This window comes from Lepidochelys olivacea (genome assembly GCF_965140295.1).
Source record: "Lepidochelys olivacea isolate rLepOli2 genome assembly, chromosome: 20".
Classification (NCBI taxonomy): domain Eukaryota; kingdom Metazoa; phylum Chordata; order Testudines; family Cheloniidae; genus Lepidochelys; species Lepidochelys olivacea.
Genome location: NC_140430.1, coordinates 17,178,954 through 17,239,901, shown reverse-complemented (window position 1 = coordinate 17,239,901; position 60,948 = coordinate 17,178,954). Strand labels below are relative to the sequence as shown.

The 60,948-nt window shown below is 60.8% G+C and overlaps 1 protein-coding gene across 5 annotated transcripts; it reads right to left on the bottom strand.

Moving 5' to 3' along the window:
• Window positions 1-278: 278 nt before the first annotated feature.
• On the bottom strand, window positions 279-47,743 carry ADGRE5 (adhesion G protein-coupled receptor E5). 5 transcript variants are annotated; one of them, XM_084610830.1, is made up of 23 exons: window positions 47,647-47,743; window positions 29,898-29,954; window positions 28,994-29,131; window positions 28,134-28,289; window positions 24,300-24,455; window positions 23,179-23,334; window positions 20,370-20,504; window positions 16,689-16,820; window positions 14,618-14,749; window positions 12,433-12,564; window positions 8,996-9,045; window positions 8,466-8,576; window positions 7,913-8,087; window positions 7,284-7,400; window positions 6,833-7,065; window positions 6,439-6,603; window positions 4,719-4,910; window positions 3,358-3,578; window positions 2,929-2,995; window positions 2,549-2,640; window positions 2,033-2,201; window positions 1,375-1,464; window positions 279-874 (listed from the first exon to the last, which is right to left on the bottom strand). In XM_084610830.1, exons 1-23 carry the CDS (start codon window positions 47,675-47,677, stop codon window positions 839-841), a joined length of 2,943 nt encoding a protein of 980 aa, XP_084466956.1. In that variant the 5' UTR covers window positions 47,678-47,743; the 3' UTR covers window positions 279-838. The 5 variants fall into 5 exon arrangements, with proteins under 5 accessions (XP_084466956.1, XP_084466955.1, XP_084466953.1 ...); XM_084610829.1 differs by having other exon boundaries at window positions 47,614-47,692; XM_084610827.1 differs by lacking the exon at window positions 47,647-47,743 and adding an exon at window positions 38,999-39,124.
• Window positions 47,744-60,948: the final 13,205 nt, after the last annotated feature.

Genomic DNA, 60,948 nt, shown 5'->3' with positions numbered 1-60,948 from the left:
GGGAGGGTAAATTAACCACTGGGACAGCTTCCCCTGGGCTGTCACTGGCCTTTTCCCAGTGGAGCTGGGATGTTCTGCTCTCAATGGAGTAGGAATTAATCCAGGGAGGGCACGGGCCTGTTCTGCAGCTGGTTGGACTCAGAGGATCACAGGGGGCCCAGCTGCCCTTAGAACATGTAATAGAGGATTAGAGTAGCAGGGGCTGGGAGTCAGGACTCCTGGGTTCTCCCCAGCTGCCACACACGTGGCTCCTCGAAGCAGCTGTTTTTGTCACAAACTTACTTTAATAACTTTTAAAAGATCATTTTAAAAAAAAGTGTCACCCCTGAGACACAGACAGCTGAGCCCTGGGGGCCGCTGCTTGCCTCCTTCAGCTCAGGCCGTGTGGTACCGTCATTGAAGCCAAGGGCAGTGGCTGATGCTGCAGACCCTGGGTGGAGGGTTCATCACAGCCGGCTGGATTCATCTCCACTGCATGCACTCGGCCCAGCCCATCGTGGTGCCGCAGGCGGGGACAGGGAACCGTTCGTACCAAAGGAAAAGGTGCCCCCGGGTGGCCAGAGTACATCGCGTGGGAGCCAAGCGGCTGCCCCCCTGGCCGCTGCACGCAGGCCTGGGGCTGGTGCGAGTGACCAGCAGGTGGGGGCAGCTGGGCAGTGTAATGGTGCCCCCTGCTGCCTGGCAGGTTCCACTGGGCAACCGTTGAAGCATCTGCGTGCGGCAAGTCCAGGTGCGTGGTGGGGCTCCTGCTCACGGGCCCTGCCAGGCCGGCGGCAGGGGGCCGGGTTTTCTCACGTGCAAAGCTGCGTTGTCCAGAAATGGGCTGAGCGCAAGAGTGCTACAACCCTGACTCCTGCGAAGGCTGGAGCCCCTGCTGGAAAGGGGTCGGGGGGGGGGAGTTAGAGCAGGACTTAACCCCCAACTCTCCCCTCCCCTCCCCCCAAGCTGGTCACTGGTGGCCCTAAGGCCTCATGGTGAGTCAAAATGACAAATGGGGTCCTGGCTCTCAGCCCCACCCAGAGCTGGGCACAGACCCCAGGGGTCCTGGCTCCTAGATTTCCCCCTCCCTCCCCTCCCAGAGCTGGGCACAGACCCCAGGGGTCCTGGCTCCTAGAGCTCCCCCTCCCTCCCCTCCCAGAGCTGGGCACAGACCCCAGGGCTCCCAGCCCCTCTGTCTGGCTTTGACTTCCTTCTCAGCCCAGCTCTGCCTCCTTTCTCTTCTAAACCCCCCCCCCCCCAACACAAGGAGGAGGCAGTGAGCACTTGCGGGGTGGGGTTTGGCTGTGGGGGCCAGAGCAGGAGGGGAGGGTGGGGAAGGGCTGCAGGGCAGAAGGCTCCTGCGCTGTTGTGGGGCGCGGCCCAGCCCCCCCTTACCCGTGTGGTGGTCGAGCTGCTGAACTCCGAGTACTTGGCCAGTCCCTTGAGGCTGCCGCACCTCAGCCACCTGCGGTACTCGTCCCTCACCTGGCAGGAGAGAGGAGAGGGCTGGTCACCCCACAGCGCAGGGGAGCTCACAGGGGTGGGGCCTCAGCTGTAGGGAGACAAGGGCCCAGAACTGGCTGGGGGGGGGAGCTCTCAGCTACTGCAGCCCCTCGCAGCAGAGGGCACTAGGGGGAGCTCCCAGCGGGGGGGGGGGGGGGGCTGTGGGGTAGGGGTTGAGCACCAGCTGTGGAAGGAGCCCAGGGGTGGGGTGCTGGCTGTGGGGGTGCTGGGGGGGTGGCTGTGGGGCAGGGGTTGAGCACCAACTGTGGAAGGAGGCCAGGCGTGGGGTGACACTGTGGGGCAGGGAGTGAGGGCTGGCTGTGGGGTGGCCGTTAAGCACCGGCTGGGGGCAGTGGAGTGCTGGCTGTGGAAGGAGGCCAGGGGTGGGGTGACACTGTGGGGCAGGGGGTGAGCGCTGGCGGTGGGGTGGCCATTAAGCACCGGCTGTGGGGCGCTGCTGGGGGCAGTTGAGCGCTGGCTGTGGCAGTGCCCGGGGCGGGAGGGGGGCACTGTGGGGCTGAGGCTGAGCGCCGGCTAGGGGGAGACTGGCCTGTTGCTTGAGCAGACAGTGCAGCAGGAAGATGAAGAGCCCCTGCAGGCTGTTGAGGATGGTGAAGATGTAGGAGACGACCAGGCTGCGCTGGTTGAACTGGAACATGCCGAAGATCCAGGTGGTGCCCAGGATGCAGAGCTGGGCAATGGCCGTGATAGTGAGCACCCTGCGGGGGAGGGAGGGGGGGGACACCAGTCACATGGCCCCGCCCCTCAGTCACAGCTCACCTCCCCTCCCCCCCTCGGGGCCCCACCTCCTAGGGCCCCACCTGTGTGGCATGTGACTGACATCTCCCACACACAGCCCCCATGTCCCCAGCTCCGCCCCCCCAGCCAGTAGGGGGTGGGGGAAAATGTTACTCATCTGTGGCCCCCTCCCCCAGGATACCCCCTACCCCCCCACACATGGGGGGGGATAACATCCTGCTAATTATATCCCCCTCCCGCAAGTGGGGTCAGCAGGGCACTGCCAGGGTCTCTGCTGCCCTGGGGGCCGCGCCTGCCTGTCCGCTACCTGAGCTTCTTCAGCTGGCTCATGTCAGGGTTGATGTCCACGAATTTCAGGGACAGCTTCCAGACGGTGACCACGAAGATCACGGCGTTGACCTGTCGGGGGCAGGGGGGAGGCTGGTTGGGAGAGCGGCAAGTGTGTCCCAAGGGTTGGGACTATGGGATTTACCAGCTGTGCGGCCCATGGGGCAGCCCCTTGCCTGGGCCCGGGGCGCCCCAAGCCCTGTAGTGACCCAGCTCTGCCTCTGGGGTGGGCTGGGGGACAACCAGCGAGGGGCCCAGCTGCCCCAGGAAAGAAGCGAGGGACAGCTGACAGCCAGGCCCTCCGGGGCCAGCTTGGGGACCAGCGCTGGCATGGGGCTGGGCTGGGGAAGGGGGGTTTACCATGATGATGATGCAGATGGGTGCCAGGAAGCTCCAAATGAAGTAGTTGTCCAGCGAGAGCCAGCAGCTGTGTTGGGGAGGGACAGATATGGGGGTTAGTCACTCACCTGCCAGCAGGGGGCACTGTGGGGTGGGGGTCTCCCCCAGCACTGGCAGAGTGGGGTATGGAGACATGCCAGCCCACCCCCCCTTGGTGCCTGGGCGCTTCCTTGCGTTGTACAAGTGTCCCGGGCTGGGGCCCTGGCCCAAGTGGCAGGCGGGTGCCCCCTCCCTCACCCTGGCCTCACCCACCCCAGGGGGGCCCACCCCTCCTCTCCCCTGGTGGGCCCAGATGGCCACGGCCCACCCGGCTGCGCCGCTCCTCTCCCCGTGGGCTGCCCTGTCCCCCGCGAGCAGGGGGCCTGCCCCCCCCCCAGCCCGGTGACTCACTGGCGTGCCGTGCCGTAGCCCTTGTGGTAGGTGGCGGCCGAGAGGCCCACGACGAGGGCCGGCACGCCGTAGCCCAGCAGGAACGTGTAATGGCGCCAGAGGCCGCGGGGGGTGAAGACCTGAACCACCAGCAAGTAGAGCTCGGCGCCCTCCAGGCACATCCAGCAGAAGGCGGCCAGGAGGAAGTAATGCAGGAGCCCGGCCACCACGCCGCACACCACCTGTAGCCAAGGGGGTGTGGGCAGGTCAGGGCTGGGCTCCCGGCTACTCCAGCCCCAGCCCAGCGGGGGGCGCTGTGGGGAGCGGGGCAGGAGCACTGGCTGTGGGGGGAGCTCCCGGCTACTTCAGCCCCAGATGCTGGCGGGGCACTGTGGGAAGCAAGGCAGGACTGCTGGCTGTGGGGGTAGCTCCTGGCTTCTCCCGCCCCAACCTGTGCCAGCAGGGGGCGCTGTGGGGGAGTGGGGTCCAAGGCTGGCTGGGGGACAGCAAGGGGCACTGTGGGGAGCGGAGCCCCAGGCTGGCTCGGGGGCAGCAGGGGGCAGAGCTGCCAGCAAGGGGGCGCTGTGGGGAGTGGGGCCCGAGGTTGGCTGTGGGAGGAGCTGCCAGCAGGGGGCGCTGTGGGGAGCAGGGCCCCAGGCTGGCTGGGGAAGGAGCTGCCAGCAAGGGGGCGCTGTGGGGAGTGGGGCCCGAGGTTGGCTCAGGGGCCGCAGGGGGCGCTGTGGGGAGCGGGGCCCCACGCTTGCTGTGGGAGGAGCTGCCAGCAGGGGGCGCTGTGGCAAGCGGGGCCCCAGGCTGGCTCGGGGGCCGCAGGGGGCGCAGTGGGGAGCGGGGCCCCAGGCTGGCTGTGGGAGGAGCTGCCAGCAGGGGGCGCTGTGGGGAGCAGGGCCTGAGGCTGGCTCGGGGGGCGCAGTGGGGAGCGGGGCCTGAGGCTGGCTCGGGGGCCGCAGTGGGGAGCGGGGCCCCAGGCTGGCTGGGGGAGGAACTGCTAGCAGGGGGCGCAGTGGGGAGCGGGGCCTGAGGCTGGCTCGGGGGGCGCAGTGGGGAGCGGGGCCTGAGGCTGGCTCGGGGGGCGCTGTGGGGAGCGGGGCCTGAGGCTGGCTCGGGGGCCGCAGTGGGGAGCGGGGCCTGAGGCTGGCTCGGGGGCGCAGTGGGGAGCGGGGCCTGAGGCTGGCTCGGGGGCTGCAGGGGGCGCTGTGGGGAGCGGGGCCTGAGGCTGGCTCGGGGGCCGCAGTGGGGAGCGGGGCCCCAGGCTGGCTGGGGGAGGAGCTGCCAGCAGGGGGCGCTGTGGGGAGCGGGGCCTGAGGCTGGCTCAGGGGGCGCAGTGGGGAGCGGGGCCCCAGGCTGGCGGGGGGGCCGGGTACCCGGTTGCCGGTGCTGGAGGAGCCGGTGAGGAAGACGGCGTAGGCGATGAAGAGCGCCAGGCAGAGGTGCAGGTGGATGGTGGTGCGGGGGCCCTTGAGGGCGCGGCAGAAGAGGAAGGTGATGATGGAGAGCAGCAGGCATAGCAGCGAGATCACCAGCCCCACCTTGGTGATGATGTCCAGGGTCCAGTCCTGTGCCGGGGGGGGGGGGGGGGTTAGTCCGGGTTCCCGTGTCCCCCCCCCCCCCCCAAGGCCGGGCTTCAGGGTACACCTGGGCTAGCCGGTCGGCCTCGCTCTGGGCCAGGGCTGGGAGAGCCCCCTAGTGGCGACACCGGGCAGCCCGCGGGAACCACACTGGCTGGCTGGGTCCAGCAGCCCAGATGGAGTCGATACTGCCCAGCCTGCCCCTCCCCAGGCTGACCCACAGCCCCAGAGCCATGGGGGCTCTAAGGTCACCACCAACCAAGGGGGAATCCCTGGCACCGATCCCTGCACGACGGGGGTGCCAGAAAGTGCGAGGGGCTGGGGCTGTTCCCCTGTAGCAGAGAGCAGAGCGCCCCCACCTGGGGGGTGGAAGCCCCTGCCCAGGGGGGAGCTGCTTTTAGACCAGACGGATGCGCTTGTGGCAAGGGTGCTGCAGCTCAGGACTCCTGGGTTCTATTCCAGCACTGGGAGGCGAGCAGGGTCTAGGGGTTAGAGCAGGGGGGCTGGGGGGTGCTGCGAATTACACCTGATAGGACACGCACACCAGTGCTGCGAATTACACCTGATAGGACACGCACACCAATGCTACGAATTACACCTGATAGGACACGCACACCAGTGCTGCGAATTACACCTGATAGGACACGCACAGTTCGAATCTAGGCTGAGGCACAGAAACAAAGCCCACAACTGCAGAGTTCCCAAAAGACACTAAGTTTATTACGCTCGAGCGTGGTGCCCCCCTGCTAGCCAGGAGGGGACCCTGAATACAGATTATACAAAGGTTTATATACTTTTTAGCAAAGCATGTTGCCCTCGTGCATCGGAAACCTTAGCCAATAAACAAACCCTTGTCTTATCTATCACCTATCCCTGCTTGGTGCATTCCTCGGGCTATACCAGTATGTTAATTACACAGCATGGTCCTAAAGCCATGCATCAGTAACTTTTATTATTAGGATGGGAGGCCTCACATCAAGGCCAAGAGACAGGGAGTTAGAGACTAACAAAAACCAGATACTGGGAGTCAAGGCAGGCTGGAGACAAGGAGGAGGATTTTCACAGGGATTCAGTATCTAAGGATCACTCCTCCTGGTGTATGATGTGCTGGCATTTAAACAATGGTGGGCCCCAAACCAAAATGGAGTCACATGTGCTAACTTTTCCTTAACGGGGGGGGGGTCCGTTCCCAGCTCTGATGTCACCTCCCTGTGCCTTCTTGAGTGAGGCATTTAACCCCTCCCTGCCTCTGTGCGATGGGGATGGGGACCGCTCTGTCCTGCAATGCAATGGGGTGAGCCGGCCAGGCTGGGGGGCACGTCGGTCGCCGCTATCTGGGCAGTCTCCCTGAGCCCGTGGCTGCTTGTGCCCCTGATCGGATCCAGGGCCTGGCCTGCCGGTGCGGAACGGGTTTACTCAGGCGGGGAATCTGGAGTGACTCCTGCTCCGCCGGGGAGGATTGAGGGGAAGAGCAGAACCAGCCCAGCCCTGAGGCCCCAGCGAGGGCCACGCTTACCTCCAGCTCGTAGAAGGCCATGAGCACGGCGAAGCTGGTCAGGTGGCTGCATTCGCAGCAGGTGGTGGTGGCATTCAAATTCTGCAGCTTGCAGCCGTGGGTGTCCCAGCGCCTGGTGCTGGTCTCCCAGTAGGCACAGAAGAGGCGCAGGTCGGCCTTCTTCTCCTGGGGACAGAGAGACACTTGGTGCAAGGGGGGGGGGGGGAGAACTCCCCAGGCCCCAAGAGGGCAGGTCGAGGGGGCACGAAGGGCTGGGGGCACAGAGCCTCAGTTTGTCCCTGGGTGGGAGGTGGATTCGCTTGCTGCCCAGGGTGGGGGTGTTACTAGATGGGCCCAGCTCTGCCCCCCCCGGCGCCCCAGGCTCCCTCCCCCCATGCGCAGCCCGGGGGCTCACCGGCACCGGGTGGCTGAAGCGGAGGCTGACGGAGAGGTTGCGTGCCTGGGTGTCCATGTTACCGACGAAGACCGACACCACTGGAGACAGCACCCGGTAGCTGGGCCGCCCCCGTTCCTGCGCCCACTTCCCCGTCTGGCCGATCTTGTCCCACTCGGGCACCTCCACCCGCGTAGCACCGTCCAGGATGGGGCTCATCCCCTGGTAGGTCAGCAGCCCGGCCGGGGTGAAGCCTGCGAGAGCCAGAGATGGATGAAAAGGGCAGGAGGGGCCTGGGGGCAGCCTGGCACCAGGGGGCGCTGTGCTGCCGGGGGTGCTACCCCCATGCCCTGGCTGTGCCCCGTCCCCTTACACACCCCAGCCTGGCACCAGGGGGCGCTGTGCTGCTGCTCCCAATGCCCTGGCCGTGCCCATCGCTGTACACACCCCAGCACAGGGGATGACCACATACCTTCATTTTCCTGCCCTGGGGCTCCGGCCCACTTTAATTCCATCTGCGTCTTGCTCTGCTGCAGCGTCACGGTCTCCTGGCTCTGGGCCCCAGCCTTCCTGACCGCCAGCCCCAGCTCTGCAACCACAGCGCCAGCCAGGGCTCACAACAGAGAACATGGACAGGAAGCCTGTAGCTAGGCAAGGTGCTTTCCTGGCTGTGGGGGGAGCTCCCGGCTACTCCAGTCCCAGCCTCTCCCAGCAGGGAGTGCTGTGGGGAGCACTGGCTGGGGGCGGGGGAGCTCCCATCTCCCAGTAGGGGGCACTGTGGGGAGTGGGGCGGGAGCACTGGCTGTGTGGGGGAGCTCCCGACTCCCAGCAGGGGGCACTGTGGGGAGTGGGGCGGGAGCACTGGCTGTGTGGGGGAGCTCCCGACTCCCAGCAGGGGGCACTGTGGGGAGTGGGGCGGGAGCACTGGCTGTGTGGGGGAGCTCCCGACTCCCAGCAGGGGGTACTGTGGGGAGTGGGGCGGGAGCACTGGCTATGGGGGGGAGCTCCCGACTCCCAGCAGGGGGCATGGTGGGGCGTGGGGTGGGAGCACTGGCTGCGGGTGATGAAAGCCCAACGGGGGCCACGTGGCCAGGTGCTGACCTGTGCCATTGGTGGACGTGATGCTGATCATGCTCTCAGGCAGGGTCAGGGCCAGCAATCTCAGCAGCTTCTCCACTATGGCCATCAGCTCCGTTGCAGCCTGGTGTCTCCACTCCATGCTCTCGCTCTGCTGCCCAACCACATTTATCCCCTTCTCCAGAATGTCCAAGAAGCCCTGGCCAAGCAAACGTAGGGGGCGTTGGTGTCACAGTGCCTGAGCCCCCCACCCCCAGATTGCTAGTCCTCCACTGCCTTCCCACAATCCCCCTGAAAGGAAAGACAAGTTCTCCTGCAATTGACATTGCTGCCTGGGAGGTCAGACTAGATGATCACAATGGTCCCGTCTAGCCTAGGAACCGAGGAGAGCCAGTTTCTTGGGCACAGAGCCCCCTGGAGAGGCAGGCATGGGAATTTCTGGGCAGTGCTGCTGTTTATCTCCTGTTCCAGATGCTGCATTCCTATCTATCGCCCTTAGATTAGATCCGAGTAGGAGCAGCGATTCCTCCCCCTAATGGGAACAAACCCAGCAAGGCCCCGAAGTTTGGCTTGGCACCTTCAGCTGCCTCTTCACAGGCTCAGCGCTCTGAACCTTCATCTGCTTCAGCTCCTCCAGTGCCGCCCTGCAGAGGCTTCCTGCCTGGGCCTGGAAGCTCCCCAGGAGGTTCTGCAAAACAAGCCCCAGGCCTGGCTCAGGAAACGAGATCACAGAATCGCAGCCCACCCCGTCCTGAGAGGATCCCTCGGCTCAGAAGCCAGGCGCCAGAGGGAGCGTGGGCAATGCCCCATCTGGCCCCAAAGGGGTGCCCAGTGTTTGCAAAGGATGGCAGGGGAAGGCGGTTGCAAGCTAAAGCGTGTTGCAGCAGCCTGATGTTGCTGATCCTGGAGGGTGAGAATCACCCTGGGGGCAAGGCCTAGGCCTTGGCTGGACTGCAGGGGCTCCCAAGGACTGGCCACTGGCTCTTTGTCCAGGGGTGAGTTTGGCCCCAGACTCCTCGTTGGGCGAGATCAGTGAAAAGTAACGTGGCACGTAAAGGGGAATTGGGGTCTATTCCCCACCCCCCCTGGGGTCTGTGCCCCACTCACCTTGGCTTCTGCAGAGTTGTTATCATCCAGCAGCGTTGGGCAGGTGAGCTCTGGAAAGGGAGGAGGAGTGAGGGATGGGCCGGGGGAAATGTGAGGTCTGGCTGGGTAGGTGCATGCATCAGAGCCAGGCACAGAGAGCAGCACTCATTCCCTCCAGCAGGGGGTGGCAGGGACACAGCCCATGTCAGTGATATGGGTGTAATAGATCCCCTCCCAGCAGGGGGAGCAGTGACCCTCCCCCCCACACACACTCAGCCCCACACATGTGCGCAGCCCCTTCTCCCCATCCTCTGCCCCCAAGCCGACCTCTGTGAAAGGGACCCTCCCCCCCCGCCCCGCCCTAGGGGGACTGAACCGCAGTGGGGTGGGGTGAGGGCTATGGAATCAGCCCAGCCTTATCTCCCCGCAACCATCTCCCCGCAGCCGTGCGTGGTTTTGGTGTGTGTTGGGGGTGGCGGGGGAGAATCCAGCAGGGAGCCCTGGGCTGGCCCCACAGTGGCCTCTATCTATTCTATCTGCTACCCAAGATCCATAAACCTGGAAATCTTGGACGCCCCATCATCTCAGGCATTGGCACCCTGACAGCAGGATTGTCTGGCTATGTAGACTCCCTCCTCAGGCTACCAGCACTCCCAGCTATCTTCGAGACACCACTGACTTCCTGAGGAAACTACAATCCATTGGTGATCTTCCAGAAAACACCATCCTAGCCACTATGGACACAGAAGCCCTCTTCACCAACTTTCCACACAAAGATGGACTGCAAGCCGTCAGGAACAGTATCCCCGATAATGTCACGGCAAACCTGGTGGCTGAACTTTGTGACTTTGTCCTCACCCAAAACTATTTCACATTTGGGGACAACGTATACCTTCAAGTCACTGCTATGGGTACCCGCATGGCCCCACAGTATGCCAACATTTGTATGGCTGACTTAGAACAACAGTTCCTCAGCGCTTGTCCCCTAACGCCCCTACTCTACTTGCACTACATTGATGACATCTTCATCATCTGGACCCACGGAAAAGAAGCCCTTGAGGAATTCCACCATGATTTCAACAATTTCCATCTCACCATCAACCTCAGCCTGAACCAGTCCACACAAGAAATCCACTTCCTGGACACTATGGTGCTAATAAGAGATGGCCACATAAACACCACCCTATACTGGAAACCTACTGACAGCTATGCTTATCTACATGCCTCCAGACCACATCACACGATCCATTGTCTACAGCCAAGCTCTAAGATAGCATTTGCTCCAATCCCTCAGACAGAGACAAACACCTACAAGATCTCTATCAAGCATTCTTAAAACTACAATACCCACCTGCTGAAGTGAAGAAACAGAATGACAGAGCCAGAAGATTACCCAGAAGTCACCTACTCCAGGAGAGGCTCAACAAAGAAAGTAAGTCACCTACCGCCCCCCACTAAAACCTCTCCAACGCATCATCAGGGATCTACAACCTATCCTGAAGGACGATCCATCACTCTCACAGATCTTGGGAGACAGCCCTGTCCTTGCTTACAGACAGCCCCCCAACCTGAAGCAAATACTCACCAGCAACCACACACCACACAACAAAAACACTAACCCAGGAACCTATCCTGGCAACAAAGCCCGTTGCCAACTTTGTCCACATATCTATTCAAGGGACACCATCATAGGACCTAATCACATCAGCCACATCATAAGAGGGGTCATTCACCTGCACATCTATCAATGTGATATATGCCATCATGTGCCAGCAATGCCCCTCTGCCATGTACATTGGCCAAACCGGACAATCTCTATGCAAAAGAATAAATGGACACAAATCAGACATCAAGAATTATAACATTAAAAACCAGTCAGAGAACACTTCAACCTCCCTGGTCACTCAATTTCAGACCTAAAAGTCGCAATTCTCCAACAAAAAAACTTCAAAAACAGACTCCAATGAGAGACTGCAGAACTGGAATTAATTTGCAAACTATTTACCATTAACTTAGGCTTGAATAAAGATTGGGAGTGGATGCGTCATTACACAAAGTAAAAACTATTTCCCCATGAAGAAAAGGAGGACTTGTGGCACCTTAGAGACTAACCAATTTATTTGAGCATGAGCTTTCGTGAGCTACAGCTCACTTCATCGGATGCATACCGTGGAAACTGCAGCAGACTTTATATACACACAGAGAATATGAAACAATACCTCCTCCCACCCCACTGTCCTGCTGGTAATAGCTTATCTAAAGTGATCATCAGGTTGGGCCATTTCCAGCACAAATCCAGGTTTTCTCACCCTCCACCCCCCCACACAAATTCACTCTCCTGCTGGTGATAGCCCATCCAAAGTGACAACTCTTTACACAATGTGCATGATAATCAAGTTGGGCTATTTCCTGCACAAATCCAGGTTTTCTCACATCACCCCCATACACACACAAACTCACTCTCCTGCTGGTAATAGCTCATCCAAACTGACCACTCTCCAAGTTTAAATCCAAGCTGCAGTTTCCACGGTATGCATCCGATGAAGTGAGCTGTAGCTCACGAAAGCTCATGCTCAAATAAATTGGTTAGTCTCTAAGGTGCCACAAAGTACTCCTTTTCTTTTTGCGAATACAGACTAACACGGCTGTTACTCTGAAACCTATTTCCCCATGCTAATTCTTTCCCGCAACTGTTACTCACACCTTCTTGTCAACTGTTTGAAATGGGCCATCTGATTATCACTACAAAAGTTTTTTTCCTCCTGCTGATAATAGCTCATCTTAATTGATTGGTCTCGTTACAGTGTGTATGGTAACACCCATTGTTTCATGTTCTCTCTGTATATATATCTTCCTACTGTATTTTCTATGGCATGCATCTGATGAAGTGGGTTTTAGCCCACGAAAGCTTATGCCCAAATAAATTTGTTAGTCTCTAAGGTGTCACAAGTCCTCTTTGTTTTTTTTGCTGATACAGACTAACATGGCTGCCACTCTGAAACCAGTGGCCTCTAGTGGCCACTAGGCACAGACTATGCCCCCTACTGCCATCTTCCCAGGGCAGAGAATCCAGCCAGGCAGCAGGAATGCAGGCACCGCTGGGGAGGAGAGACGCCCGGCCCCTGGCAGCCCTGCTCACCCCCTCCCCGGCCTGGCCCCTGCTCTGCTCCCAGAGCCAGACATGGGCACGCTGGTGGCTGTGGCTCTAAGGCAACCAGAAAGACCCCAGTGGACAAACAGGCTGGGCTGGGGGGAGGTGAGGGCCTGGAGGCTGAGCCCTCCCCTGCTAGGGCTGAGACCCAGAGGGACCCCGTCCGTGGGGGGCAGCGGGGCTGGTGCACCATCCCAGACCAGTTCCCAGCTCGCTGCCCCCTTGGACAAGACCTCTGCCTGTGTAACCCCAGGCCCTGCCCAGCTCCCCCAGTTGCCCCCTCCATGTCCCCAGCGGCAGGACCCACCTTGGCACAGGGTCGTGTTCCTGTTGGAGGGGACGTAGCCGGCCCGGCACTCACACCGGTAGCTCCCTATAGCGTTGATACACGTGGCGTTGGGGCCGCAGATATCTGGGATCGTGCGGCACTCGTCGATGTCTGAGAGGGGAAAGCGGGGGGGGTGTCACACACAGCACGGCTGGGGGCGAATGACCACGGAGGCACCCCCCCACCAATTGCAGGGGGCGTGGTCTGTCGGTCAGTCTGTCTGCTCCATCTAACCCCCCCCCTTCTATTCTCCTTTCTTCCCTGCTATTTGCAGGGCCCCAATCCCTGCGGCGCAACCCCTCCCTCACCTCCAGACCGGGGGGTCCAACCTTTGCCAGACCAGGACCCTGCAATCTCCTCCCTGCACCAGCCCTGAGAGAGCGGGGTTAAGGCGGGGGGGCCGATCAGCCAGTTAAGCTGCAAAGGGGAAGCGACTTAGGCTGCGTGCAGGGCGCTAGCTAGAAAGAAGCTCGCCTGGGAGGGGGGCTTCTATAGAGCCCGAGGGCTGGGCCCAGTGGTGGGGGCCTGAGGCAAGGGGGGCTAGGAAGCCCCGAGGAGGGCTAGGAGCCCCGGTGAAAGGGTTTCGCTGGCAGGCATAGGAGAGAGGGGTCTGATTTTGAAAGGCTCCCCCAGCACGGGGATCACAGCGTGACCTGGCCGGACGGCCGAGACACGGGGCAGCCGCGACTCCAAGAGAAGAAAGGGGGAGCTGAACTGCAGCTAGTTGCCAGAAGCGGGAGCCACGCTCAGCGTTACAGACCCCAGCCCAATGGCTCCCCTCCCGGTTTGGGATATACCCAGCACCGCCCCTCCCATGGAGCACTAGGAGAAGGGTGGGTGGGCTGCGCTCAGGGGCGTGCAGGGGAATTGGGTGGTGTCCCTTTTATCTAGTTTCTTTGCTCTCTGGTGGTGCTCACAGGGGTCTATGGCAGAAGCCCACAGACCCCCGACATTTGGCCAGGCCCTGCACGGCTGGTAAAGTGGTTGTTTAGAAGCCAGCTGGATCCAGGGGATCCCCCTATTCCTAACTTTGTGCAGTGAGAAGCAACCTGACAATGTCCATTCCCGGACCCTGCTGTGACCCCCAGGCCCAGGGCCCCGCGGGCCAAATCCACCGAGCCCTCGGACGGATGATGCCAGCTTGACACTCGCTGCCGATCCGGCCTGTGGAAACTGAAGCCGGAGGAGACCTGCCCAGCCTGACCCCCAGCATAGCCGCAGCCGGAGTCGCCACCCAGCGGTTCACCGATCCGGCCCCAAAGGGAGAGGACTTTACTGCCCTCGCTGATCCTGGGGCCTTTCACCACTGTGGAGAGTCTGATCCGACAGACGGGCCCCGCCTTGCCCGGGCGCAGAGAGCCCTGCTGTGATCTAGCCAAACGCTGGAGGGCCGAGCGCCCGCCAGGCTGCCAACAGGGTAGCGCCAGCTGCCGGGCAAACGGACGTCAGGGCTCTGTGGTGCAGCGGGGTCACTCGCCCCGTGTAGGGAGCAGGGGGTTTCTATCTGGGGACCCGGCTTGTACGTGCAGAGACTCACTCATTCCAGCCAGCCAGCCCCTGAGGAGCCTGCAGTCCTGTCTGGGGCAATGAGAGGTGGAGAAGCAGAACTGGGACGAAAACCCCTTGAAGTCAGTGGTGCTGCACCAATTGACACCACTGGGCTCTGGCCCCCGCTTTGTGGCCATTTCACAGACAGAAGCACTGAGTTCTGGCAATGCATGGGGGACGGGCGCATCGTCAGTCATTCTCATGACCGATTCTCCCAGAAATCCCAGCCAGGAATGAGTGCTGGAATTCGACACTGCTGGAGGGGAGAGACGCCTGGCTCCTGGCAGCCCTGCTCACCCCCTCCCCGGCCAGGCCCCTGCTCCGCGCCCAGAGCCAGACATGGGCACGCTGGTGGCTGTGGCTCTGAGACAACCGGAAAGACCCCAGTGGACGGACAGGCTGGGCTGGGGGGAGGTGAGGGTCTGGAGGCTGAGCCCTCCCCTGCTAGGGCTGAGACCCAGAGGGACCCCGTCCGTGGGGGGCAGGGGGGCTGGTGCACCAATCCAGACCAGTTCCCAGCTTGCTGACCCCTCGGGCAAGATCTCAGCCTGTGTAACCCCAGGCCCTGCCCAGCCCCCCAAGATGCCCCCTCCATGTCCCCAGCGGCAGGACCCACCTTGGCACAGGGTCGTGTTCCTGTTGGAGGGGACGTAGCCGGCCCGGCACTCACACCGGTAGCTCCCTATAGCGTTGATACACGTGGCGTTGGGGCCGCAGATATTTGGGATCGTGCGGCACTCGTCGATGTCTGAGAGGGGAAAGCGGGGGGGGGTGTCATACACAGCACGGCTGGGGGCGCGCTGGGGGCGAATGACCACGGAGGCACCCCCCCACCGATTGCAGGGGGCGAGGTCTGTCGGTCAGTCTGTCCGCTCCATCTAACCCCCCCCTTCTATTCTCCTTTCTTCCCTGCTATTTGCAGGGCCCCAATCCCTGCAGCTCAACCCCTCCCTCACCCCCAGACCGGGGGGCCCAACCTTTGCCAGACCAGGACCCTGCGATCTCCTCCCTGCACCAGCCCTGAGAGAGCGGGGTTAAGGCGGGGGCACCTGAGGCAAGGGGGGCTAGGAAGCCCCGAGGAGGGCTAGGAGCCCCGGTGAAAGGGTTTCGCTGGCAGGCATAGGAGAGAGGGGTCTGACTTTGAAAGGCTCCCCCAGCACGGGGATCACAGCGTGACCTGGCCGGACGGCCGAGACACGGGGCAGCCGCGACTCCAAGAGAAGAAAGGGGGTGCTGAACTGGAGCTAGTCACCATAAGGGGGCGCCACGCTCAGCTTTACAGACTCCACCCCAATGGCTCCCCTCCTGGTTTGGGATACACCCAGCACTGCCCCTCCCATGGAGCACTAGGAGAAGGGTGGGTGGGCTGCGCTCAGGGGCATGCAGGGGAATTGGGTGGTGTCCCTTTTATCTAGTTTCTTTGCTCTCTTGTGGTGCTCACGGGGGTCTATGGCAGAAGCCCGCAGACCCCCAACATTTGGCCAGGCCCTGCACGGCTGGTAAAGTGGTTGTTTAGAAGCCAGCTGGATCCAGGGGATCCCCCTATTCCTAACATTGTGCAGTGAGCAGCAACCTGACAATGTCCATTCCCGGACCCTGCTGTGACCCCCAGGCCCAGGGCCCCATGGGGCAAATCCACCGAGCCCTCAGACGGATGACGCCAGCTCGACACTCGCTGCCGATCCGGCCTGTGGAAACTGAAGCCGGAGGAGACCTGCCCAGCCTGACCCCCAGCATAGCCCCAGCCGGAGTCGCCACCCAGCGGTTCACCAATCCGGCCCCAAAGGGAGAGGACTTTACTGCCCTCGCTGATCCTGGGGCCTTTCACCACTGTGGAGAGTCTGATCCGACAGACGGGCCCCGCCCTGCCCGGGCGCAGAGAGCCCTGCTGTGATCTACCCAAACGCTGGAGGGCCGAGCGCCCGCCAGGCTGCCAACAGGGTAGCGCCAGCTGCCGGGCAAACGGACGTCAGGGCTCTGTGGTGCAGCGGGGTCACTCGCCCCGTGTAGGGAGCAGGGGGTTTCTATCTGGGGACCCGGCTTGTACGTGCAGAGACTCACTCATTCCAGCCAGCCAGCCCCTGAGGAGCCTGCAGTCCTGTCTGGGGCAATGAGAGGTGGAGAAGCAGAACTGGGACGAAAACCCCTTAAAGTCAGTGGTGCTGCACCAATTGACACCACTACGCTCTGGCCCCCGCTTTGTGGCCATTTCACAGACAGAAGCACTGAGTTCTGGCAATGCATGGGGGACGGGCGCATCGTCAGTCATTCTCATGACCGATTCTCCCGGAAATCCCAGCCAGGAATGAGTGCTAGAATTCGACACTGCTGGAGGGGAGAGACGCCTGGCTCCTGGCAGCCCTGCTCACCCCCTCCCCGGCCTGCCCCTGCTCCACTCCCAGAGCCAGGCATGGCCATGCTGGTGGCTGTGGCTCTGAGACAACCGGAAAGACCCCAGTGGACGGACAGGCTGGGCTGGGGGGAGGTGAGGGCCTGGAGGCTGAGGTCCCCTGGACCAGGGCGGAGACCCAGAGGGACCCTGTCGGTGGGGAGCAGGGGGGCTGGTGCCCCATCCCAGACCAGTTCCCAGCTCGCTGCCCCGTTGGGCAAGACCTCTGCCTGTGTAACCCCAGGCCCTGCCCAGCCCCCCGAGGTGCCCCCTCCATGTCCCCAGCGGCAGGACCCACCTTGGCACAGGGTCGTGTTCCTGTTGGAGGGGACGTAGCCGGCCCGGCACTCACACCGGTAGCTCCCTATAGCGTTGATACACGTGGCGTTGGGGCCGCAGATATCTGGGATCGTGCGGCACTCGTCGATGTCTGAGAGGGGAAAGCGGGGGGGGGGTGTCACACACAGCACGGCTGGGGGCGCACTGGGGGCGAATGACCACGGAGGCACCCCCCCACCGATTGCAGGGGGCAAGGTCTGTTGGTCAGTCTGTCCGCTCCATCTAACCCCCCCCTTCTATTCTCCTTTCTTCCCTGCTATTTGCAGGGCCCCAATCCCTGCAGCTCAACCCCTCCCTCACCCCCAGACCGGGGGGCCCAACCTTTGCCAGACCAGGACCCTGTGATCTCCTCCCTGCACCAGCCCTGAGAGAGCGGGGTTAAGGCGGGGGACCGATCAGCCAGTTAAACTACAAAGGGGAAGCGACTTAGGCTGCGTGCAGGGCGCTAGCTAGAAGGAAGCTCGCCTGGGAGGGGGGCTTCTATAGAGCCCGAGGGCTGGGCCCAGTGGTGGGGGCCTGAGGCAAGGGGGGCTAGGAGCCCCGGTGAAAGGGTTTCGCTGGCAGGCATAGGAGAGAGGGGTCTGACTTTGAAAGGCTCCCCCAGCACGGGGATCACAGCGTGACCTGGCCGGACGGCTGAGACACGGGGCAGCCGCGACTCCAAGAGAAGAAAGGGGGTGCTGAACTGGAGCTAGTCACCATAAGGGGGCGCCACGCTCAGCATGGCTCCCCTCCTGGTTTGGGATACACCCAGCACTGCCCCTCCCATGGAGCACTAGGAGAAGGGTGGGTGGGCTGCGCTCAGGGGCGTGCAGGGGAATTGGGTGGTGTCCCTTTTATCTAGTTTCTTTGCTCTCTTGTGGTGCTCACGGGGGTCTATGGCAGAAGCCCGCAGACCCCCAACATTTGGCCAGGCCCTGCACGGCTGGTAAAGTGGTTGTTTAGAAGCCAGCTGGATCCAGGGGATCCCCCTATTCCTAACATTGTGCAGTGAGCAGCAACCTGACAATGTCCATTCCCGGACCCTGCTGTGACCCCCAGGCCCAGGGCCCCATGGGGCAAATCCACCGAGCCCTCAGACGGATGACGCCAGCTCGACACTCGCTGCCGATCCGGCCTGTGGAAACTGAAGCCGGAGGAGACCTGCCCAGCCTGACCCCCAGCATAGCCCCAGCCGGAGTCGCCACCCAGCGGTTCACCAATCCGGCCCCAAAGGGAGAGGACTTTACTGCCCTCGCTGATCCTGGGGCCTTTCACCACTGTGGAGAGTCTGATCCGACAGACGGGCCCCGCCCTGCTCGGGCGCAGAGAGCCCTGCTGTGATCTAGCCAAACGCTGGAGGGCCGAGCGCCCGCCAGGCTGCCAACAGGGTAGCGCCAGCTGCCGGGCAAAGGGGGATACACGGGGGACGTCAGGGCTCCGTGGTGCAGCGGGGTCACTCGCCCCGTGCAGGGAGTGGGGTTTTCTACCTGGGGACCCGGCTTGTATGTGCAGAGACGCACTCATTCCGGCCAGCCAGCCCCTGAGGAGCCTGCAGTCCTGTCTGGGGCAATGAGAGGTGGAGAAGCAGAACTGGGACGAAAACCCCTTAAAGTCAGTGGTGCTGCACAATTGACACCACTGGGCTCTGGCCCCCGCTTTGTGGCCATTTCTCAGACAGAAGCACTGAGTTTGTGGCGACACATGGGGGACGGGCGCATCGTCAGTCATTCCAGCGGGCTGGGGGAAGCGGTCGAGCCACTGCGGAAATGGCCATGACCGATTTCCCGGAAATCCCAGTCAGGAACAAGTGCTGGAATTAGACATTCTCCTGCTTATTAATCCAACATTTCAGCCATCCAATGAGGAAGCAGAGAAAGACCATGGGGTTAGAGAACCAACTGTACAACATCAGTGACAAGTTTTCGGAGGAAACCGTTTGCTAATAAAATCACAGACATTTATCCACCCAAACAGTTGAAGGGTCGGCTGATGAACGAGCAGGCTTGGATCAGCAGGCAGAGCTGTTCTGCTGACTCCCCTTGCGTTCAGATCAGCAGTGGACTATCAGTCACCATGCTTAGGAACAGATGGGTGGCGGCCATTCCTGAGGAAGTAGGGGCAGGGCCACAGAAGAAAGCTAAGCTCTCCCTGATATTTATCCATAACGCTTTTGCTTCTCACAGAAATCCTTGTGGCTAAAATCCCTTTCGCCTGGACACCAGCAAACAAGTCAATCAGCGGCGAGAGTCAAGATCACTCATGGATCCTTCCGTTGGGCCGTGCTCCAGCAGCTCCTTCTCAGACTCCCGTTCTCTCTCTTTCCTGTGACAGCGGTTTGCTATTTCCCACCACACCTTTTCCCTTTGGTCGTTATTTGCAGAAAGGCAGCACCCAGAGCGCTGCACATTCACTGCCATAAAGAGCTTCTAGTCTAAATAGACAAGAAGTGGGAGAGAAAACTGAGGCACAGAATTGCCCAAGGACACCTAGCAGTAACAGAGCTGGGACTAGAACCCAAGTCTCCCGAGTCCCAGTCTCATGCCCTACCCACTAGATCTGTCTCTTTCAGCTTGTTTCCTCCATAGAAGGCCAAGAATGTGTCTCCCCTGCCTCGCCATGCAGATTTTACCCTCTGCTCCCCGTCACTGAGAGGAGCTTTGTGTCGGGAGTGCATCAGGGCTGGAAAAAATCCCTTGTTCCTTTGGCAGGAAACTCAACTTTTGCTCCATTGTTAAACTTCTTGGAAGGCAACGGGCCTACGCCATGCCTGTGAGGGGGCTTGTATGTGCCAGCCTCTAGCGACGGCCGCTGAGCCCTGGAACAAGGAGAGAGCAAGTCTGTCCGGAGTTACTCCCTTAGCTTCAGCAGCTGCGCTGTGTGCTTTCAGCAGACAAGTCCTGGGTTTGATTCCTGCTAATGACCCAAGCTGGTTCCTTGGTGATGCCAGCTCCTTCCCCAGCCTTAGCAGCTGCTGAGGGTTAGGTTAATGGGGTTCCAGAAATTAATGGGCTTTCTGAGCCCAAGCTCTATTGAAGGTTGTCCAACATAGAGTCCTCGGCTCCGTCTCAGCCCAGTTTGCTTTGCAAAGACCTGACCTTCCCCTCCTCAAAGCTCTGCTATGAAAGGGCATCTTGGGCTCTGATTGCAGCTGCAGGTTTGGGGGGATGTTGCAGCTTCTAATGGCGTCCCCAATGCCCTACGCTCGAGCCTCGGTGGAATTAAGCAACATGGCGACCTTCAGTCCCTGGGCTCAGTTTCCAATTCGTAAGACAGGCTGGGAGTCAGAACAGACACTTTGCCCGGGTGTGGCGCAGAGAAAGAGTGAGACCTCAGGGCAATCTGGTTAGTTTCACCCTCCCTGCATGCGGGTTAGTTTCAGAGGTCCTGGGTAAGCTCAGTGGCCGTGCATTAACAGCATCGCCAATGCCAAGCAATCAAGAAAAGCCCCAAACCCTGAGCCAGGCTGCAGAAAAGTCACGAGATTTTTTTTTAAAAAAAAATCTCCCGATTTTTAAACCAATCCATTTGATTTTAGCCAAAAGTGGAATCACGTGACTCCAGGAGGTGGGGCTTTAAGGCAACATCACACTTTAGCAACACTGCAGAGAAGCCAGAAACATCATGCCTTTGCCACGACTGTTCCCAGCTCCTGTTGTACCTGTGCAGATCTTAGAGGTATCCCTTTGACTCTTCCCAAATCCCCAACTGCATTTACACCTGTAACTCCCTGGCATGTTGATGCAGTTCCCATGGGGCTGACAGACTGTGGCGTTTCGCTGGCACTCGTCAATGTCTGCAAGGAGAGAGAAAGCGGTAGGTCAGGCTGATCTAGGAGCTGTACCTTGGGCACTGGGGTGACGCTGCTGGGGGATAATCCAGCCGTCCGAAATGCACCGTGCTCTGGGGAGACGGGGCTGGTTAGAGCCAGGAGTTCAGTTACTGGGTCAGCGAACGGGAGCAAGTTGGCTATTATCCGGAATGAGCCGCTCCAGCTGGGAAGGGAAAAGCAGCCCCGCCAGGACACGTGCCTGCTGCTTGCTAAAACTATCAAGCGGATCTGGCGATGCCCAGTGCCGCAATATCAGTGCAGATGGCAATGCCTGAATGAGCTGTCCGCCCCTGGAAGGGACAAATGGGGAGCTGCTTTGGGGAAGGGGATAGAGAACAACATGAGGGCTAGTCTAATGCCTTGATATCAGTCAATGGGGTGACCCCCTCTGCAACCCATGAGCTGCCCTGGGCACCCCCTTGCACAAAGGACAGTGCAGAACCAGAGGGGGTTCAGGGAGAGGCAATGAGAATGATCGGGGCCTGGAAATGCCCTCTACAGAGAGAGATTGAAAAGACGGACTGTCAGTTTAGAGTGAACGTAAGAGGGGATGTGCTAAGAGTCTATACGTGACTGACGGGGATAGAGAAGGGAGATGGGGAGCTTCTGTTCTCCCCATCTCATAACACGAGAGCAGGGGCCAGTCAGGGAAGTTAGAAGAGGGGAAATTCGAAACTGAGCCAAGGAAAGGCTGTTCCACGCAATGTGCGATTAGCCTGTGGAACTCCTCACCACAGGAGTCACTGCAGCCAAGACTTGAGAACGATTCAAGGAGCGACTGGACATTCATACGGATGATGAGAACAGCCGGAGTGATCAGAGTTAAAGGGAACAAATGTTTGGGAAGAGAGAGAACCTCCTGCTGTGGGCTTCAGCCCACCTGAGTATTGGAGACCAGGAAGTGAGGGCAGACTATCCCCCGGCTGCCACTGCAGGGCTCTTCCACCGTCCTCGGCAGCATCTGGCTTTGGCCCCTGGGAGCCGGGATACCAGGCTAGACGGGCCTCAGCTCTGATCCCGTCTGTACTGTGCAAGTACCAGCATTACTTATGTCTCAGCCTGGCCGGCGCCTCCGTTTCGCCTCTTCCGAGGCTGAGCTGCTCCCGGGGCAGACTGAACCCTGGGAGAACCGACCGGCTGCGTCCTGCCCAGTTCTGCCTCCTCTGCCCCTCGACCCTGCGACCGCTCGCGGGTTCTCCTGAACGCACCAAGGCGGCGCCGCGTTTCCAGAGCCCTGCTTTACTCCGGGAACAACGTAGGATCGGGTTCCGCCCCCGAAGGCTTCCAAGAGTCCACGCGGGATGGGAACGGAGCTTCCGGCATCCTTATCCCGCCCGTCCGGGTTCGATCGGGATGTTTATAGCGGGTAGCGCCGCAGCCGGGGCACCATGGTGCCAGGTGCTGTACACACATCCAGCCACAGCCGCTGCTCCAACGCGCTTTCCCCCTGCTCCAACGCTCTGTCTGCTGAAGACGGCGCCGTGCGCTGGGTTCTTGGTGGGGTGGCCAGAGCTCTCCCCTCCCTCAGGCACACGGGTGTCCCGAGGCTTCCAAACTCGCTCCGAGTTGCAGGGAGCTGAGACTGGGTGTCTCCAGGGGCTTCAGTACACGGGGAAATTGACGGTAACAGCTCCTGTGGAATAGCTCCCCATCCGGACACTCTGGTCTGGAATAATCAGTGCACTTCCAAAGAGAACAGCAATCGCGATCGATTCCCCCCGGGGGCAAGCCCTAGGGATTCTCCCCACGGCTCCCGATACCAGCTATCCCCGGACAATCCCCGGGACGCTGGCTGAGATAACTGCGGCACTGACTTCTTCTTGTGCCTCGACCCGCCCCAGGACACTGGCTGGGGTTATCCCCTGCGGGCTGGGGCTGGGCGCAGGAACGGCTGGGCGAGGTCTCTGCCAGGGGAAGCGTTTGAACGAATGGGCTCCTGAGTTCTCCCAGTTCTACGGGCCCGGGGCTCTGTGCCCCCCAAACGGGGGTGTAAAGGGCAGTTCCCATGGGAACGGCCGGCTGGGACTTGGTACAAGCTCTAACTACCGGCTGAATGTCGCAAACGAGGGCTTTGAACCCCCCGGCCCTTTCTCCCGTCAGGACGCCCTGGCTGCCTAAGGGGGCATAATGGGCCCCTAGGAAACACCCTCCCATCCAGGGGGCTCCCTGTCAGTGTGGAGCTGGAAAAGGCTCTGCTCCCAGCCGTGAGGGAGGGGGCAGATTGGGGGTGTGGCCGGGGTGCCCTGGGCTGGGGCTATTCCCTGCTCCCCAGGGCCCATAGGGGCAGAGAGCACTGGGCTGTGTGTGCACCATACACGAGGTCCCTTCCCAGGCTCAGGGGGCTCCAGGAGCCTGGATTCTCTGTGCTGGGGACAGCGAGGGTCCCCACCAGTCTCCCCGGCGCCTCCCCGCAAACCTAGGGGTTTATTCCCAATCCAAAGACCGAGGCAGGGGAGATCCTGGCCCCCAGGAGTTGAGGGTCACGGCTGATCACAGCCCCGGTGAGTGGATCGGGTGCCTTTGCAGCAGCCAGCAGCAGCCTCTGGTGCAGCACCAGGCCTGGAATGAGCGCAGGGGTGTGTGTGGGGGGGTGCAGGGGGACTGAGCAGGGTGCGGTGGGGGCCAGGGGAGAGCTCACCCTGGCAGGTGTTCTCCCTCGCGTGTGTGAAGCTGGCTTTCCCAGAGCTGGGCTCGTAGCCATCGGTGCAGCTGCAGGAGTAATTCCCAGGCACGTTGGTGCAGTTTGCGTGGGGTCCGCAGTCTGCCGGGCTCGGGCCCCGACACTCGTCAATATCTGCAGCACAAGAGGGGACGCTCTGTACGGTCCTGGCAGGGAGACGTTCCCCGTATCACCCCCCCCAACCCTCCGCACCGAGCTGGGTGACAGGCCCCAGGCGACCAGGCCCCTGGGAGCTTAACAATCACAGGCCTGATTCCCAGCTACGCTCCGGCGGCACTGGGCTGCTCTGGCAGCGGAATGGCCACTCAAGAAGCCCCCACCCTGCAAAAGGGGCCACCCCAGCTGGTGTGGAGCTGCTGTTGGGGTCCTGCACCCACCTTGCTCCTAGCCCCTGATGTAGGGGCCGAGGCCGGGGTGCCCAGCACTGCAGCTATTGCCTGCCCCCCAGGACCCATGGGGGAGGATCGGGGGCGTGGCTAGGGCACATTGTGCTGTGGCGATTCCCTACCCCCCCAGAACCCATGGGGGTGGATCGGGGGCATGGCTGGGGCACACTGGGCTGTGGCTATTCCCTGCCCCCCAGGACCCATGGGGGAGGATCGGGGGCGTGGCTGGGGCACACTGGGCTGTGGCTATTCCCTGCCCCCCAGGACCCATGGGGGAGGATTGGGGGCGTGGCTGGGGCACACTGGGCTGTGGCTATTCTCTCCTCACCAGGGCCCATAGGAGGCAGAGCGCACTTCACGAGGCCCCTTCCCTGCTCAGGGGGACACGAGCAGCCCAGATGCTGCGTGCGGGGGCCAGCGGGGGTCCCCTCCCCTCTCCCCAGCACATCACCGCAGCACAAGGAGTTTGCTCTGTGGCTCTGTTTATTCCCCATCCAAGCACCGGGCACAGGGGTGAGCCCGGCCCCATGCTCTGCAGGAGCAGGCGAGGGTGACGTGTCATCACAGCCTCGCGGACGGCCTCGGGCCACTGCCAAAGCCGGCATCAGCCCCGATGCGGCACCAGGCCTGGAACGAGCATTTGTGTGTGCGGGGGGGGGGGTCTCAGCAGCTGGGGGCCAGGGGAGAGCTCACCTTGGCAGGTGTTCTCCCTCGCGTGCGTGAAGTTGGCTTTCCCAGAGCTGGGCTCGTAGCCATCGGTGCAGCTGCAGGAGTAATTCCCAAGCACGTTGGTGCAGTTTGCGTGGGGTCCGCAGTCTGCCGGGCTCGGGCCCCGACACTCGTCAATATCTGCAGCACAAGAGGGGACGCTCTGTACGGTCCTGGCAGGGAGACGTTCCCCGTATCACCCCCCCCCCAACCCTCCGCACTGAGCTGGGTGACGGGACCCAGGCGACCGGGCCCCTGGGAGCTTAACAATCACAGGCCTGATTCCCAGCTGCGCTCCGGCCGCACTGGGCTGCTCCGGCAGCGGAACGGCCCCTCGAGAATCTGGTGTATTGAAAACTGTGTTAGCATCACAAGCTCTCACTTTACATCTGCAAGGGGCTTTCCCGGAGCTTCTTGCATGCTCGGGGGCTCGGGTGACAAGCAGGTGATCTGGGGTTTCCAGCAGTGTGTCTGCCAAAGAGCCAGCCTAGAGCACAGTGGGGTTAGTTGTGCCTGTTTGCCTTCAGGAGCAGCCTGCTTTGTCTCTCTCTGTTTGGGGTCCGCGTGTGCTAGGGTTCTGGATTCTAAGAATAACCCTGTGTTAAGCTGCAGGCTGCCAGGGAGAGGATGTGATGCTGTGTTTCAAACTGTGTGTGTATGCCGTGAACATAACAGAGGGAAGGGGACCTTCAGACCCCAGAACAGCCACTGTTGTCTCTATGGGCCAAGCCCCAGTGGGGCCAAGATTTGGGGAGATTTAGGAGTCCATGTTTGAAGCTGAGTTGCTCAAGGGGTGGGAACACTGGGACTTGGCAGAAATCCCCCTCAGGTTCCAACCACAGAGGAACAGACAGGCATTGCCAGCCTCGGTCAACCCCAAGGCCCATCTACCCCAGTATCCCGTCTGCGACAGGTGCTATAAAGGAAGGTGCAAGAGTCCTGCAGCAGCAGCTGGGGGATAATCTGCCCCCGTGAAGGTCTCCTCCTGGTCTCTAATAGTCGGAGGTTGTCTTAAGCCCTGAAGTGGGAGCTTTTCCCTCCCTCCCAGAATTATTGTCCATTAACTAGCACAGCTCCAGGCATTGTCATTCCCCATAGAAATAGCCAGTCCCTCTTTAAAACTGTAGCTCACGAAAGCTGATGCCTCAAATAAATTGGTTAATCTCTAAGGTGCCACAAGTCCTCCTTTTCTTTTTGCAAAGACAGACTAACACGGCTGTTACTCTGAAATCTTTAAAACCCGACATTCACAGCCTCCATGCCCCGGTAGCAGTGAGTTCCAGAGGCTAATGCTGCCCCGGGTGGAGGAGGAGTATTTCCTTGTATCTGCTTTGAATTTCCCCCTTTTTCAATTCAATTTAATCCACAGGCCGCCCCTTTGCTCACTGGCCTTTCTAAAGCTCGTGATTTTCTAAGCTAATCTGATTTTCTTTTAATGCCTGGGATTGTCGTCACGAACTCAGCCGTGCACTTAAGACCCACTGGAGCCGAATTAAGTGCGTAGCTGTGCAGGGATGGAGATAAACACGTGCTTTGCTGACTTGGGGGCTCAGGGAGCACAGACAGGGACCAGCACAAAGCGATTTAGCAGCTGGAATTTCCAGCGTCCCCCGGTTGGGACACCAGCATGTGGGTATCCCCTGCCCCGGGACTTGCATTGGTGCACGCACCAGCTTCACCAGTGCAAAGGGGTCTCCGAATCCACTGGACTGTGAGCCCAGAAAGACCTCTCGGTCTGTGTGTGACGATGTGACTCAGCAGGGAGGGGGGAGTGTTGACCTGGGAATGTGCCCTGGGGATGGGAGACCTGAGAGCCTGTCACCTGAGCCAGGAGGAGGAGTGGGAGGTAACACCTCTGCCCAGGAATGTGGAGGGAGGCTGCAGCAGGGAACCTGCTAGGTGGGTTTAGTTTTCAGTTTGGGGCTGGGGAGAGGAACACAGGGAACCCCAGGGCTGGGGTCTAAGCTCCCTGCTCCCCCAGAAGGACGTGATTGAGGGGTCCTGGTTGTACCCACAAGCTCTGTTGTGGACTGTGTTCCTATTGTCCAATAAACCTTCTGTTTTACTGGCTGGCTGAGAGTCTCAGTGGATCCCAGGAAGAGGGGTGCAGGGCCTGGACTCCCCCACACTCCATGACACTGTGCCCTGGGCAAACTACCTGCCCTAGGGGAGCGACACGGAGCTGGCCAGCCCGTGTGTCCCTGAGTGCGGAGCTGGCCAGCCCGTGTGTCCCCGAGCCATGCCGCTGGAAGCCAGGGTGTCTCAGGGAAGCCTGGGGCTGGCTGGCAATGCCAGTCACAGCACATGCCCCCTCACAGCGCTGCCCTGGGGGAGCGACATGGAGCTGGAGTAGAGAGAGCCTGGAGCAGGGGCCTGGTACAAGGCCCGAACCAAAGTCAGCAAAAGTGGATGCTCGGAGCAAAAGTCCAGCCCTGTGGGACACTGAGCCAGAAAGGGTTAAGCAACTGACAGGCTAAATGACCCAAATTCTGCCTTTAAAGCCACACTAGAAAAGTAGCTGGGAGCTGTGTTTCTGGCTTCGGGGAAGCAGCCCAGTATCGGAGCACCTGTTTTGTTGCTGGCTTAGTGAATCAAAGTATTTGAAATAATCAGCAGTTTGGAGGATTGTCAGCTCCCCTCTGATTGAGCAATCTCAGTGTGCTCCCCCAAAGCACCAACAGTCACACCCTGTCACAAAGCCGAGGCCTGCCCGCAAGTTCACCATCCGGCGCACGAACTTGGCAGCAGTATTCCTGGCATTGCCAGAACACAGTGACTATGTAACCACTTTCCAGCACGAGATTCCCCTGCCTAGCGCATGGTAAGATGGCTTGACGGACGGGGAGCGTTTTGTCTGAAGCATCAGGAGTTAAGTACAAAGCCAGGTGGTGAATAAGGGATGTTTTGTCTGAAGCAGCAGGAGAAAGGCACAAGGGCGGGTAGCAAGCAGATTGTGAAACATGCAGGCTGGTAGGTCACTTGTTTATCCCAGATGGTTTGTCTGAGTCTAACTGTCGGGGCCCATTGTCAGAGGCAGACACGTGGCAGGTCCCTGGGGCATCTAGGGGTGCTAGCACCGGCCTTCTTTGGCGATAAACCCGGCCGAGCGCCTTCGCCACTGATCCGACTCTGTGGGCCGTCTGGGCACTTCAGTGGAGGTCTGCCGGGCCGGGGACCCGCCCAGAGCCGGGACAGCACACGGAGCCGACGACTGCCAGCCCCCTGTCCCCGCGCCAGACTGCAGGAACTCGGGGTGCCTCAGGGAAGCCCGGGGCTGGGCTGGCAATGCCAGTCACAGCACATGCCCCCTCACAGCACTGCCCACGCAGGGAACTTGGGGTCCCTCGAACTAGCAGCTGCACCCCCTAGAGGCCAGAGGAGAGCATGGCTGCCTGCCCCCAGCGGAAGCTCAAGCAATAGGGGGCTGGGGGTGAATTCGAGAACGCTTTAGCCCAATTCCCAGCGCTGTTCCCGGGGCCACTTCCCAGGCTCAGCGGGGCACTAGCCGCTCAGATGCTGCGTGCCGGGGCCAGGGGTCCCTTCCCCTCTCCCCAGCGCATCTCTGCAGCATGAGGAGTTTGCTCCGTGGGTCTGTTTCTAACCCCGAGGGTTTATTCCCTGTCCAAGTGCTGGGCACAGGGGTGAGCCCGGCCCCATGCTCTGCGGGAGCTGGTGAGGGCCACGTCTCTTCACAGCCTCGCTGACGGCCTCGGGCCACTGCCAAAGCCAGCAGCAGCCCCGGTGCAGCGCCAGGCCTGGAAGGAGCATTTGTGTGTGTGAGGGGGGGTCTCAGCAGGTGGGGGCCAGGGGAGAGCTCACCCTGGCAGGTGTTCTCACTCGCGCGTGTGAAGTTGGCTTTCCCAGAGCGGGGCTCGTAGCCATTGGCGCAGGTGCAGAAGTAAGATCCAGCCATGTTGTTGCAGATTGTGTTGCCTCCACAGTCTGGTGGGCTCGGCTCCAGACACTCGTTAATATCTGTAATGCAAGAGGGGGACGCTCTGTACAGTCCTGGCAGGGAGACGTTCCCCGTATCCCCCCTCCAGCCCCCCGCATTGAGCAGGGTGACGGGACCCAGGCTCCCGGGGCCCTGAGCGGTTAGTGATTAAGGCCCTGATTCTCAGTTACCCATTTCTGCAGCTGGAATGTCGGAAATAACCCCCCCGAGCCTCCAGTCCCAGGTACGGGGGGGTTCGGCCCCACAAACACCCAGATCCCCCATGTGAGGGGAGGGTGGGGAGACGTCCCCCTGGGGCTCCAGGCTCCCTGTGTGTTGTGGGGGGGATGAGAAGCGGCCTCTCCTCTGCCCCTTCCCTCCTTGGATCCCTGCGTGGCAGGGGTCAAGGGCAGGGGGGAAGTATAGCCAGGGCTGCCCTGTCCTGCTCCTCTGGACAGGGATCCATGGAGCCCTTGTGCCCCTGGACACCCAGGGGCTGATTAGGGCCGAGGCTGGGATTCAGACGGGTCAGTGTGATGGGCCCCCCACCCTGAGCCCAATTCACAGAACGCAAGATTGCTGCTGACTCTGGAGGCCCCCGGTTCGATCCCCAGGAGGGCGGCCCTCACCCGTGCTGCCGCCCCCACACTTTCCCCGGCTGAGCACCCCCACAGGCCGTGGAGTTAGTTGCTCTTAATGCCCTGCTCTGCCCCAGCCCCGCAGGACAACGTGGGAGCCCAGTTACCATCACAGATCTCCGTTACGTCGGTGAAGAAGCGATTCTTTCCTGGCCCGTACCCATCCAGGCAGGTGCAGTGGGTGTTGTTCACACACTTGGCGTTTGATGGGCAGAGCACATGGTTGTTGCAGTCCTCAGTGGTATCTGCAGGGGCGGGAACAGCTGGGCAGGGTCAGCCAGTGCAGAGCAGCCCCCCTGCCCCCCCCCACAGTGGGATCGACTCCTTTCACACGCCCCATTTGCTGATTTTCTTCCCTGGGCGCCTGGCAAACAGCTCCGACGCCATCCACCGCCTGGCAACAAGCTGCCCTCGGCTGCACAGGAGGCCTTGGCTCCCCGGGGGTGCCCCCGGCACAGACAGGCAGAGCCGCTGGAGCCGGGCGTCGGTTCAAGTGAAACGTTTTCAATCTCACCCGATTTGTCTCCTTTTTGTTGCTGTCGTCGTTACTCTGATTAGCGTCAATTTCAAACCCAAACCTCGCTTCGAACCAGAAAACGGGAATTTTTCATTTTGAAAATTATTTCATCTCCTCCCCCCCCACCCCACGCAATTTTTTCCCCCCGAGTAAAACCAAACATTCCTCCGAACCGAATTGGCCTTGGCTGCAGTGGGGATCTGCCCCTCACTCCAGCCCCCAGTGTAGAGCCCTGGGCCCCAGTGTCTATTCTCTGCTGGCCACGGGGCAGGGAAGGTGAGGGCTACACAGGGCCCCTTCTCCTCTCCCCTGCACGTACCCACCGTGCTCTATAATCCCACCCGAAGACGCCCACGCCAAGGGGCTGCTCCTAGCTCACCAGACCCCTGACTCTGCTCTCCTCCCACAAGGGAAGGGACCGGAGGGGCTGGAGGCCAGAGACCCCGGGCAGCCGGGAGCGCTCGGGAAGGTTAGCCAGGAGGAGTCGGCCTTACCTTGTACGCCATTATTCTGGGCCACGGTGCCCCACAGGCACAGGGCGATGCAGAGCCCTGCAAGGCAAAGAGACAGGGTAAGGCACCATGGGTAGATGATAACCACCGCTCAGCTGCACCCGCCCCCCCAGCCGCCCCAGTCCTGCCAATCCTGGGCCAAGGGCCAGTCAGTGCCCTGACGATGGTGGAGTTAAAAATGCAGACACCTGGTGCTCTGGGAAATCAGCCCCAGCTGGGATCCCTGTTAATATTTTTAACTGGTTCCAGTTGGGAACTGGACTTTGGGCCAGGGCAACTGGGTCTTTTATTGTGTGTATTAGCAACAAAGACCAGGAGCCCCCATTGTCAGGGCCGGATTTATACTTAGGGCACCCCTAGGTGTAGGGTCTCAGCGGTGTTCCCTGCCCCCCGGCTTGGAGCTCCAGGGGCCCCGCTGCCTGGAGGCGGCCAGGAGCGGCAGGGTACCCCTGCTGCCGGGAAGCTCTTAACTGCCACGGGTGGCGGGGGAACCCCACCACTTTAAACTTTTAGGTGCTCTGCCTCCTAGCACCCCCTTGCCCACTGCCCAGCGCCCCCCACCCCCTCTACCCAGAGCTGCCCCCTCAACTCCCCCAGAGACCCACTCTCCCAAGCCCTGCCCCCCGGCCCACACTCACTGCCCCCCCCGGGAGGTGACGCTGTCTGCCGGGCAGAGCGAGGAGCGCTCCAGCAGCAGGGCTGCGTGGGGCTGTCTCCCCCTCAGCCAGCCCTGCCCCCTGCTGGGACCTGGGAGTGGCAAAATTGGAATTTTTAGGCACCCCATAGAATGCCGGCACCCCTAGGCCCGTGCCTCCTGTGCCTAATCGGAAATCTGGCCCTGCCCATTGTGCCAGGCGCTGTACAGAGCCGACCGAGATCAGGGCCACATCACACTCGGTGCTGCACAGACATACAGTGAGCCAGTCTGTGACCCAAAAGGCTCATGGCAATAGGCAAAGGAAGGAGCATTCTCTCCACTTTACAGATGGGGAAACTGAGGCACAGCGAGGGGTAATAACTTACCCAAGGTCACCCAGTGCGTCCATGCAATGGACAAACCCACTTGGAAAGGGGAAGCACTGAGGGGGATGGGGCGAAAAGACAACACAGGCTGCTTTTGATCGGCTTTTCACTCAGGTATCGCCCCAGATCCACCCCCTCCTGCCAGTGTTTATTTATAGCCTGTTGCCCTGAGTCATTACACACACATGGGTGCGAAGAACCAGATGATAAAGGACCCGTGGGCCGAGTGCCCGAGGTGATGTGAAAAGGGGAAGCCCAGTGCGCGGTGGAACCCCATTGTGCTTTCCTAAGAAGGGAGCTAGGAAGGGGGCGCAGCTTTGAAATTCAGCTCCGGTCGATCTCCCCCGGGGAGACTCCATGGAGGACGAGGGAGCTGGGGAGCTGATGGCATCACATTCCCCTGGGAGCGAAGGCCGAGCCATTAATTCAGAGATTCTAAGGCCAGGAAGGGAGCAGGCTGATCCGGCCTCTCGCACTGCACGGGCCCGAGAACGACGCAGGGATTCCTGCATCCAGCCCGCAGCTGGGGATCGAGCTAGCGGAGAGCTTGAGCAAGGAGAGCCCATCTGTTCGACTCCACGTGAGGGAGAAGCTGCTGCGCCCCAGGGCAGTCGCTCCCGAGGGTGACTCCCCTCCCCGTTAAAACCCGAGCCTTAGTCCTGCCCTGAGAGGGGATGTGTTGGCTATTTGGGCTCTTTATAACAGGGGCAGCAGCAGGGCCTGTTCCCAGGCAGCCCCAGCCCCAGTGGGACACACCCCACCCCACCCAGGGTGAAGGGCTTTGGCCCCTTGGAGGCCTTTCTTTTGAGATGGTCCATTGGTGCGGGGACAGAGCTAGGAATAGAACCCAGGAGTCCTGACGCCTACCCCTGCTCTAATCCCTAGACCCTACTCCCCTCCCCTCCAAGTTGGAGAGAGAACCCAGGAGTCCTGACGCCTACCCCTGCTCTAATCCCTAGACCCTACTCCCCTCCCCTCCAAGTTGGAGAGAGAACCCAGGAGTCCTGGCTCCCAGCACCCATTCTAACCACTAGACCCTACTCTCCTCCCCTCCGAGCTGGAGGCAGAACCCAGGAGTCCTGGCTCCCAGTCCCCACTCTAACCTCTAAACCCCACTCCCCTCATCCCAGAGCTGGGCCGGAACCCAGGAGTCCTGGCTCCCAGTCCCCACTCTAACCTCTAAACCCCACTCCCCTCATCCCAGAGCTGGGCCGGAACCCAGGAGTCCTGGCTCCCAGTCCCCACTCTAACCTCTAAACCCCACTCCCCTCATCCCAGAGCTGGGCCGGAACCCAGGAGTCCTGATGCCCAGCTTGGAAGCAGGGCCAAACTCATTTCATACAACGCCTGTCAGCAATTTTTAGTCTCCACCATCGTGGGCTAGACTGGAGCACAGGGGACCTGATCCCCAAGGCCAGGCCAGCCCCCCCAACACCTTCCCCCGCCCCCATCGAACCTTTGGGTCCACAGAGTGGCACTGCACAGCCTCAGCCACTAGGGGGCCCCACAGCCCCACGCCAAGGCCACAGCCCCAGCCTCCATGCCTGGGCTGGGTCCGGTCCCTCAACTGTCCCCCAAGTCCCCACAGTACCTTAGCAGGAGAGTCACCCACACACCGCACACGCTCGTGTTCCCATGCACGCACACTCCGGCATGCACGCAAACGTGGAGACGTGTGCTCACCTTTGTGGACAAGTACAGATGTACATACTGGTGAGCCCACACCCACGCACGGGCACAGAGGTACAGACACGTGCGTTCACACGTACTGGCAGCCTGCTGTAGCCCCCAGGACCCTCCCTGCTGCTCAAACACCAGCCAGGCCGGAACGGAGGGAGAATACTTCAAACCCTCCTGCCGGGGAAGAGCTGCCGTGACTCGGCCCAGAGAGGAGATTGTGGGGCCCTGCCCCCTCTACCCCCCCCAGGGATGTGGCTAGAATCCCCTATGCAGCCCCCCACCAGCCCCAGTTCAATCTCCTTAGCAGGGAATCAGTCCTCCCTCCCCAAGTATCCCACAGCCAGCGCTCCCGCCCCGCTCCCCACAGCGCCCCCTGCTGGGCGAGGCTGGATCTGGAGAGGCTGGGAGCTCCCGCCCCGCTCCCCACAGCGCCCCCTGCTGGGCGAGGCTGGATCTGGAGAGGCTGGGAGCTCCCGCCCCACTCCCCACAGCGCCCCCTGCTGGGTCAGCCCAGGACTGCAATAATAATAATACTCCAGCACTTTAACCAGGGTTTGCTGCTGCTGCCCCTGGACTCCCCTGTAGCCGGCAGGAGCCAGGGTATCGCGCCACCCCCAGGCTGTCCCCTCAGGTGGCAACGGCCGGGCGGTGACCACTCCCAGTGAGTGCCGTCCTCTCCCACCGTGCTGGGAAGCCGTGAATCATGGAACAACCTCAGCCAAGAGCTGACTCAGGCACTCAAGTGACCCGAACTCCCCCGCCCCCTGGATTCCCACCTGGCCCCCCTCGACCCCTGAATCCAACCTGTCCCCCCCGACTCCCGATTCCCACCTGAACCCCCAAACTGGCCTCCCTCTTCTCTGGGTCCCACATGGCCCCCCAGACCTTCAGACTCCCACCTACCCCCTGGGTCCAACCTGTCTCCCCTGCTCTCTAGGTCCGAACTGCCCCCCCGCCATCAGCTCTCTGGATCCAACTCATCTACCCTGGATCTAGCACCCCCCGCCAGACACGATGGGGACTCATCCCATCTGTGCTCCCAGGGTACGATCCAGCGCCCCCCTTCCAGGTCTGCCACCACCACAGACGCACCCCGGCTCCCCTGACATTTTAGGGCCCCACTGGGGGGGGAAGGGGGGCGATGAGCCATGTTGCCGACCCCCGGGAATGTCTCAGGCTCATGTCTTAGCCGGAGGCGGGCGCACAGAATAACTGTCCCTTTGTCCCATCTGGCCCCTCCATGCTTTGGCCAGCAGCTGCCTCCCAATGGCCAAGAACATTTTCCCAGGGGGCAGAAGGGATGAAAAGGAACATTAAGGGGGGGCGGGGTGTCAGGAGGTCTTAAAGAGATAGTGTGCAGATGGCCAGGGCTCCTCGCTCTCCCCCCCACCCAAACAGCCCCGATCCTGCCCCTTGGCACCCACAGCAAAGACACCCCTGGCTGTTTGGGGGGGGCGGGGGAATCTGAGCGTGGAAAGTTTGGGAGGGGGCTGGGGGGCAGGATTGGGCCCTCACTGAGCGGAGGAGGGCAGGAAGGTGAACGAGAGAGGAGCGGGGTGAGGGGCAGAGACCCAGAGGCCAGGAGAGGTGCCCAGATCCGGCTGTGTCACCCCAGGGAGGGATCTGACCCACAGCCTGAGGTGCCTGGAGGGGATGGGGGGGGCGGGGAGCAGCACCCAGACTAGACCTTTCACCCCCAAGGGACCCATGGCGCTTGGCACCATCAGCCTGGGGGGGGGGTGCAGGGTGGGGGGCAGAGTCTCCTCTCACTGCCCCCAGGAGTCACCCCATTGTAAACCAGGCCCAGTTACCACCACCTGTACAGAAGCTCTTCGTTCTCCTTTCCCATGTGGGGGTGTAAATCTGGAGTAACCCTGCTGGGAAACGGTGTAAGTGTGGGATGGATCAGGCCCTGAGCCCTCCCCCCAACCTGCACAGACTGCCAGCACTCGGGGACCCCCCCAATACAGCTCCATCGGAACCATCCCAGCCCCGAGGATGCCCCACCCCCGAGGTCAGTCTGGGGGGTGGAATCAGAGCCGCCCCCCACCTCCGGGGCGCTGGAGGAACAGAGGCTGGTGCTGAGAAATGATCCCGGGACAAACGGGTGATTCTCCCCCTGACGCAATGGAAAGGGCTGCCCGACTCCCACAGCCGCGGCCCCAGACAAAGTGCAGACAGTCCCCCTCTCTGCCCTCCTCCATGCCGAACAGACATGTGATCGCCCTGGGGCGCTGGATCAGAGCCACCGCAGAGCCCGGGCTCCTGGCGGGAGGCAGGGATCCGGGCTGGCGTCAGTCTGGGCACAAACTCTGGGACAGGAGCGCATCCCAAGGGGGGAGGGGCTGAGCTGATGGGGGTGGGGGGCTGCTCTGGGAATGGACTTTGGAAAAGTGACTCCCCCTGCCCCCACACGCACACACACGAGTGTCAGGCAGATTCACCGACTGGAGGGACGGGCCCACAACGCTCTCAGCGCTGGCATGAACGCACCCCAAGCCGGCAGAGCCAGCCCGGCTACCGGTGGACGAGACGAACTCTCATCCGGATCCAGCATCCTCAGACTGACTCGTTAGCCCCAGCTCAGTCGGCTGCACCTGTGCAGACCTGGGAAGGTCAATGGGGCTATTAGGGGCAGGGAGAGTTCCTTCGGGTCAGGGTGCAGGAGCAGGGCCATGCAGGGGGGCACGTAGACCCTTGTCACAATGCACCAGGCTTGCCCCGGGGTGACTGACCTCCCCCCCGATCTGTTCACTGAGTGCCTGTCACATCACTCCCAGTAGCCACCCCACTGCAGGACAACAGCCTACTCCTCTGCATGCCGGAGGCGCTCCCCCCTTAGCCCACCCCGCTGGGGTGCTCTGCTCTGTGCACGAGCTGGACTCTAAGAAACAACCAGAGGTTCTGGCCTCAGGAGAATGGTGCCTCCTGGGGCCACAAGGGGTTAAGATGACAGAGCCTTGCAGGGGTGGGATGGGGGCTAAGGCCCCCCCCCCATTTCCTGGCCTGCAGCCCCCCAGAGGCAGCCTGCACAGCTGGTTTGATTTAGCCGCTCCACACAGTCTGGGCTTAGTTTCTCAGGCAGGCTCAGCTGTGGTTTGCTCTGGAATCTGCTGCCCCCAGGGTGTCCCCCTTCCCCTGACGCACACGGGCTCCTGGCAGTGGGTGCCGCTTCCCAGATGGGGCTGGAAATGCCAGCCAAGTCCCCCCCAGCGCTGGGGGCTGGTGGCCGGCGGCCACGGCTGATCAATCTCTCTCTAGGCTTTCTGCGGTTGCATGAAACCCAATCCCTGGTATGCGGGCAGGAGCCGGGACCGGCTGTTGCTGAAATTCCAACCCAGGAGCTGCTTGCTGGGACCAGCTCGGGGCCGTCTGCAACGGGGCCCATGGCTTTCTGACCCCCGGCCGAGCAGCCCCAGCCCCAGGGGCCGGCAGGCCCCTAGCAGCATCCCTGCGCTCGTGCAATCAGACAGGCAGGGCTGGGCTGGCCCCCTGTGCTGAGGCAGGACCAGTTCATCCTAGCCCATCCTTGTAGGGGTTTGTCCAACCTGTTCTTAACCCCCCTCAGGGCTGGGGTCTCCACAGCCGCCTCTCTTCCACCAACAGAAGTTTGTCCAATAAAAGAAATCACCCCTTGCCCCGTCTCTGAAATCCTGGGGCCGACAGGGCTACACCACCACGGCAATCGTACAGGCAAGAAGGCCTTTCCGTGAACGTCTCCGTCCTCTTTGTAACGGCCCTCAACGGATTTGAGGGCTGTTCTCAGCTCCCCCCTCAGTCGTCGTTTCTCAAGACTAAACATGCCCCGTGTTTTAACCTTTCCGCACACGTCTGGTTTTCTAAACCTCGGATCATGTTTGTGGCTCTCCTCTGGCCTCTCTCCAGCGTGTCCACATCTTCCCGGACGCGCGGTGCCCAGAACTGGACCCAGGACTCCAGCTGAGGCCTCCCCAGTGCAAAGCAGGGCAGGACCATCATCTCCCGCGTCTTACAGAGCAGTGGCTCTCAACCAGGGGTACCCATGCCCCCAGGGGTACGCACAGGTCTTCCCAAGGTACATGAACGGATCTAGATATTTGCCTAGTTTTACAACGGGCGACAGAAAAAGCACTAGTGAAGTCAGGACAAACTAAAATTTCATGCAGACAATGACTTGTTTATACTGCTCTATACACCATCCACTGACATGTAAGTACCATATTTATATTCCAATTGATTTAATTTTATGATATGGTGAAAATGAAGTCAGCCATTTGGCAGGAGGAGCGTGGCTGTGATGCTTTTCTGTCTGATTTTGCAAGCAATCAGTTTTTAAGTGACGTGAAACTTAGGGTACGCAAGACAAATCAGACTGCTGGAAGGGGCACAGAGGTCTGGAAAGGTTGAGAGCCTGGGCACAAACTCTGCTATCTGTTTTGCAAAAGGGGAAAGACACAGAGCAGCAGGGTGGTTTGGGGATTAAGGCGCCGGGTTGGGACTTTGGAGATCAGCACTGAGCTCTCTGGTTCTTCCGCAGTCAGGTGACTGCCACGCGCTGTGCCTCAGTTTCCCCATTTGTAAAACAGGGGCAAGGCTCTGATTTGTAAAGGTAGTGAGGTGTCTAACTCCCATTGATTTAACAACAAAAAAAATCTGTCGCAAGGGCCTTCCTTTGTCTCGCTCTTCGGGGCAAGGGCTGTCTGTGTCGCACCTGGCAAAGCAGGGCCCTGAGCACAGACAGGGTTGCGCAGCACCTGGCGCATGGGCCGCCCCATCTCAGTCGGGGATCTATAGCCACTACGATAATGCACCTAATGCAAGAGAGGACGTGACCTGACCCAGTCTCAGTAGAAAGGCCAAAGACGGACTGCACCTAGAGACCCAACACCCAGGCCTGAAGCAGAGTGGCGGGGTGGGGGCAGGGGGAGAAAGGAGGGGGGGCAGTAGTTTGCTATGTCAATGAAGCAAGGCTGTCACCCCAGCTGGGGGGCTAGCCCCACGGGCTCCCACGGAGTGAGACGGTGGGATCTGGGGGAAGTGCCCAGGCCGACTCTGTTGTGAAAACATCCGGGTGGTAACTAGGGATTTTATCCGTTCCCTTTTCACGAGGCCACTTATCTCCTGGTTACTTCCCCCCACTTCTCTGAAGGGCATGACTCAAGCGGTGTCGAAAGCCTTGAGCCGTTAGGGGCTGCAGTGGGGCAGGTTGCTAACAAGGCTAGCTGAGGCCATCCCAGATACAAGTGCTGAGCACAGAGCCTGTCCCACTAGGGAGCCTGGCGCTGTGGCAGCTGTTGTGAGGGACCCTGGCACTAGTGCCCAGGTGTGCGAGGACACCCAGGGGCTGGGGATTGGTGCGAGGGACCCTGGCGCTAGTGCCCAGACGTGCGAGGACACCCAGGGGCTGGGGATTGGTGCAAGGGACCCTGGCGCTAGTGCCCAGATGTGCGAGGACACCCAGGGGCTGGGGATTGGTGCGAGGGACCCTGGCGCTAGTGCCCAGACGTGCGAGGACACCCAGGGGCTGGGGATTGGTGCGAGGGACCCTGGCGCTAGTGCCCAGACGTGCGAGGACACCCAGAGGCCAGGCAAGGGATCAGACTGGTTCAGACTTTGCCCAGGGCTTCAGCCAGTGACTGGATGTGGGTCCAGCCACGACATGGTGCCGCTTTGCCCGTGGTTCAGCCAGATTCCCCCTCGCTCACAGCCCACCCCCCTCCCCCCGGACAGCCAGGGCCTTTCCAGAGCCGGCTGCAGGCCTGTAACTGTAATTACTTCCTCTCTTCACCCTGCACTTTGGCCCCGTGTCACACAGAGCTGGGGGAGGAGGGGGCCTGGGCTCTCTGGAGCCATCACCATTGTCTTTGTTAGCAATCACTTTACGAGCTGGGCTAGGTCAGGAAATTCATATACAGCTATACACTGCGGGGGGGGCCCGGAGGGGAGGGGGCCCTCAGCCCAACAGGGAACTGGGAAGAATGGCGCTAACATGGCAGAGTTGGCTAGAGTCCAGAACGGGAAGTCAGGACGCCAGGGTTCCATTCCCCGACTCTTGTCACTGGCCTGCTGGGTGACCTTGGGTAAGTCACGGCCCCGCTCTGTGCCTCAGTTTCCCTTTCTGCCCCATGTCCAATTAGACTGCGAGCTCTTTAGCACAAGCCTATTTCTAAAGTGACTCAGAGCCCACTGCATGTCTGCGCAGTGCCCGGCGCAACAGGGGATCCCGATTTCAGGCCAGGTCTGTGCAGGGCCCAGCCGAACGGAGTTGGGGGGCCCTATACTGGGCAGGGCCTCTATCCCAGGGGTTCTCACCTCAGAGTGCGGCCACCAACTCCTGCTGATGGCCCTTCTGACAAGCCCGTCTTTGTCCCCACCCCGGGGACAGTGGGTCGGGAACTCACCTGCGGAGTCCCGGCTGGGAGGGGGGAGCTGCCCAGGGGAGCGTCCCGGCGACTGGATGCAGCCGCTGCCCCCACTGAGGAGGGCCGCCTCCGGCGCCATGCACGCCGGCCCCACGTGTCTCCAAGGGCGCTGCCCCCGGGAACAGCTGTTCTGCTGGGCACTGCAGGGAGGGGCCGCTGCTTCCCCCCCCTCCTCCCTCCCCCCCGTCTCTGGTTTGGAGGTTGCTGTGGCCACAAAAAAATCCAGCCGCATTTGAGAAATGCTGGTTTAGCCTTTACACAGCAGAGGTTAGACAGACGGATGGATCAGAGCTGCGAGACAGACAGGGGAGCCAAGCAGGCAGCCTGGTTTCCCAGTGGGCAGAGCTGGGGATTTCCCCACCACCACGTCCTGGGTGCCCCTGCCAGACATTTCCATGTCTCCAGCCATTCTCCAGGGAGCCTTGCCAGGAGCATTCGACTCTCTCTTAGTCCCTTTTCAAGGGCACTCCACTCAAGGAGCAACAAAATCATGATCCCCATTTCACACGTGGGGAAACTGAGGCCCACATGAGCAGGCAGGTCACTCAGCGGGCGTGTTAGAGCTGGGGTTACAACCCAGGAGTCCAGACTCCCGGCCCCACCCTGTGCTAACCTGCTAGCCCCCGCTCCCCTCCAGAGCTGGGGACAGAACCTAGGAGTCCTGACTCCCTGCCCCCTCTGCTCTAACCACTAGGTGTTAGGGTGTGGACAGGGGTTGAGATAGTGGGAGCTGTGTCTCCTCTTAACTCACTAGGGAAGACAAGCCCTTAGAGCTGGATTGTCCCATGAGATCCAAAGATGGGGGGAGGAGGTGTCTGGGCTGCTGGGGAATTTGGCCCCGAAACCTTTTACAAATCTGCCTCTTGGTACCTTTGCCAGAACTTTGCACCCTGTCAGTTCCACGGCCCTCTCCCCGCCCTCCGGCCCCAGCCTGTTCCTTATTCTGAGGTCTTGTCAAAAACCCTGTCAGTCTCCTCGGTGTTTGTGTGGATCTGTCACTCAGCAACAGCGGAGAGGAAAAAACACACGAACAGGGTGACACATTGCGGTTCTAAAACCACTGCATTTGGCTGGGGGAGGGCGGAGGAGGGCGAGCTGAAAGGCAGCCTTTGAATTCGACTAGACTGCAGGTGTCCCCTGGAAAGGTTAAGATCTGCATGCGTGCAGCACCAGTCCAGAGCCCAGCCGGGGTCCGTCAGCCGTAGCGCAGCTGGGGTCAGTGGGCCAGGCTCCCAGCTGGCATCAATCAGCATCGCTCCATTGGAGCGGTGGGGTCACTTTACATCTGCTGGGGGCCTGACCCCATTGTCTCATTTTTAACCCTGGGAACATAGGGAGGAGCCATTCCAATTTAGGGGGCCAGACTCTGATCTCGGCTACACCAGAGGGAATCTAGAGTAACTAGTAACATCAGGGCATAATGGCTGGAGGCAGCATGGCCTTGCAGCTCGGCCACAAGACTAGGAGTCAGGACACCTAGGGTCTAGTCCCACCTCTGCCACTGGCTTGTTGGGTGACCTTGGGCAAGTCACTTTCCCCCTCTGTGCCTCAGTTTCTCTTCCAACACATTATCAATGTAGATTGCGAGCTCTTCAAGGCAGGGGCTCTCTCTCTTAGGTGTCTGTGCAGCGCCCACCACAATAGGGACCCCTATATCTTGGGCACAGTCTGTGCAGCACCGATGACAACAGGGGCCTCCAATCTTGGGTGAGGTCTCTGAGTTTCTGTAATCTAAGTAATAAGAGTGTGATATCCAAACCAGACACTGGTTAGTAGAACAGTGTGAAACCACTGACATAACTGGAGTGACTCTGGATTTATGTAGGCGGGCAATAAGAAGAGGATCGGGCCGGATTTCTGAGAGAACTGGGCTCCCACTGATAACAATGGGGACCTTCCCCCTCCCACGCTTTCCTTCCCACCGAGCAGAATGCCAGGCGCTGGACACGTGGGCAGAGCTAGATGCCGGCTGACCAAATCCACCCCGGTCTCCTATTAATACTCAGGCCCCTGAAATAAAGAAGGCAGCTGGAGGCAGAAAATAGCCCCGGCTGGGGGCAGAGGAGACAGAGCAGGGAGCGAGGGCTCCATTGTGGAATGGGGCCAAGCGGAGACACTGGGGGCGGATTGGAGTCGGAGCGGCAGCATTCTGGGAGCGCCGGCCTGAGCGATTCGCTTCCTGACCGGGCCCCGTGAGACACCAGGAGAAACGTTCACAGCAGGGTCAGTGCCTTGTGCCCAGCGGTTATTGAGACTGGGGCCTTGTGCCCCAGTGACCTCAGCCCTGGGACGGCCAGGAGGGCAGAGCCCCGGCCTCTGAGAGCAGGGCTAGAGCACACGGGACAGACCGGGCTCTGGGGTAGATCCTCAGCTGCTGGAATTGGGGTAAGTGCATTGAAGTTGATGGGAGCTACGGGATCCGGCCCCGCTGCCTCCCAAGGAGCGACGGCCAGTTTACACCAGCTGGGATCTGGCCTCATTGGAGTAACAGCTGTGTAAGGGAGAAACGTCTTTCATCTACTCACTCAGCCAGATCCTGGCCCTGGTGTAACCTCCTCCCGCAGAGCAGCCATTTACCCCAGACTGATTGGGTAGCACTTTCACCCCCAGTCCCCTCCCCACGCTGGGGATAGAACCCAGGCGTCAGCTCCTAGCCCCCACTCCTCCAACCGCCTGCCCACCTGTGCAGCGAGGTGCTGTTTGCCCGGGACGCGGGAGCTCTGGAGCAGCCCCACCACTCTCCGGAGGGTCAGGGTGGGAAGCCCTGAGCTGGGCGGGTGACGCAGAGTGAAAGCCTCGTGTCATCCTACCCAGGGAACACCCCGTCCCCGCAGGCAATCCCCTGCCCCTCCCTCCTGGGATTGCTGGCCCCTGGGAGGCAACAGCTTCCCCACGGGTCCCACATTCCCAGCCGGACACCAAGCAGTGTCTCCCCTGGCCCGGCGTTCCCAGCCGAGCAGATGCTGAGTGCCCCCTCCATGCACCCGGCCTAGGTGGGGGCGGAAGCAGCTGATGCAGCGCCCCCTCCCTCCCCGCCCCCACGGCTTCCCCTGGAAAGTCCCCGCTCCTCTAAAGAGGCAGGAAATGCACTGCTCTTTCCCCCTATCTCTGCACCCCTCAGGAGCCCAGAACAGCTGCTGCTTCAAACCCCGGCCCGGCCTTGGGAGTCCCGCGCTAACCACTACACCACACTGCCCTCCCACAGCTGGGGCTAGATCCAGGAGTCCTGGCTCCCAGCCCCCCTGCTGTAACCACCAGACCACACTGCCCTCCCAGAGCTGGGGCTAGAACCCAGGAGTCCCTAGCTGGTGTAAACCGGCCTAGCCCTATTGAGCTCAGTGGAAGGAGGCTGGTTCACACCAGCCAGGCTTCTGGCCCCCCTGTGCTTTCCTCTGCCCTGGGTAGTTTCCGGGAATCGCTATCACGTCAGCATCTCGCTGCTACTGAGTAACCGTGCGGAGATCCGGAGAAGTGCCCTGATACTGTGTCTGCATTTCTGTCCAGCCCTTGCATCTCACACCCGGGGCCTGGTTTCCACAGGTGGGCCCGATCCATCACTGATCTGCCCCTTGTGCCAGCAGTTCTGCCAGCCCCCAGCCAGGGAGGTGCCTACCCTGCTGCCAAGCTGACCTGGGAGAATTTAAAACACCCCCCTGCCCCTGCCTACGCTGGCTCATGCTCACTCCGCCCAGGTGCAAGCCCTGACACAAGACGAGGGGGTTTTTGGGGGGAGGAGGAGCGGTTACGAGACCTGTCATTTTCCCAGACCTGTCACCATTTCCCCACAACTCATCACCCGCCTTTCCGTTATGCTCTTGATTTCGAAATCAGCCGGCAAAACAGTGCCCGCCTCCCCCCGGCCAGGTTAACTCATCCGCCAACTCCCCCCACCCCCAAGATATGAGGCACCCCTCCCCCAACCCACAGCCTCCCCCCCAAATCCCTGGAGATGCAACCAATCCCCACCCCGACCCCCAGCCAGCCACTTCTCCCAAAGCTCCGGGTCCTGATACAGGAGAGAAAGGGCATCACGGCGCTGCCGACACTTGCAATTTTACCACCGGCCTTGTGACAGTCGTTGCTTTCCTGAAAGCCCCAACTCCTGGACTCCCGGGATTGTGAGGATCTGGGCTCTCTTTAAAAGCAAGTTTCTAACCCTTCGGATGACAGAGTGGAGCTCAGAAATGGGACACCCTCCAGAGGGCTACGAGACCGCAAGGAACCCAAAGTTGCAATCTCACTATCTTTTTCAAGTCACTCCTGATTTTCGAGGGCTTGTCTCAATTTTCAAGGGCACCCACATGCCAGCAAGGCTGGAGTTAGTAGTAAGGGTATTATGATAGCGCTTAGCCTGGGACTGGGTCCCCATTGTACCAGAAAGCTGGCCCCTGCCAAAGAGGAGACAGGCCAGCCCTAAAGCACTACATGGGCATTCTCAGCCCGCATGGCTCCACCGGCTGAGACAGGGGCTGCCACCAGCCCCATTTTACAGGTGGGGAAACTGAGGCACTGAGCGACAACTCACCCACTGTCTCAGAGCAAATGGCAGCTGGGAATATGTCACGGAGTGTGGGGGAGTGCGGGGCCTGCACCCCTCTTCCTGGGATTCACCGTGACTCTCAGCCAGCCAGTAAAACAGAAGGTTTATTGGACAATCGGAACACAGTCCAAAGCAGAGCTTGTGGGTACAACCGGGACCCCTCAGTCAAGTCCTTCTGGGGGGCAGGGAGCTTAGACCCCAGCCCTGGGGTTCCCTGCGTTCCACCACCCAGCACCAAACTGAAACCAAACCCGCCCGCAGCTGGCTCTCTCCTGCAGCCTTTGTCCAGTTTCCCGGGCAGAGCTGTTACCTCCCCCCTCCCCGTCCTGGCTCAGCTTACAGGCTCTCAGGTCTCCCATCCCCAGTGAAACTCCCCTGCCACATTCCCAGGTCAACAGTCTCCCCACCCTGCTCCATCACAGAATAGAACCCAGGAGTCCTGGCTCCCAGCTCCCTTCTCTAACCACTAGACCCCACTCCCTTTCCAGAACCAGGAAGAGAACCCAGGAGTCCTGGCTCACAGCCCCACTGGCTCTTTGCTCCACATTATCTCCCCACACACTTTATGAAACCAGGAAATCAAATGCAAAAACAAAGTCATTGATCAAACAAATGGCTGGTACCAATCCTACCATCGCAGACACAAGCCACAGCTTGTATTTATTAGCCATTCTGCTGCGGCACCAAGGCCCCATTGTTGCCCCTCAGCATCGATTCGAGAGCCAATATGACTCAAACAGACAAGGCAACTGAAGAACCAGTCACCCCATTTTACTGCTGTGGAAACTGAGTCCTGGAGCGATTCAGTGCCAGAGCTGAGAATTGAACCTGGATTTTCCCCATGCCAGCGCAGCCCCTGAACCACTCAGGCACCTGTGCCACACAGCAGCTGCTAGCAAGGCTGTGCCACACAGATCTAAGGAGGCATCAAAGATAACAGCGGATACAGGAGCTCAAACTACTCCTGGATCCAACCCTGAGCCCATCCCACCAGCAGGACAGTGCCTGCCACCAACGGGAGCTTAGTGGGAACATGCAGCGCAGGATCCAGCCCCCAGCTGGGGACCCACGTGCCAAACCTGGGCACCTAAAATCTGGCACCTAAATCCACATCAAGGCTCCTAAAATAGCTGGCTGGTTATGCCCAGATTCTGCAGGATCTGGGAATGCTCGTTATTAAGTGAATTACGGCAGCGACTACCAGCCCTGAAAAAAACGGAGGCCCTATTGTGCCAAGGGCTGCACAGACCCACAGCGAGAGACAGCCCCTGCCCCAAAGGGCACCCAGTCTCAACTGACAAAAGGCAAGTGGGGAAACTGACAGAGCAGGGAAGCGACTTGCCAAATCAGTGGAAAGAACCCAGGTGTTCTGACTCCCATGCCGACACTCTTTCGACTAGACGGTGCTGCCTGCCTACAGATCGCAGCCCCTTTGTAAGTCAGGCTTCTCGTTTCAGGAGCCTAAAATCTGGATTGAAAACCGGATCCCCCCAAAGCTCTGGAAAGGTGGGTGGGCACAGACCCCGGGCAGCACCGATGTCTTCCTCTCCCTTCCTCCTTCCCCAGAGGGCGGCTGGACTGGCAGGGCCAAGTAGGGCAAGGAATGCTTCATTTTATTTATCACTTGGCACAACATGGACAGAAATATTTCTGAAAACGATGCTGCTCTGCTCTCGTCACAGGCGGGGCACTCCCCCCTCCCCAGGACATAGGACGCACGGAGGGGCGGGGCACTGAACACCCAACAGGATCCCGCCCTTTGTATGGCCAGCCACTTAGACAAGAACTCTTGACCAACACCCTGCCCCACAGCTACGGGGATAGAACCCAGGAATCCGGGCCCCCAGCCTCCCCTGCTCTAGCCATTAGACCGCGCTCCCCTCCCACTGCGGGGATAGAAGCCAGGAATCCTAGGCTTGCTTTTTGCCTTGATGGCGTCTAAAGCCAGGCAAATGCTCCGATAAGTGAAAGGCATAAGAGCGGCCCAACTGGGTCAGAGCAAAGGTCCATCTAGCCCAGTGTCCTGTCTGCCGACAGTGGCCAGTGCCCGGTGCCCCAGAGGGAATGAACAGAACAGGGCATCATCACGTGCTCCATCCCCTGTCACTCATTACCAGCTTCTGGCAAACAACCGTGAGGGACACCATCCCTGCCCATCCTGGCTAATAGCCATTGATGGACCTGTCCTCCATGAATTTATCTAGTTCTTTTTAAAACCCTTTTATGGTCTTGGCCTTCACAACATCCTCTGGCATGGAGTTCCACAGGTTAACTGTGTGTTGTGTGAAGAAATACTTCCTTTTGTTTGTTTTCAACCTGCTGCCTATTAATTTCATTGGCTGACCCCTAGTTCTTGCGTTATGAGAAGTGGTAAACAACACAGCCTTATCTACTTTCTCTACACCAGTCATGATTTTATAGACCTCAGTCATATCTTCCCTTAGCCGTCTCTTTTCCAAGCTGAAAAGTCCCAGTCTTATTAATCTCTCCTCATACGGAAGCCGAAGACTTCGAAGACCCCAAAGCAAAGGACCCCGACCCGTATTCCAACCCGCCCCCTCCCCATCCAGCCTCCTCTGAACCCCGGGACACCAGGCACCCAGCTCCTGATGCTGCAGCTCCCAGCTCCGAGGTGGATCCCACCCTCCAGCACCACCCACAGCCCAAAGGGGATGCGACTGCGGGTGCATCAGTGGCCAGCGGGGGTGGGGAAGGTGACCCTGGAACTTCCCCTGCCCCCAACGATCAGATCAAGTCTGGATGAAGCTTGGAGAGGGACCCAGGATGACCCGTGACCAGAAGAGCTGGGAAGGGAGGGGAGGCACTTGGGGCACCTTCACCTGGGATGCGCTGACAGTACACGCAAGGGGTAGACCTGGCTTTGTCTCCAGTGGGGGCAGGATCAGGCTCAGAGAGGGGCAGAGCCAGGACACATGCAGGCAACTGCATCCAGCCTTCTGCACGGTCATTAACTACACGGGACTCGGCCAAGGGTTCGGAGGGGCACCCCTACCCCCGCTCTGATACCTCATACCCGACGACTCCAGCCCTGGGGGAAGTGCAAAGCCTGATCACCCCAAAAGGGACCCGAAAGGGGTCCTCAAAGGGCTTTCAAACCTGGTCCCTGTGCCTCTCCACTCCTGGTGTAAAGCCAGCTGACACACCCCGGAAAATCAGTTTACAAACCCTGCTTCTGTAGCCTGAGGGAACAGGGTCTAGTAGTTAGAGCTGGGGGGGGGGGGCGCTGATTGTCAGGACACCTGGGTTCTATTCCCAGCAGTGACAGGGGAGTGGCGCTGGTGGGTTAGAGCAGGGCGGTTAGAAGCCAGGACTCCTGGGTTCACTTCCCAGCACCATCTTGCCAGGAGCCTGGATAAACCAGCTGGCCTCTCTGTCAAAGAAGGATCATCTCTCTCCGGAACACAAGCCAGAATGGGAGAGCCTGTGACAGCGCCCCCCAGTAACACGCTGCTCCCTAGGCTGTCAGAGACGAGCCCAGCCCAGCCGGACATACAGCACAATCCTCTATTGCCCTGGGCAGCCCAGCAGATCCCTGCCCCGCCTCCCGCCAGAGACAAGTCTCCTGCTCCCATTTACACCAGCACGGAATCCAGGAGTCACTCCACTTGAGTCACACAAGGGGAAAACTTGTGGGAGCAGAATCGGGCCCAGCTGCTCCAGCTTTCCAGCAGCGGGAGGGGAGAATCAGCCCCAGCCGGGGCTGGCTAGGCCGGATCCTGCCCTCACTCGCTCACACTCACAACACTGTAAAGGCAGCGGCTGTAAATTAGCGTCACTCCCCGGGAGACCACGCAGCAAAATACACCAACTGGGGATCCGCCCCCGTGGATTTACACCACAGTAAGTGGCGTCAGAATCGGGCCCATCCCCCTCTGGCCCCTGGACTCGGAGCCCAGCCCGCGGAGATCCCAGCTCCACCGGGGGCCGGAGCCCGCTGGCAGCCACGGCGGAGCGACACCGGAGTCACTCCCCGGGGATTTACACCCGGGGAGCTCAGAAACGCGCCCGGGAAGCAGCAGACCGGCCCGAGCACCTGGTGGAGCCGGGGCCGGGATCGGGGGCTCACCGAGGGTCAGCAGGCGGCGAGCCGGGGCCATGCTGTGGGGCGAGGGAGTCCAGCGAGCGGCGCGCACCGAGTTGCAGCCAGAGGGCAGCGCCCCCAAGCGCAGGGCCGGCTATATGGGGGAGGGGGGCCCCGCCCAGGAAGGCTGGGGCGGGGGGGAGTTATTCTCTGCTGGGGTTGGCGATCCGGCGGGGTAGGGGGGAGCCTGGGTGGGAGGAGAGCGGGATCGGGGGAGGGCTGTGTGTGGGGAGGCCGGGGGGGGTGTCGGAAAAGGGGGCCAGCTGACAGGCAGGTGCCGGCAATATTTTAACCAGGGGCTCCCACTAAATGACAGACCCCGGTCTGGGCTGAGCCCCCATCCCAGGGGGGCTCGAGGGGGAGGGGCATGGATTCGGTTCCCGTTTACACAGCTGCCCCCGACCAGGCAGCCACATGGGCCAATGGGTGTCTGCCCAAGTCCCGAGGTGCCGACTGGGGGGCAGAGGAGCCCCCCCTTCCTGGGGTTAGCAATGGGGGAGACCAGAGGGAGAGGTGCCTGGGGAAGCCTGAAGAGGGGATGGCAGCAGAGGCTGGATGGGTGTGCCTGGGCCTGGGGCTGGGTAGATTGAGGGAGGGGGCAGGGGGTGTGGCTGGAGGGAGGTGGGGAAGGCAGGGTGGGCTGGGTGAGTGGATGGAGGGGTGTGTAGGCCATTGAGGGAGGCTGGCTGGGAGGGAGGGGTCCGGTGTATACAGGGATATCTGCGTTGCAGACCAATGAGCTGGACTCCGATCCAATCTGACACACCACAGACACTGCTCTGAACTCCCCAGGCCCAGGGGACCCGTCTTTCGACCAGAGACAGCCCGACCCCCGGACGCATCCCCCTGAGATGGCCCCAGGAATGACCCAGTGTGACGAAGCGGGATTGTTCTCAATGTTTCCTCTGAATATTGAGGGGGTGCCTCAGTTTCCCCTATGCAGTTCTTAAGTATCTAGGGGGTGGGGTAAGGGTGTATGATCGTTGCAGAGCCCTAGAGGGCAGGTGTGTGCAGGGGTCTGGACACAGAGAATGGCCGACACCCTGTTTTCTGGCCACTGGTGGCCTGGGCCCTTCCCCCCTGCAAGGTGAGAGCTAAAGGGTTGGAGACAAAAAGATTAGGTGACCTCCTGGCCCGGGAAAGGGACAAAGCCCAGAGGGGGGTGGGGGTGCTGGAGAGAGTTAGTCAGTTTGGGGCTGGCTGGGGACATGGAGTGAAGTGCAGACGTGGTTGTCTGGCTCACTGCCCCCCAGAATGGACCCAGCTGAGGGGTCTGGTTCTCTGCACCTACAAGCTCTGTTTAGACCATGTTCCTGGCATCTAATAAACCTCTGTTTTACTGGCTGGCTGAGAGTCACGTCTGACTGCGGAGTTGGGGGGCAGGACCCTCTGGCCTCCCCAGGATCCCGCCTGGGTGGACTCGCTGTGGGAAGCGCACGGAGGGGAGAGAGGATGCTGAATGCTCCGAGGTCAGACCCAGGAAGATGGAAGCTGTGTGGGCTGTGTGTCCTGCAGACAGGCTGCTCACAGGAAGGAGACTTCCCCAGAGTCCTGACCGGCTTCGTAGGGAGCAGTTCCAGAGCAGCGCCCAGGGACTCCGTGACACTCAGCAGGGCCCATACCAGCCCGGCCCCCAGCCCCAAGCTTATCTCCACCCCATGCCGCCACTGCCCCTGTCTGTGCTGCCTCCCCATACACCGCTGTTGTCACCCCTCGTGCCTCCTGGAACACAGCCCCAGCATGGTGCGGAGCCCAGATTAGCAGGGTCGGGGCAGCCGAGGGCTGCTTTTCCCCTTGGGGTGCAACAGCTGAAGAACTGCCAACATTCCAGCCCAGCTGGGGCTAGATCCGAAGCCCATCCAAGTCCTGGGAACAGCCCCCCCCCAGTGCAGAAAGGCCCTGGGGCAGATCTGTGCTTAACTGAGAGCTCACGACCTGCACTCACCCCCACCATTACCTGTAAATCCCTTCAGCCTTGTGTTGTTAACCTGGGGAACTCCCTGCCACAGGAGAGTGGGGGAAGACAAGAGCTTCACAGGGTTCAGAAAGGGCTGTGATATTGATATGGGGCAATGCGGCCATCCAGTGTGATGCTCTTCATGAGGAGAGAGAGATGGTAAAGAAGGGAATAGAACTCACGAGTCCTGATGCCAAGACCCCCCTGCTCTAACCACTAGAGCCCACTTCCCTCCTCAAGGTGAGACTAGAACTCAGGAGTCCTGACCCCCACCCTGCTCTCACCCCACAGGCTGCCTCCTGCTTGGCAGGGTCATGCCCTTTGGCATGTGGGGGGCGGTTCAGGTCAGGCTGCTGAGGCCCTGTGGCTGGAGCCCTGGGGATTGTGTCACTGCGGGGATATCTTGGCCACCCCTTGGGCAGGCACCAGAGACCTCATGGAAACATTGCCCCAGCAGAAACAGGAACCGGTGTGTGAGATCAGCTGCGGGGATGGGGGTGGGGAGAACGTCCAGCTGTGGGGCTCCGGGCTGGGATGACAGGGGCCTGTGAGTCAGGACTGAGGGGCATCAGCAAAGTGTGGGGACAGGGCTGGAATAGCGGGGGGCTGCAGGTCACAGTCCCCTGCCCTAAAATACTCTGTAGTGCTGGGCAGCTCTGGGACAACCCAACCCCCCTTTGGGCCCCCCATCAATACACCCCCCAACCCCTTGTACCCCCACAAGTGTACTCTGACCCCCCCCACCAACAGCTCAAATACACCCCATCTCCTGTGCCCCCACAACCCTCTCCCCGTGGTATTGGGGGTCATGCCTTTCCCCGGGGTGAGGTTAGAGGCTGGGAGCCCTGGTCCCCGTGTCCAGCCGAGGGCAGGTTCCCTGATTGCGATTGTCATTCTGTGGGGTTCCTCAACCCCCTTCCTGCCTCAATTGGCCCCGGGGTTTTTCCATGGACAGTTTCATGCCAAGGGGATCAGTTTCCATGGCTGGCCTGGATTCCGGGGGGGGGGGTGGGAGGGAATTGGCGGCTGACCCTGCTGCTCCGGAACCAGGCAATCAAACCACAAACCAGCCCCGGCCCCGGCCCCAGGGGTTCATGCTTCGCTGGAGCGAGAGAGGCCGAGTAATGAGAGACGAGCTCCGAATGCTGCAGCTCGGCCCATGGGCCCGATGCTGAGATGGGCCCGCAGTGACTACAGAGGAGAGGGGATGTGATCAGGGCAGTGGGGGCAGGACCCCCAGCAGCACAGCGCCCCCTGGGGCCAGGCTGGGGCGTGTAGGGGGACGGGGCACACGCAGGGCATTGGGGGCAGCACCCCCAGCAGCACAGCGCCCCCTGGCGCCAGGCTGGGGCGTGTAGGGGGACGGGGCACACGCAGGGCATTGGGGGCAGGACCCCCAGCAGCACAGCGCCCCCTGGCGCCAGGCTGGGGCGTGTAGGGGGACGGGGCACACGCAGGGCATTGGGGGCAGGACCCCCAGCAGCACAGCGCCCCCTGGCGCCAGGCTGGGGCGTGTAAGGGGACGGGGCACACGCAGGGCATTGGGGGCAGGACCCCCAGCAGCACAGCGCCCCCTGGCGCCAGGCTGGGGCGTGTAAGGGGACGGGGCACACGCAGGGCATTGGGGGCAGGACCCCCAGCAGCACAGCGCCCCCTGGCGCCAGGCTGGGGCGTGTAGGGGGACGGGGCACACGCAGGGCATTGGGGGCAGGACCCCCAGCAGCACAGCGCCCCCTGGCGCCAGGCTGGGGCGTGTAGGGGGACGGGGCACACGCAGGGCATTGGGGGCAGGACCCCCAGCAGCACAGCGCCCCCTGGCGCCAGGCTGGGGCGTGTAGGGGGACGGGGCACACGCAGGGCATTGGGGGCAGGACCCCCAGCAGCACAGCGCCCCCTGGTGCCAGGCTGGGGCGTGTAAGGGGACGGGGCACACGCAGGGCATTGGGGGCAGGACCCCCAGCAGCACAGCGCCCCCTGGCGCCAGGCTGGGGCGTGTAGGGGGACGGGGCACACGCAGGGCATTGGGAGCAGGACCCCCAGCAGCACAGCGCCCCCTGGCGCCAGGCTGGGGCGTGTAGGGGGACGGGGCACACGCAGGGCATTGGGGGCAGGACCCCCAGCAGCACAGCGCCCCCTGGGGCCAGGCTGGGGATGCAGCTGCACATGTGCCCCGGCTCTCGTGGGATATCAGCTGCGGTGCCATAAGGAAGCGTCTGCAACGACTCCCAAGCTGAACAATGGGCAGGAAAGCTCAGGAGCAGGAGAAGTGAAAGCGCCGACAAACCGGGGCCACTCCCCGCTCGTGGGCTCCTGCTGTTGTTCTGAGGGAAGTGGTTGCCCTGGGCCGGCCGCAGTGCAGGGACTCGGACGCCCTGGCGCTGGCTCTGGGCGACGGCACTATTGTGCTGGAGCGTGGGCCGGCTCCTTCCTCTGGCACCCGTGCTCCGCCCGTGTCTGAGCCACATGGGCAGCTCCTGCCCCGGAGCTGGGGGGGCGGGGGAAACAGGGCATCCCACAAACGGGGCGGGGGGATCCAGACTTTGGAAATCAGAGCCACAAATTGGATCTATTTACCCGCCCGGACTGGGTCCAATTTTGTCCAGGATCTTCTATGTTACTGGTGCAAATGACATCGGGGGTCTGCTGGGTTAGAAGGGTGGTGGGATGGTGTGCTGGGGGTCAGGACTCCTGGGTTCTATTTCCAGCTCTGGAAGGAGAATGGAGTCATAATCGAACCCAGGAGTCCTGACTCCTAGCCCCTCTGCTCTAACCTCTAGACCCCACTCCAAATCATCCCTTTGATCCGCTCATTGTCCTGTCCCCTTATTTCCCGGCGAGATGCAGGGATGGCTCCAGCCCTGTCTGCTCCTTTGTGCGGCTGGAAGGGAAGAGTTTGTTTTATTAAATAAACTGGTCGCCTAGCCCCCACCCCGCACTTCCATCGTGTTTGAACAACCAACACAGCATGGGACAGTCCAGGCTGAGAGGCCAAAAATAGCCAGTGCCGTATATTTAATATTTGCTTTATCCGGGGGAAGATCTATTTATGATTTCTCTGTTTTCTGAGTCCTTATCACTACAGGCAGCTGTGATGGTTTCAACATTCAGGGGACCAGAGTGCATCCCTGACATACTCAAATGGGGCCATTTCAGATCCAGGTAACTGCATGGATTATTTATCTTGAATACTGTACATGTAGAAACGCCAGCCATGGACCAGCTCTGGGAGAGGAGTGGGGTCTAGTAGTTGTGCCTCACAGCCCCCCTCATGCCCTAACCACGAGACCCCACTCCCCTCCCAGAGCTGGGAACGGAACCCAGGTTTCCTGATTCCCAGAGCCCTCCTGCTCTAACCACTAGACCCCGCTCCTTTCCCAGAGCTGGGCAAAGAACCCAGAGCCCCACAAAGAGAAGGTTAAGGCACAACTTGATCACAGTCTATAAGTACCGTCATGGGGAACAAAATATTGATCATGTGCTCGTCAATCGAGCAAAGCTGGAAGTTGAAACTAGACACCTTCAGACTGGAAATAAAACACAGATTTTTAACAGTGTGGGGAACAAAACATTGGAACAATTTACCAAGGGCCATGGTGGATTCTCCATCACTGGCTATTTTTAAATCAAGGCTGGATGTTTTCCTAGCAGATCTGCTCCAGTTCCCACAGGAATTAAGCGGGGGAAGTCCTAGGGCCTGTGTTATGCAGGCGGTCAGATGGGATGGTCACACTTGTCCCATCTGGCTTTACAGCGTACGACCTGTGGTACAAACCCTGTGACGAAGTGGGCATGTTCTTAATGTTTTCTCTGAATACTGTGTGAGTGCCTCAGTTTCCCCTAGGCATTTCTTAAGTATCTAGGTGGTGGGATAAGGGTGTGTGATTGTTGCAGAGCCCTAGACGGCCAGTGTGATGCTGTCTGCACAGAGAATGGCCGACACCCTGTCTCCTGGCAACTGATGGCCTGGGCCCCTCCTCTGCAAAGGTGTCCACTGAAGGTGTTGGAGAACAAAGAGATCAGGTGGCCACCTGGCCCAGGAAAGAGACAAAGGCCAGAGGAGGGGCTGGAGAGTTTCAGTTTGGAGCTGGCTGGGGAAACAGAGGGAGGCCCAGATGGGCCTCTGGGCTCCCTGCCCCCCAAGACAGACCTGACTGAGGGGTCCTGTTCTCTGTACCTACAAGCTCTGTTTTAGACCATGTTCCTGTCGTTTTAATAAACCTTCTGTTTTACTGGCTGGCTGAGAGTCACGTCTGACTGCGGAGTTGGGGTGCAGGACCCTCTGGGTTCCCCAGGAGCCCCGCCAGTGCGGATTCCCTGGGGGAAGCGCATGGTGTGAAAAGGGGATGCTGAATGCTCCGAGGTCAGACTCAGGAAGGTCGAAGCTGTGTAAGCTTCTTGTCCTGGAGACAGTCTGCTCAGAGAGAGGAGGCTCCCCCAGACTGACTGGCTTCGTAGGGAGTCGTTCCAGAGCATCGCCGGGGACTCCGGCCGCCCATGGGCTGTAGATGAAAGGAAGGTGGAGGTTTGTGTCTCCTCGGTGCCGCATGTGGTCGTCACACCTCAGACCCTTAGAGAATCACCAGTGCAGCTTGCAAACCAGGCGATCTTCCAAAATAAGAACCACTGGGCTCTGTTCGTTTGCCATCTGCCTCCCAGTCAGTTTCCAGCCCAAACTGAGTCCTGCACAAAGGATCATGGGGGGTGCCTTGCTTATCCCAGTGGCAGAGCCTCTTCCAGGATGTGGGAGGCCCAGGTTCTAATCTCCGCTCTGCCGGATGCAGCACAGGGATCCCAAACACGCACCTTATGGGATATGCAGAGCTGGGGTGTTCTTACCCTCTCCTCTTGAAGCCGCTCTGCTTTGTCCAAATATTTAAATCTGCATTGGAGCAGGGGGACTGGACCTGAGCTAGCAAGTAATTCTCAATCACAGCCCGGAGTTTCCCAGAATGCACTGGGACAAACTCAGGCACCAGCCTGCTTGTTGTGAGTAGGTCCCCGGAGAGAGTCATCGCCAGGGCACAGGGACTGGACCCGAGCAAGGCTACTGCAGAGCAATGGGCTTACGCCGTCGTAGTGTGTATTGGGCTCGCACATCTAGAGTGGCACAGTGCCCTTGGAGCCTCGTGGGGTTGCACTGGTCGCACTTCCGTCGTGGGGCGCTTGCATGGCTGTGGGCATACTGGCGAGCTCGCCAGTGTGTTGTACCATTGCACTTTCAGCCGAAAGCTGCTTGGCCTGGTCGCACTCGTCGTACGACACGCTTGCACCCTTGTGCAACTGTACTTCCGGGGCCGCTCTGCACCGTCCGGCTGGGAGCGTCGTCGCACGCTCGTCCAGGTTTCGCGGCACCACGGAACCGCTGCCCTTGCAGCGTGGTGGCTCTGTACACTCGTGGGGGCCCTGTTGCGCCTGTCGCATAGCGTCTGAGCAGCGGCACCATTGGACCTGCTGCACTGTGTGCGTGCACGGCCGCCGGGACCCAGTGGGAGCCGCGGTGTGGCGGACTGCCCTGGTTCGGGCCGCACTCGCAGCCGACCGGGCCTGCGAAAGGCTGTAGTTACGTGGGGGCTGCAGGAGACCTTGGCAGCTGCCCGGCTGCACGTTCAAGCCGATTGCGTTTGCACGGCTGTGGCTCCAGCGTGCTTGCACGGGGGCAGTCGCACAATTGCATTTGTGGCCTCGTGTGTTTCTACAGTTGTACTTAACCTCGAAGTACAACCTGTTCCCTCAGACCCACGTACACCACAGCGGCCGGGGCCAGTTCCTCTTTCTCGCTGTGCCAATGAGGGCCGCGGCGCGGGGAGGCGGGGCACGAGCGGGGCAGGCTGGAAATAGCAGCGTTTATAAGGCCGGCACCGGGTGAGGAAGTCGCACCCGGAGCGCGAGAACGAGCCAGAGGGAGCAAGTGAGAGAGAGCGTGAGGCCGTCAGCCTGAACCTCATGTGGGGGCCTCCGTGGGGCCTGCAAGAGCAGGGTGAATGGGAACTAATCGCCAGGGCTTCGTAATAATCAGATATTAAATGTCACTGAGCGAACAGCTCCCCCTAGAGGCCAGGTGGGTCAGTCTCTCTCTGCTCTCGGTGGGAGCTGGTCATTGACAGCGCCAGGAGATCGAGACGAACCCCCCAGATTAGGAGATTTTAGTAAAAAAAAAAGATGAGCTTGTGGTCAGGGGGGTTGTCTTTTGTTATTCTGAACTCCCCCTGTCCCCCCTCAAGTGTGTGTAGGGCCAGTTACAGGGTGTGACCTCCCCCTGCCCCCCCAGGCGTGTGTGGGGGCAGTTACAGGGTGTGAACTCCCCCTGCCCTCCCCAGGCGTGTGTGGGGGCAGTTACAGGGTGTGACCTCCCCCTGCCCCCCCAGGCGTGTGTGGGGGCAGTTACAGGGTGTGACCTCCCCCTGCCCCCCCCAGGTGTGTGTGGGGGCAGTTACAGGGTGTGAACTTCCCCTGCCCCCCCAGGCGTGTGTGGGGGCAGTTACAGGGTGTGACCTCCCCCTGCCCCCCCAGGCGTGTGTGGGGGCAGTTACAGGGTGTGAACTCCCCCTGCCCTCCCCAGGCGTGTGTGGGGGCAGTTACAGGGTGTGAACTCCCCCTACCCCCTCAGGCGTGTGTGGGGGGCAGTTACAGGGTGTGAGCTCCCCCTATCCCACCGCAAGTGTGTGTGTGTGCCTGGGACTCTGCTCTCAGCTCTGTGCCCGGGACCGGCTGCTGGCCCCATGCCTGGGGATCTGCTCCAGGCCCCGCACCCGGGATCCGCTCCTGGCCCCGTGCCCAGGGATTGGCTGCCGGCCCCACGCCCGAGGTCCTGCCTGCTGGCCCTGCGCCCGGGGATCTGCCCAGGATCCGCTCCCGCCCCTGCCCCAGGTGTGGTCCCAGCCTCGGCCCCCTTACCTCTCTCCGTGGCTCCCCTCCTGGAGTTGCGGCCCCGCTCCTTGCTCGGGGGGGGGGGTGGACAAGGATAAGGGGGGCCACAAGGTAAAAAGTTTGGGGGCCACTGGGATAGTTTATAAGTCGCACTGGGATTGCATCAACCGGTGCTGAGGTGCAGCTACCTCTGGGGTGGGGCGTAGCGGCTGTTTATGCAGGGGGCCCGTGCCTGGTACAGAGAAGCTGCTGTTTCCGGAATGGGGGCTCTGCTGCTCTTTATACCAGTTTACCTTAGAAAGGAGACGGATAAGAGGGGGCGCGATAAGTCTGTGAACTCCTGACTGGTCAAGAGAAGGGGGATCAGGACCTTCTGTTGCCTCTGTCTCATAGCTCGAGAAGAAGAAGACGGCAGTTCCCTGGGGAGATGGCGAATTCCACAGAGCAGTGCCAAGCCCAGTGCCCTCTATGGAGTCACCCACACCCCTAGCGCTGCACTGGGGCATTGGGCCAGCACTGACTGTGAGGGGAGCGAGCTCCCTGGAGACCCCTACCCTGATCCCTGCTGTACGCCGAGGTCTCCCATCCAGGCGCTGACCTGGGCTTTGCTGGCTTCCTTGGGCAGATTGCCCGGGAGGCTGGTGCCAGGTGCCAGCTGGTCCCCCTGCTGCACAGAAGCCCGGAGGCCCTGCTGCTCTTGTCTCTTTCCTCCCGGTACTGCTGCCGTGCGCATGGGCATCTGGTGTGGTCACACCGAGGGGGAACTGTGGCCCAAGTGGTTCAGATGTGGAGAGCCCTGCTCGCTCGCTGCCCACGCACACCCTCCCCCACCCCCCGACTCGCTGCAGGACTCTCCTGCACCCCCAGCTGCCGGGGAGACCTTCACACCTCCCTGCTCTGCTTCACTTGCTTGGTAGTGGCGAAGACTGGAGCAGCAGGGGGCAGGCAGCCCGCGGTGCCGGGAGCGACCTGTGTGGCAGGACCTGGGCGCATGGCGGCTTGGACCCAGAACCCTAAAGTCAGCTCTGGGGAGAAGGGAGGGAGGGATCTGGGGCCCAGAGCCTGAATTCAGTGCGGGGGAGAGGGAGGGAGGGATCTGGGGCCCGGAGCCTGAATTCAGCTCTGGGGGGAGGGAGGGAGGAATCTGGGGCCCAGAGCCTGAATTCAGCTCGGGGGGGATCTGGGGCCCGGAGCCCTAAATTCAGTTCTGGTGGTGTGTGTTGGTGGGATCTGGGGCCAGAGTCCTGAATTCAGCTCGGGGGGGAGGGAAGGAGCGATCTGGGGCCAGAGTCCTGAATTCAGCTCGGGGGGCAGAGACCTGAATTTGGCTCCAGTGTGGGGGGGATCTGGGGCCCGGAGCCCGACACTGAGCTCCGGGGCTCCAGCGGCTGTTTGCTGAACTGGCAGTTCTTACGTGCTCCCCGAGGCAGCGCACAGACCCGAGAAGCCACATCCTGCTGCTTTCCCCTACCTGGTCAGTACAGGATATCCCAGCTCTCGTACCTAGCTACCACCTGCTCGCCCTGCACCCTCCACCTCCCAAACCCAGAGCCAGAGCGAACCAGGGAGCTCTGAGACCGCTTAGCATTGGGAGCCAAGCTGCAGCTGCTGGCTGGGGCACCGGTGGGAGGCTGGGGGTGGAGGGTGGGGGGCGTTCTGGGGACAGATGTGCCGGGGGCTGGGTGGTGAACTTGCTGACCTGCAGCCTGTGCAAGTCACTGCCAGAAGCGGGGTGGTCAGGAAGAATCACAAAGTACATTAAACCCTATAAACACAGGGATCGCCCACCCGGTGCTGAGCTGCAGCTGTCTCTGGGGTGGGTGCAGGGGCTGTTTATTCAGAAATCCCGCACCTGGAGCTCAGATCCAACCAGCTCTGGGCTGGGGTGTGGGGCTCCCTCACCCAGAGCTGAGAAGCAGCTGCCTCTGGGGTGGGGTGCAAGGACTGTTTTTACAGGGCTCCTTTGCTCAGTGCAGAGATGCAGCTGCCTCTGGGCTGGGGCGCAGGGGCTGTTTAACAGCTACACGGTACAACATACTAGGTCAGGGAGTGAAGCAGAATCCCTTGTCGACTTTCAGTCCAGGTTTAATGGAACTGGCTGGCAGTGCAAAGCCAGGCAGGTGCCCCTGAAAATAGCCCTCAAGACAAACAACAGGATTGACATAGCACATGTGGATTTGTCCAGGAGATGAAGGGTTAATGAGGAGACCTTCACCCTGCCCCGCTCCCCGCAGCACGGCGCCCCCTAGTGCCATGCTGGGACACCCCCTTCTGAGTCCCTCTCCTGCTCCCCGCCGCACAGCGCCCCCTAGTGCCATGCTGGGACACCCCCTTCTGAGTCCCTGCCCTGCTCCCCGCAGCACAGCGCCCCCAGCACCGCTGAGGCATCTGGTTTAACAAGACGAGTCCCCCCGCAATCTCCTCCCCAACAGCCTTTCCAGCAACACCTGCGGCATCCCTTGAAGTGCCCCCCAGCCCACCCTGCAGCGCAGCGACGCCCATTGCCCCCAGCCGGGGATCTGGCCCATTGCCACCAGCCGGGGCTCTGGCCTGGCCCATTGGTTCCATTGACACCAGGCGGGGATCTGGCCCATTGCCCCCAGCTGGGGATCTGGCCCATTGCCCCCAGCCAGGGCTCTGGCCCCAGAACCCTTTTGCAGTGAAGGGGGAAGGTGCAGGTGCGTGTGGAAGGAGAGACAAACGTCTCCAGCGGGCAGCCTGGCGCTTCCACCTTTCCTCGGCCCCCTCCCCAGCCCTCCCCAGCTGCCAACCCGTCTGCGTCACGCCAGCTTCACCCACAAGAGCTTTTTCCGCTCCGAGTTTATTTTTTTCTTTTGCTGAGTTGGCAATTTCGCCTGCCTGGGCGGCAACGTGAGAAAGACGCTGGTGGGGGATGGGGAGATCAGAAAGCAGCAGAAGGGACCCAGGAGTCCTGACTCCTACCCTGCCCTCCGGGCTGGCTGGCATGTGTGAGTGCGGTTCTTAATTTGGGGGGGGGCGCTGGAAGGTGTCGGGGCTGTTTAGCTCAGTGGGGAATTTTCTGGTCTGGCTCTCAGCGAGCGGCTGTGACACCTTGCGGGTGTGAGAGAGAGCTCAAGTCTGCCCCCTTCTGGACAGAGTCAGAAAGGCACCTATGTGCCATATGCCCTATATGGCCCACAGCGAGTTCCCTGTAGCTCAGCGGGTCAGGGCTGTTGGTACAGAGGGGTCTCACCGTGCAACGCTGCTTCTTTTGTGGCTGACAATGGGGCCTCCGGGCAGCAGCGACAAAATGGCTGGAGACCAACGGGGGTCACAGCACTGAGGTAACACGGGGGTGCATAGTGCCTGCACCCTACGGCGGATAACAGCCAACTCAAGCTGCTGGCTGAGGGAGCGACTCCTTTAGCTTAGGGGGTGGAGTGCAGCAGGCATAGAGCCGTCAGGGATGCTCTGGCTAGCTGGCCCTGCTCCCCTGCCCCCCAGTAAATACTGTGCAATTCAATGTAGAGATGGGGGACCATGGGCTGGCGTGGTGCGAGGGGAAGGGGTTGAGGGCAGGAATCGTTTTTCCATCCAAGGAGCCAGCTGGTTTTATTGTGGCCAATCTTGGAGCGAAGTTCAGCGCTCGGGCTGTGAGGATGGGGGCAGACAGCGAGTCAGGGCCCCAGCTGGGGGAAACTGGTGTCAATGGGGCCAGGTCCCCAGCTGGTGGAAATCAGCTGTCTCTCCATCAGGGTCCATGCGGCAGGGCCCAGGAGGAGTTCTGGACAGAGAGCTGTGAGCTGCAGGGGTGTGACACAGAGTTACCCCGACCGTGGGCCTGGCCCATGGACCGGAAGCGCTGGCCTGGCAATGGGCCACAGCTGCTGCTCCCAGCCTGGGCTGTCCTGGGGTCAGCTCTTCGCCGCGGCACCTAGGGATCACTTCTGGCTGTTTACAGAGGGATGAGTTCTCAGCTCACTGAGATGCAGCCGCCTCTGGGGTGGGGCGTGGGGGCTGTTTATACAGGGATCCCTCGCCCAGCACTGAGATGCAGCCACCTCTGGGGCGGGGTGCAGGGGCTCCTGAACAGCCATGCAGCAACAACACAGAGCAGTGTGGAAATAAAACAAATAACAGCTCCAGCTGGAGACCACACGGGGGGGACTGAGACAGGTCCCAACCCAGTTGAGCTACGGGAGAGCTCCCTCAGCAGCTTGCAGCATTAGGTCTCTTAACCGCACAGTGGTCCTGGTCACTAGTGGGCAACATAATGGATCACACACAGCCAGAGCCCTGCTGTGTCTCTCCAGACAGGGGGCAGATGAGAATTGAGATCAGGGCCCCATTGTGCTGGGCGCTACTCGGACCCCGACTGAGATCAGGGCCCCCGTTGTGCCATGCAGACCCACAGCGAGAGTCAATCCCTGCCCAAAGAGCTCCCCATCGAACCAGGGAAGATAACGGTTTGAAGGAGTCACCCCCGCAGTTTGGTGCCAAGT

Coding starts and splice junctions, on each gene's coding strand:
- ADGRE5 (XM_084610827.1), bottom strand. CDS start 39,098: ATGGCGCCGGAGGCGGCCCTCCTCAGTGGGGGCAGCGGCTGCATCCAG. Junction 28,290..28,993: donor CGTAACGGAGATCTGTGATG/GTAACTGGGCTC, acceptor CTTGCATTACAG/ATATTAACGAGTGTCTGGAG. Junction 1,465..2,032: donor ACTGTCTGCTCAAGCAACAG/GCCAGTCTCCCC, acceptor CTCTCCTGCCAG/GTGAGGGACGAGTACCGCAG.